This window comes from Erinaceus europaeus, chromosome 3 (genome assembly GCF_950295315.1).
Source record: "Erinaceus europaeus chromosome 3, mEriEur2.1, whole genome shotgun sequence".
Classification (NCBI taxonomy): domain Eukaryota; kingdom Metazoa; phylum Chordata; class Mammalia; order Eulipotyphla; family Erinaceidae; genus Erinaceus; species Erinaceus europaeus.
In genome coordinates, this window is record NC_080164.1 from 123746278 (window position 1) to 123807225 (window position 60948).

At 39.7% G+C, this 60948-nt stretch overlaps 3 protein-coding genes across 4 annotated transcripts; all 3 read left to right on the forward strand.

Moving 5' to 3' along the window:
• The first annotated feature begins 31975 nt into the window (after positions 1 to 31975).
• LOC103110668 (alveolar macrophage chemotactic factor) lies at positions 31976 to 33826 on the forward strand. The gene is made up of 4 exons (XM_060188619.1): positions 31976 to 32232; positions 32367 to 32499; positions 32625 to 32711; positions 33253 to 33826. Exons 1-4 carry the CDS (start codon positions 32130 to 32132, stop codon positions 33281 to 33283), a joined length of 354 nt encoding a protein of 117 aa, XP_060044602.1. The 5' UTR covers positions 31976 to 32129; the 3' UTR covers positions 33284 to 33826.
• Positions 33827 to 47988: 14162 nt separating this feature from the next.
• LOC103110669 (alveolar macrophage chemotactic factor) lies at positions 47989 to 48910 on the forward strand. Its single transcript, XM_060187858.1, has 3 exons — positions 47989 to 48119; positions 48427 to 48559; positions 48697 to 48910. The coding sequence occupies exons 1-3, from the start codon at positions 48008 to 48010 to the stop codon at positions 48797 to 48799; spliced, it is 348 nt and encodes a 115-aa protein (XP_060043841.1). The 5' UTR covers positions 47989 to 48007; the 3' UTR covers positions 48800 to 48910.
• A 5540-nt stretch (positions 48911 to 54450) lies between these two features.
• LOC103110670 (platelet factor 4-like) lies at positions 54451 to 55449 on the forward strand. Of its 2 annotated transcripts, none has more exons than XM_060187856.1 (3): positions 54451 to 54651; positions 54931 to 55078; positions 55222 to 55449. In XM_060187856.1, exons 1-3 carry the CDS (start codon positions 54537 to 54539, stop codon positions 55307 to 55309), a joined length of 351 nt encoding a protein of 116 aa, XP_060043839.1. In that variant the 5' UTR covers positions 54451 to 54536; the 3' UTR covers positions 55310 to 55449. The 2 variants fall into 2 exon arrangements, with proteins under 2 accessions (XP_060043839.1, XP_060043840.1); XM_060187857.1 differs by having other exon boundaries at positions 54455 to 54639.
• The last annotated feature ends 5499 nt before the right edge of the window (positions 55450 to 60948 follow it).

The window sequence follows — 60948 nt, forward strand, 5'->3', positions numbered from 1 at the left end:
AGCCTGTGTGACCTCTGCATCCCTCTAGATCTGAGTTCACATTCTGTGGTCATGAGTAGGAACATTCCATGCTGCCCCAGTATTGACCCATCTTCCTCACTCAGGTGTAGCATAGAGTATGTTGTCCATCCTTCCTTCAGAGGATGAAACATTCTCTACCATTGTTGATTCAAGTTAAGGGCAAGGTCCTATGGGGGCCCACAAAGGAGTATGTTTTGTTGTTCCTGATAGAAATGACCGGTAACAATGGAGAGAGGGAATTATTCGAGTTCTAGGCCCATCATGTCTGTCTGTGAATCTCAAGACTCCCGGAATTGGGTCCCAGCTGCTGGGGTGGTCTGATAGTGACTAAAGAGTCATCATTAAAGTATGCCAGTCTCTTGCCCTTATTCAGCTTTTGCAGTCCTTGCTTTGCTAAGGTTAGCTTTGGAGTGAGTAAGAGAACTGTAATAAGAAGTAGGTGAGGAGGTTATCTATATCTAAGTGGACACTATTTCATTATGAATTTGATACTGACTCACTACAGAATATTGTGGATTTTTGCTTTCAGGTATATATTTTGCCCTAATTTATGGATACATGTGAACATACTCTATCTTACAGGACCTGGCCTATATCTAGGTTTTGGGACTTTGTCAGGAAGTGAACCTCCTGGGATGGAATTAGAGAAAACCATGAAAGGAAAGGTCTCACCCGAGTGATGAGGGTGAAGGGTTGGGAATCCATGCCTGATGTCTCTGTACACAGACTGAGGTGAAGCATGCTGATTTGGTACTCTTTGCTTTGATTAGGTTGGAATCGGCGGATGCAATATCATTTGGCCTGACTTGAGAGAAGCATGCAGGGAAATGAGCCCCACCCCAGAAGTTCCAGGATTGGGAGAAACATAGGCTCTATAAAGGAAGTGAGAGATTCCTGTTATCTGAGGGTTTAAGAAGACAATAGATAGTTATTGCAATAATCACATTGTCTGGCAATTGGGCTAACTTTGAAAAAGTTATTCTTTGAGTGCTTATGTAAGGTCTAGTCTTCCAACAACGGCTATAAATAAATAGAAAACAAGTAGGTATAGTCCTTTGCCCTCATGTAACCTATAGATTAATGAGAAAATAAGATAATAATCTAGTAACCACATTACACAAACACTATCAAAACTGTAAAACTATTATTAGAAGTATATATAGTTCTACTAGAGTACATAGAAATATATATATATATATATATATATATATATAATACCTATATTTATTTTGTACAAAGCTCTTGGACATAACTCTATTCCAGTTTTCTTCCATCTCATTTTCTAAGGCTAATCACAATGTCCTAAATATATTTCATAACCTACCATAGTGAGGGAATTTGACTCAGTGAGATTAGTCAGGGAAACCTCCGTGAAGGAAGTGACAATTGTGCTGAGATCAAAAGTTGAGGGAGGTGAAATAAGGGAAGAAAATCATCAGAGGATACGAGTGCAAAATATGAGGATAGAAAAAAACAGATGTGTACTTAAGGCTTAAGGAGGCCAATTTTTGATCACAGTGATGACAGAAAGGGGGAAGCATATTCGTGTCTGATGACATAAAGAAACTGATGTCAACACTAGGCAGACTCTTGCAGGTTGTACCAAACACTTTTGCCTTTGAAAAAAATGCAAAAACATTTAATATGTACTCTTTGAGAAGATTATGTGACTGTAAGATTGCAAGGTATAGTTAGTTCCACACTGCACCCACCACCAAAGTTCTGTGTCCCCATGCTCCTGGCACTCAATGATAACCACCATAATTCTCACAAAGTCTTAGAAACATTTTGTCTGTTTCTATGTGTGTTGCAAGTTTATCAAATCTCTAGAGTCCACATATGAATGAAACCATTCGGTAGTTTTCTTTCATCTCTTTACTTATTTTGCTAGGCATAATCACCTCCAATTCCACCCATTTTGTCCCAAATAACACAAATATATCTCCTAATTTATTTAGCCAATCATCTGTCGATGGGCATTTAAGCTGCTTCCACAACAGAATGACTTGTATCAGATGTCAGTTGCTACATATTCACCTAGAGTAGCTGATTTATGTTAATAGATTTCTGGTCTCTACTCTTAAAATTATTAATCTGATGAATGTATATTTAGAACTCTGAAATATACATCTCCCACAGATACACAAATAGGATAAGAAATGATTAAGAGGGTGCTTGTTGGGAGCCAGGCGGTAGTGCAGCGGGTTAGGAGCACGTGGTGCGGGGTCGGGCGGTGGCGCAGTGGGTTAAGCGCACGTGGTGCAAAGCACAAGGACGGGCGTCAGGATCCCGGTTTGAGCCCTCGGTTCCCCACCAGCAGGGGAGTCACTTCACAGGCGGTGAAACAGGTCTGCAGGTGTCTATCTTCCTCCCCCCCACCTCTCTTCCCCTCCTCTCTCCATTTCTCTCTGTCCTATCCAACAACGAACAACATCAACAATGGTAATAATAATAACCACAACGAGGCTACAACAACAAGGGCAACAAAAGGGGAAAAAAATGGCCTCCAGGAGCGCTGGATTCATGGTGCAGGCACCGAGCCCAGCAACAACCCTGGCGGAGAAAAAGAGCACGTAGTGCAAAGCACAACGACCAGCTTAAAGATCCGGGTTTGAGCCTCAGCTCCCCACCTGCAGGGGAGTCGCTTCACAAGAGGCGAATAGGTCTTCAGGTGTCTATCTTTCTCTCCCCCATCTGTCTTCTCCTCCTCTCTCCATTTCTCTCTGTCCTATCCAACAATGATGACATCAATAACAATAAAAATAATGACTACAACAATAATAGAAAACAGCAAGGGCAACAAAGGGAAAATAAATAAGTAAACAAATAAAAGAGGATGCTTGTCTTTATTCTATACAAATACTCTATGTGAACTAATCCAATCTTTTACTGTAAATACCAGCCATATGCCAAGATTCTTCTGCTGAATTAAACACTCCTAACTCCTAATCCAACTATTTAATGCTTTATGACTTTATTTAGGTAATCCCAAAGAATTTCTAGCACTGGGGGGCCAGGTTTTGGCTCACTGGTTAAGCAAACATAGTACTAAGAGCAAGGACTCAGGTTTGAACCCCTCTTCTCACAAGCAGCAAGGAGGTCTGTAGGTGTCTACCTTTCTCTCTCCTTCTCTACCTCCCCCTCCTCTCTATGTCCTATCCTATAAAATTGAAAATGAAAGAAAAATGGCTGCCAGGAGCACTGGATTTGTAGTGCTGGCACCAAGGCCCATAATAACCCTGGAGGCAAAAAAGAAAAGAAAAGAAAGGAAAAGAAGAGAAAAAATAAAGAAAAGAAAAGAGGAAAAAAAGAAAAGAAAGGAAAAGGAAAGGAAAGGAAAGGAAAGGAAAGGAAAGGAAAGGAAAGGAAAGGAAAGGAAAGGAAAGGAAAGGAAAGGAAAGGAAAAGGCTTTCTAGCATTGGTTCAGAAAATGGCTAACCTACCTGTAAAGGGTCATGCCTTGTTATGTGTATGGCCTGGGATGAGGCCCCAAAACCTCATGGGAATGCCACACTCTTGAACACAGAAAAAAGAAAAAGAAATATAACACAAAAGTAACCAAAAAATAATTTTAAATTTCGTATCTTCCCCCCTTTCATCTTCTCTTTGAGCTTCCCTGTCTCAGTGATGGCAACTGCTTCATGCTTCCACTTGCTCAGGCTAATCTCAGGTATACCGCCTGTGAAGGGACCTGCCTGCAGGTGGGGAGCCGGGGGCTCGAACTGGGATCATGACGCCAATCCTTGAGCTTAGTACCACCTGCGCTTAACACGCTGCGCTACAGCCCGACTCCCATTAACTCTCTCTTTCAAAGATACCCTCAACTTAACTTCTCACTAGCTCCAAGCTCTCCACTCTTACTGGCCTCAGGTTCTTAGCTTCTCATGCAGCTGATAAGACCAGTTAATTCCCAAGCAAGGTTTTTTATTAGGTTCTTTATTCAAGCACAAGGGGTCTAATTCCTGGCAACAGGACCACATGCTGCCTCCTCAAAGGATTTCAAGTTTTGGTGACAGGGTGGTGGTGGTGGTGGTGGTGGTGGTGGTGGTGGTGGTGGTGGTGGTGGTGGTGGTGGTGGTGGTGACGACTTGCAGTCTGTGCCCAAAGAGTCCTTGAGTTAGCACGCAGGTATTGTATGTTCTCAGTACACGCAGGTATTGTATGTTCTCAGTAAGCACACAGATGGTTCCTCATCAGGCTCCACCCTCCATTATGCACACGACCTGCATGTGGACAGCAGGATTCACGAGTTAAGAATGGCCACTTACTTCCTGGCTTGAGGTAGACCAAGTTGTGCAGGTTTCTTGGAAAGTATGCTTGGTGTGGGGGTTGTGGCTCATTACTCCTAACCCAGAAGAGGATTCTATAGAGGTCACCAGCAAAGCCTGTGCACTGCCTAACGGAAGTCCTGAGTTTAGCTTAAAGGGAAATAGGTGGTCAGAGATTCTTTTGGGCTTGATTTGCATGGTCTGGGCAGTGAGGAGGGAGGGGTTCAAGCTCTATTTCTTTTTTGTCTCACCTCTACAAATGAAAACACAATCATCTTGTACCTGAACTGTTGTAAAATCTTTTTTGCTAGTCTTTTTTCATGTTTCTTTGACTCCTTGTTATTCTTCATATAACTGACAGTAAAATGCTTAAAATAAGAAATATCATTTCACTATTCTGTTCAAAATATTTCAAATGCCTTTGCAATTTATCAACAAGAAACCTAAATTTTAATATACTCATTATGATACAAAGCCTTTGAACATACCACATCTGACTACTTGCTAATAGTGCTCAACCACATTGACCTTCAACAAACAAGCAAACAAACATACAAAGGAGTGTCCAGAGAAATAGATTACTGGAAAGACTGCATGCCTTCTTTGAGCCCTGGGACCACATGCCTCCCACCTGTCTCCTCTTTGAGAATGTGACATAGAGTATTGAAATACAAACAACATGAGCAATATTTCAAAAAAGGAAGAAAGAAAGAAAAAAAAAGAAAGGAAGGAAGGAAGAAAGGGAGAGAGAGAGAAAGAGAGAGAGAGAGAGGAAGAAATAGAAAGAAAGAACGAAAGAAGTAAAGAAAACAGACTCTACTTTGGGACCCTTGTATCTACAGTTTTCTCTGCCTGGAACATCCCTGCTCTCATCCTACAAAGTTTGTATTTTCACTTATTTTAGTCATGGTTTTGATCAAATATCATTATAATAGAGTTATTATAAATTTATATATAATATGATATATGTAGAAGTTGTCTGTGAACTTTAATTATTAAACCCAACAGAATAACTGTTCCCTAAAGGAAGAAAATAAACTTGGTTTATGACCATAGTTTTAATTCTGGAAGTATAGCTTGGGACCTAATAGAAGCTTGGTAGTTATTGATGAATGAATGAATGAATGAATGAGATAAAGAAGAAATGACTAGATAGATATTGATAAATGTATATGGATGGATATCAATAGCATGAAAATGCATATCATCTTTGACACACTGGCATTGGAAAAAACCAAACCCCATCCTTCTTAACTAGTGACATTGTATGTATGAAAAGTAAGACTTAGGAGAGGCAAAGAAGACAAAGACAAAGACATACTAGATACTTGTATTGACTCTGCTGCCCAGTGACCTAGTTTTGAAATCAGGTTCTACCACATTCCTGTGTGACTTTAGCCAAGTCATTCAACTTCTCTAAACCTCTATATATTTATCTAAAAATGGACTAAATAGATTTATTGTTGGGAGGATTAGATAAAGATAATTCATAGAGGTATCTGACATATAACAGTTGTCATGAAATATTAGCCATTGTTTTTTTTTTTAATATGGTAGCTTAAGGCCAACTAATGATAGAATAACAAAAGAAAGAGGATCACAATAGTCAAGACACTGGGATTACTCTACAGTGAGTATTTAGATAACTGAGATCTTTCTTACTTGTTAAAATGCCTTAGAATAAGAGGTAAATAGAATGCCAAAAAAATCACAATATTTCTAGTGTTGACCCATTGAATGTTTAGATTTCATGAACATAGGTAAACCAAAATCAGATCAAACACCAGATGAAAAGTGGAAGACAAGTAAAACAAAAAGACTGATTCAGCAATGGACTTAGTGCGTCATGTTATACCACATCCTGTTATTTTTGTAGGACATTACCAGTATCATATGTTTTAGGAGCATAAGGATAGTTAAGACTAACTTTATTCAACACCATCAGCAACCATTGCCAAAGGCAACTATCTTCTGCTTTCATCAGCACTGCCATTAAGTAATGAAGAAAACAAGTGGCAAATCTCTTTATAATCCTTGCATTTGGAGAAATGAATCACTACTATGTAGGTATAGACTTATATTTTTATATTCAATCATAATAATAAGGAAGTTAAGACCTTTATAAGAGGCTACTTTAATATATTTACTGTTATTTCTATTCATTTTCCCTTTGCCCATATCTTTACTAGGTTGGTTAATCTAAGTGTTCCTTTGAATTCTATTTCTATGATTAATAAATGTGCCTCATATTTCTATGATTAATAAATGTGACTGACTAAATTCAAAACCAATTTACAATTTTAGTGTTTACCAAAATATAATATACTAAGCTGCCTTCTTAGAAAAAATCATGGAGGCATATTGAGTGTTCACTCCCCTAGATCCACAAGCTCCAGAGAATAAGTCAACAGTAATTATGGCCTTTATAAACCAGGCTGCCCCTGATATCTGAAAAATACTCCAGAAAATAGATTAGCAAGGAAATCTTTACAGGAACTACTGGGAGTAGCAGAAAAAATCTTTAACAACCGAGAGACCCCTGAAGAATGCCAATTATGGACAATGACAGCAGCTAGCAAGCTACAAACTCGCAACCTCACTAAGGTATTGTTGGCAGCTACTGCAGAATGCCCTCAGTGGAAAGGCCGAGAGGCGCATACTTCCTTAGGGTTTGAAAAGAGCAGAGGTATACTTAATATACCTACTCCCACGACCTAATGGGAGGTAAGAGAATTCTTGGGGTCAGTGGGATTTTCCTGGGTGTGGATCCCCAGTTTTGCTGAAATAGTAAAACCCCTTTATGAGGTGATCCAGAAGGGCAGTCTTTTAAATGGACTGAGGCTCACGAGAGCACCTTCAAACAACTAAAGCATGCCCTGTTGTCAGCTTTGGCCTTGGGACTGCCTGATGTGACTAAACCCTTTCACCTTTTCACAAATGAAAAGCAAAGGATAGCAAAAGGGGTCCTAACACAAACAGTAGGGCCCTGGATGAGGCTGACAGCTTATTTCTCAAAAAAGTTAGACTCAGTGGTGGCCGGATGGCCACTGTGCCTCCGCATCATAGCTGCTACAGCTATGGTGATAAAGGATACTCAGAAGTTGACTCTCAGTCAGAAATTGACTGTGACTACTCCTCATGCTGTAGATGGAATCCTCTGACAACCTCCTGACAGGTGGGTCAGCAATGCCCAGTTAACTCATTATCAAAGCTTGTTGCTAAACCCATCCAACATTCAGTTCTCATCCAGTGCATCCTTGAACCCAGCTACCTTGCTCCCAGACCCCATATTACATGCTCCCTTACACGACTGCTCTGAGATTCTGAGCTACACATCTAGCCTCCAAGAAGACCTGAAAGACCATCCTTTAAAAGGAACAGAAGTGAACTGGTATACTGACGGGAGCAGCTTCATCAGAGATGGGGTAAGATATGCTGGAGCTATGGTAACTACTAAACATGAGACTGTGTGGGCAGCCACCCGTCCCGCAGGGACTTCGGCCCAAAAAGCTGAATTAATTGCCCTCACAAAAGCCCTCAACCAAGGAAAAGGGAAAAAAAACTTAACATCTATACCAGTAGCTGCTATGCCTTTGCCACAGCCCACATCCACAGGGCTATGTATCGAGAAAGGTGATTGCTCACAGCTGAAGGTAAAGCTATCAAAAACCAACAAGAAATATTAGACCTCTTAGAGGCTATCTGGATGCCAGAAGAGGTGGCCATAATACACTGCCCTGGACACCAAAAGGGAGAAAGTCCTGTGGCATGGGGCAACCGCATGCAGATACCACAGCCAGACAAGTAGCATTAGAAAGATCTGATGAGACAACAAATAACCCCATCCAAAAATGGGGGGAGGACTTGGACACAATATTCACCACAGAAGAGATCCAAAAGGCTGAGAAACACATGAAAAAATGCTCCAAGTCTGATTGTCAGAGAAATGCAAATCAAGACAACAATGAGATACCACTTCACTCCTGTGAGAATGTCATACATCAGAAAAGGGAACAGCAGCAAATGCTGGAGAGGGTGTGGACCCTCCTACACTGCTGGTGGGAATGTCAATTGGTCCAACCTCTGTGGAAAACAGTCTGGAGAACTCTCAGAAGGCTAGAAATGGACCTACCCTATGATCCTGCAATTCCTCTCCTGGGAATATATCTTAAGAAACCTAACACATCCATCCAAAAAGATCTGTGTACACATATGTTCTTGGCAGCACAATTTGTAATAGCCAAAACCTGGAAGCAACCCAGGTGTCCAACAACAGATGAGTGGCTGAGCAAGCTGTGGTATACACAATGGAATACTACTCAGCTGTAAAAAATGGTGACTTTACCATTTTCAGCCGATCTTGGATGGACCTTGAAAAATTCATGTTAAGTGAAATAAGTCAGAAACAGAAGGATGAATATGGGATGATGTCACTCTCAGAAGTTGAAAAACAAGATCAGAAAAGAAAACACAAGTAGAACCTGAAATGTAATTGGCATATTGCGCCAAAGTAAAAGACTCTGGGGTGGGTGGGTGGGGAGAATACAGGTCCAAGAAGGATGACAGAAGACCTAATGGTGGTTGTATTGTTATATGGGAAACTGGGGAATGTTATGCATGTACAAACTATTGTATTTACTGTTGAATGTAAAACATTAATTCCCCAATAAAGAAATTAAAAATTAAAAAAAAGAACTGACAAATTAGCTTTTTGTCTGCCAAACCCTGGAGAGCCCACCCCACCCGATAAGCCAGATTATACACCAGATGATGAGCTCCAGATAAAAAAGTTACCTCTCACTGACAAGCGCGGTAACTGGTGGGTAACAGCTTATGGTAAACTCATCTTACCCCAAACCATGGCCAAACACCTGCTACAGCATATACACAGAACCACCCACCTGAGGCAAAGAAAAATGGCAAACTTTTGCAAGCCTGATGCTGGGAAATTGTGCCGATGCAGTCACATCTGCCATGTTGCCCCCTCAGGCTACTGCTTGTTCCCGCGAGAGTTGGGACATTCTCGGAGTGCCTGTTCAGCCATGTTGTGCCCTCAGGGCATGGTCTATATCCCCGTGATATCCGGAGTGCTTTGGTTACTCCTCCCCCCTCCCATTCTCACGAGAGTCATTATCCTATCCTGGAGTGCTATGGTTACTCCTCCGCCTTCCCATTCTCGTGAAAGCTGCTCCTATAAAAGCCTTTCTTCTTCCGCACCTCATTCTCTTGCCAGCGCTTCACTCCAGTGTTCAGACGCAGGAAAGGTTACTGCGTGAGGCAGCCATTTTCGCTACCTCCATGTGGCCCAACCTGCCTCTCTAGCACCCAACTCTGAGGTGCCAGCTCAAATAAAGATTTGTGTTTCCTCTTCGCTCCGGACCCCCTCTCTCTCTTCTCTGCGACCCGCGCACAACAACATCTGGCGCCCGACGTCTCCCACACTCACGGCTGGCCTGAGGTCCAGAAAAGCTGCCCAGACACAGGTAAGTGGCATCTGTCCACCTCTGTGGCCCCACGTTTCCCTCCACCATGGGAATTTTTTCGTTTTATGAGGGGGTGTCCCAGTTATTATCTCCTTCTGCCCTGGGACAGATTTGCACTCTCACAGATGGTTTAATTTTCACTACCCCTTGGATTTTCATAACTGTGGTCGCCACTTAAAAAATATGTACAACGTGGTCTGCTATGAGGATAAGTGACCTTGAGGCTGAGATAAGAGAGTTAAAGCACATGTGCTTAAGAATCAGACGCCCTCAGCGATCAGCAGATAGACCCAGAACTTCTGTTCCCACAGACACGTACACGTGTTCGGAAGCTCCTCCTCCGACCCCGCCCCCTGCCGCCCAGGGTTCAGCTTCTCCTGAGATACAAGAGTTAAGAGATATGTGCTTACAACCTAAACGCCCTAAGTGATTTGCAGTCAGCACCCAAACTTCTGTCCCTGCAGACACGTGTTCAGTTCCTTCTGCGGCTTCCATGACCCCTTCATCCACTGTCCCTGCAGACATGTGTTCGGCTCCTTCTGCCTCTCTGGCCCCGCCCCCTGCTTCCCCTGAGGCTTCCGGTTCTCTAGCCCCTCCTCCTACTGCCCCGGTTTTGGCTTCCCCTGAGGCTTATGCTTCTCTGACCCCACTCCCTGCTGATACGTCATCATTAAGAGACCTAGTGGCTGAGGTATGGGAGTTAAAGGAAATTTTTTCAGCATTTAAGGACTTTAAACTATGTGCAGTCCACCCCGAGAGCTCCGTCCCCATAGATATGCGTGCAGTTTCTCCTGCAGCCACTACAGCAGTTTCCACGGAACCTTCCACTTCTGTAGCTCCCTCTCCCGTGCCATTGGACCAAATCCACACCTTCCCAGTAAACGTGGCCCCTTCTAAACAAAACCCTCAGCCGTGGCAGCCATACTCCTCTAAGATGGTGGAGCACTTAGGCAAGCGGTCAGGGAGGATGGAATGCACGCGCCAATACAAAGTCCATTTTAAGGAGTTTTTACCACCATCTTAACACGCCACAAGATTGGAAGGACCTGGCTCATGCTGCACTCACAGACCCCCTCTACCTACAGTGGAAGGCATGCTTCCACGATGAGTGCTCTAGACAGTCGCAGGAAAGTAGTAACAAACAGGTAGAATGGGATTCTGATGCTTTGTTTGGAGAAGGAGCTTATGAATCTGGAGCTCAACAGGCAGAAGCCAGATTTCCAACTGGTTATTTTGAACAGGTACATATCTGCGCAACACAAGCATGGGAAAGATTGACCCCACCCAATGTAGATTTGTCAGTTCCCATTAACTCTCTTCGCCAAGGCACTGACGAATCATTAGCGAGCTTCATCTCAAGGGTGAAGACAAGCTTAGAGAGAAAGGTTTATAATGCTGACATCTGCTCACTACTCCTGGGCTCTATTGTCTGGGAAGGCATGATACCACAATTCCGTCAGGCATGCCTTAATCTTAAACACCTACACCCAGATAATTGGATTTTAGCAACACAGGAACTTACATCAGGCAATTATGGGGCATCCGCTACGACACAGGTTTATGCAGTTACCCCACGTAATCACAACAGGGCCTGCTTTCAGTGCGGTCTCCAAGGACATTGGCGTAACCAATGTCCTGATAAGCTGCGACCATGCCTCTAGTCAGGGAAACCCCGCCTCTAGTTAGAGCGACCACACCTCCAGTCAGAGCAACCCCGCTTTCAGTCAGGGAGCCAGAGGCCACGTACTGTTTGTCCAAGATGTTGTAAGGGGTTTCATTGGAAGAGAGATTGTTGGTCCCAATTTCATAAAGATGGTTCGCCCTGAATGGTACAAATTCAGGGCCTGAGATTTTGTGGACCACTCCTGTTTTAGAATGGGGTCACCCTTCTATGACAGTTAAGATAGGCAATATTCCTTTTAAATTTTTGATTGACACGGGGGCAGCAAAGACGATTTTAAGGCAAGAAGGGGTTCCCCAAGATTGGGAACTTATCCCTGGACCCAGTATACATGGAGTAGGAGGGGTGACCCAATCATTTCACACACAAGACTCGCTCATGTGGGAAGACCCAGAAGGTTCTACCAGACACTTCCACCCTTTGGTAGCTGATATTAGCACCAACCTACTGGGCAGGGATATTCTGGAATGTCTTGATGTTAGGATATCCACAGATGCCTCTGCAGAGCATAACACTTGTTCCTGCGAGACCAGGTCTAATCAGCACCCCCAATACTAAATGCCACTGTTTGTAGCCAAACACCCCACTTAAGCTGGCTTTCTAATGAGCCTGTCTGGGTAGAACAGTGGCCTTTACCTAGGGCTAAACTAGAAATTTTAAAAGAGCTCATCCAAGAGCAGTTGTCCTTGTGACACATTCGCCATTCCAGAAGCCCATGGAATACTCCTATCTTTGTGATTAAAAAGTGCTTGGGAAAATGCCGCCTCCTCCAAGATCTCCATGCGGTTAATAAAACCATGCAGGTCTGGGGCTCCCCCCAAAGGGGTTTGCCTCTTGCTTCTGCAATTCCCACGGGAATTCCAATCATAGCTATTGATATACAAGATTGTTTTTTCTCTATTCCCTTGCATCCACAAGATTGTAAACGTTTTGCTTTCTCTGTTCCTTCTATTAATAATGCCAGCCCTGCTGATAGATTTGAATGGGTAGTGCTGCCCCAGGGCATGGCCAATAGTCCTACAATTTGTCAAGAGGCTGTTAAATCTGCTCTTTTCCCATATATCCATAAGGGCCTTAATGTTTTTCATTACATGAATGACGTATTAATATGGGGAAAATCAGATACAGATCTCTGTGCCCTACGTGATTTTCTCATTCCTGTATTAAAGAAAAGCGGCCTTAATGTGGCTCCTGAGAAGATACAGCTAATTCCTCCAATATCTTTTTTAGGTTCAGAGATTTCTCTAACGCAAATTCATCCCTTAAAACCTAATGTCACCTTTCCTTCTAACCTTACTCTTGCTTCTTTACAAAGTTTTCTAGGAAATTGAAATTGGCTTAGGCAGTATCTCTATCTGCCTACAAGATGCCTCCAACCACTGTTTGACCTGTTAAAAGGAAACAAACAGCCCTCCTCAAAACATAAGTTAACTCCCGAGGCCTCCTTGGCACTGGAAAGGGTTAACCAGGCCCTCCAGGACATGCACCTTGCTCGATTATCCCCCTCCTCTCCAGTAAACCTTCTAATCTTTAACTCCACCCCACAGTAGTAGGGGCATTGTGGCAGAACCATGGGGTTCTCGAGTGGCTTCACACACCATTAGGCAGAGCTCCAAGACTCCTCACTGAGATAGATGCGTTAGCATTGGTTCGCCAAGGGAGAAATAGGTCTGTGCAGGTCTTAGGGAAAGAACCGAATTTAATTATTCTGCCCTTTTCTCTCACAGATACAGAGTGGCTCATAAGCCATCATTCCCGCTTTGCCATATGCTTCGTAGGGTTTCCAGGACAAATAGATAACCATTTTCCTTCTAATAAATTGATAGCTTCTTTACCTCTTTTGCCTCTACTAGCACCTAAACTTTTCTCTTGAGATCCCATTCCTTCTGCTCCTACAGTCTTCACTGATGGTGGAAAAAAGGGAGCTGCTGCCCTTATATATTACCCGGACAAACAACCCCCTAAACCTCTCTTTACTAAGCTTCCTGAGAATTCCCCTCAGTACACAGAACTTTATGCTGTTTTCCTTGCACTAAAAGCTGTACCAGAATCCTTCAACCTTTTTTCTGACAGTGTGTATACTGTTAACTTACTTCCATGGCTTGCTCGTTCCTATGTGAAAATTGATGACAACCCACTTTCCCCTCTTTTGATTCAAATCGCCTCTATGCTCTCTTCTCAAACCCAACCACTATATATTCAGCACCTTCATTCCCACAGCCCTCTTCCTGGTTCCCTGTCCGAAGGGAATGCTGCGGCTGACCGCCTTGCCTCCACAGGAACTCTCCTAGTCTCTGTCTCTGATCCTGCTGATTTCCATTCTCTAACCCATGTTAATCTTAAAGGCCTTTGAGCTCGATTTCCTGATGTTCCTGTACCACAGTTAAAACATATCCTAACTACATGTGCAAGTCTCACAAAAACACCTGCTATTCAGACTCTTGGTGTTAACCCCCGAGGCTTAAAAGCTAATGCTATTTGGCAAATTGATGTCACCCACATACCAAACTTTGGCAAACAAAAATATGTGTTTGTCTCAATTGATACCTTTTCTAAATTTATGTGTGCAACAGCTCAGACAGGAGAAAGCTCTAAAAAGCTTATAAGCCATGTGCTCTCCTGTTTTGCTGTGATGGGCTTACCTCTTCAACTGAAACCTGACAATGGACCTGTGTTTACCAGCAAACAATTTAAAGATTTTTGTTCCTTCTGGAACATTACTCATACCACAGGCATTCCCTATAATCCACAGGGACAAGGCATTGTCGAGAGGGCCCATCAATCCCTTAAGGCTCAATTAAATAAAGATAAAGGAGGAATGTACCCCCCAATATCCAGCTAGCAAAAGCCTTAACTACATTAAATCTCTTTAACATTTACAATAACTCGGACTTACCTCCTTATTCTTCTTATTATTCTTCACTGGAAAACACCATCTACTCTCCCATCTATTAAGGTCAAATGAAAAGACCCACTTGATAAAATTTGGAAAGGGCCTGACCCTCTATTGACCATGGGAAGTGGTTTTGCATGCATTTCCCCACATAATTACTCTAAACCTGTCTGGGTTCCTGCCCGCCATGTCTGACAATACCCTCATGATGGCACTGTTATCCCTGAAGAACAAGAAACACAAGAGGACTAGCCACAGGATACATCCCAGGATCCATAATATGACATGGCAGAACCTACAAAAGTTGACTCACAGAGCCCTCTCTCCTTCCCCTTCCCTGAATGTCTTATGTTATGACTGGCCAGTTGTGTTTTGTGAGTGAGTGTGTTGAATGACCAAACATTTTTGTATGACCCATCTGCTCAGAGTACTCTAAATGTTAAAACCATTGTCACATGCATTAACTCTCTAAGTAACCTGAGTCTGTTTATAGTCCAAAGTCAATTATAGTAAACCTCTAACTTGTTACAAGTTTTATTGTTTTTCACAAGTAAGTGATTACAGCTATCAAGCCTTCATATGAGGAACCATCTGTTCATATGGTAAGGTATTAAACTGTAAGAAGTTCATCCATATCCAACCTATGTGAATTAACAACATTCACATATTCTTGTACACTTAACTGGTGTATCTTGTCTTGCCACCATAGGCCTGCCTTTGTCAGCCAACAATTTATAGATGTTTCCCTTTATAACATCACCCATGCCATGGACATCCTTTACTATCCCCAAAGACAAATGGCTGTCCCCCTAGACATCACACCCACTGACTGCTTCCCTTAGACTTAAGATATGATCCTTCCTTTTCATACCAATGGATACATTCCCCCTTCCTTACCTGTCTACCCTTAGTTGTGGGACCCTAGCTTGTTTTACTTCTTCTGCTCACAATAGGTCCTATAATTATTTTTTTCAACATTTTAATTTTTTATTAATGAGAAAGAGAGAAGGAAAGAGAAAGAACCAGATATCTTTCTGGTACATGTGCTGCCAGGGATCGAACTTGGGACCTCACGCTTGAGAGTCTGATGCCTTATCCACTATGACACCTCCCAGACCACAGTCCTATAATTCTTAACAAGTTCATGGCCTTTTGCGGCAACAGATTGATGCCATAAAGATGCAACTTATACAAACTCACTATCATAGGCTGGACATGGCAGAATATTGAGTTGCTGTGGAGGATTTGCCCCCCTCCATCAGAACGTCCACCATGTAGAGGGCTGGCTAGCCAATGACGGGTAAGAGAAAACTAGTGCTATCCAGTCAACCTAAGACAGGGCACCTGGTACTACTGGGCAAAAATGACCAGGTGTTCCAATGACGGGTAAGACGGAAGGCTGATCCCCAACCTAAGACAGGCACAGTCCACCCTGCCACAAAACAAAGTCCGCCAAACATCAAAACATGATATAAGAAAGGGGGACATGTGGGGAGCCACATGTGCCCTCAAGGTTGCTATTGGCATGGCCATAGAGTTTATGTTAAAAGATAGTTCCTGGGAATTGGGCGGTGGTGCAGTGGGTTTAGCGAAGGTGGCGCTAAGTGCAAGAACTGGCTTGAGGATCCCAGTTTGAGCCCCTGGCTCCTCACCTGCAGGGGAATCACTTCACGGGCAGTGAAGCAGGTCTACAGGTGTCTTTCTCTCCCCCTGTCTTCCCCTCCTCTCTCCATTTCTCTCTGTTCTATCCAACGACCACAATATCAGTAATAACAACAATATAATTACAACAATAAAATAACTAGGGCAACAAAAGGCAAGATACAAAAAAAAAAGGGATAAGATAGTTCCTGCTTCCCTACACCTTAGAGTCTTTGTTAAAAGATAAGTTCTTTTTCCCCATGAATATATAATAATAAATGAATAGGAAAGATACATCCCCCAATACTCAGTTGGATAAGGCACCAAACCTCTTTTTCTATAAAGCATTCAAATCAGATGCCCTGCTAACCATGAGAAGCAGATTGTTTGTGTTTCTTCCACAGGAATCCCGGAAAAAAAACATCTAGACCCCTGCACACCCTGACATCATCCACTAGATGGCACGACTACAGTGGCACACCCCCCCGAAACCCTAGATGTCACCTGACTCGATCTGAAGAACCTGATTCACAGACTCCAAGGACAGAACATTTTTACTGCCTGTCTGCCTTTCTTGCTTCTGCTTTGCCTGCCACGTTTTGGTGGTTCCAGCTCACAATCTACAGAAAAGCGGAATTCCATAGGCTGACCTTCCTCATGCAGCATTTCATCCCCTGCCATTTCTCCCCCTAGTTGCCTACTTTGGACTGAGACTTCTATCGGACTTGCTGATATACCCTTTGGACACTTTAGACAATTTTACAGCAGCTTCCTTCCCTTCATGTTGCTGGTTTTTCATAGACTGACCCTGAGTAGTTCATAGACTTTATACACTGTTGCCCTGGGCATTAGATAAAAGGAAAGGGGGAGATGCTGGGAAATTGTGCCGATGCAGTCACATCTGCCATGTTGTCCCCTCAGGCTACTGCTAGTTCCCACAAGAGTTGGGACATTCTCGGAGTGCCTGTTCAGCCATCTTGTGCCCTCAGGGCATTGTCTATATCCCTGTGATATCCGGAGTGCTTTGGTTACTCCTCCCCCCTCCCATTCTCATGAAAGCTGCTCCTATAAAAGCCTTTCTTCTTCCACACCTTGCTCTCTTGCCAGCACTTCACTCCGGTGTTCAGACACAGGAAAGGTTACTGCATGAGGCGGCCATTTTCGCTACCTCCACGTGGCCCAACCTGCCTCTCTAGCACCCAATTCTGAGGTGCCAGCGCAAATAAAGATTTTTATTTCCCCTTCACTCCGGACCCCTCTCTCTCTTCTCCACAACCCGCGCACAACAACAGCCTGAGAATCCACAGCAAGAGCCAAGTGATTAAGGAAATAGTTGCAGAGTGCAAAGCCTGAAGACTTGCAAATGCTAGCAACCAGCCTAGAACTTCTGGGGTGTGTGAGAAAGGAACCAGATCAGGCGCCTAATGGGCGATAGACTTCACTGAGGTAAAACCTGAAAAATATAGGTATAAATATATGTTAGTGTTTGTAGATACCTTTTCAGGATGGACTGAAGCATTCCTGACTAAGAGAGAGACAGCCCAGACAGTGGCGAAGAAACTACTCAAAGAGATTTTTCCCAGGTTTGATATGCCTCTTCAATTAAGCTCAGATAATGGTTTAGCCTTCGTTTCCCCGGTAACCCAGAACTTGGTAGGTGTCCTTGGGGCAAAATGGAAATTACATTGCACCTATAGGCCCCAAAGCTCAGGACAGGTAGAAAGGATGAATAGAACTCTAAAAGAGACCTTAACAAAATTAACTATGGGGACTGGCGTAGACTGGGTAACTATCCTTCCCTTTGCCCTTTATAGAGTAAGGAATACCCCCTATACTGTAAAGCTGACACCATTTGAGATCATGTTCAGTTGTCCCCCTCCCATAATCCCAGCCTTGAGATCAGACTTGCTCGCTGATATTAATGATGAGGACATGCTTGCCTCTTTACAGACAATAGCTCGAGTCCAAAAGCGTGTGTGGCCGAGACTGAGAATAATATATGAAGCTGCACCTCCTCCAGACCCTCCAGACCCTCAAAGACTCGGTCTTGATGAGACGCCACCAAAAAGAGACACTTGAGCCCTGGTGGAAAGGACCTTATCCTGTCATCCTAGCCACCTCCACGGCCCTGAAGGTGGACAGTATCGGCCTGTGGATCCACCACTCCCACATCCTTGCAGCAGAGACAGAAGAATTCAAGACCAGATGGCGACTCAAGTCTGTCCCCGAACACCCGTACAAGCTCCAGTTGCTCCATTTGTGACTCCGCCGACTTTCTCTCCTGGTGACTATGATCTTTGTTCCTGCTACTACTACTTCTCACACCCCATTGAACCTCACCTAGATACTGGGACAGTAGTCAGAAACAGAGAATGGCCCAAGATTGGGCCCTAGAAGTTACAAAAGACAAGGGGGTAATGTGGAGGTTAGAAACCATTAAACTAAAATCAACTGTTCCTTGTTACAGCCATTAAACTGAAACCAACTGTTACTTGTTAGAGACTGTTACACTGAAACCAAGTGTTCCTTGTTACAGCCGTTAAACTGAAACCAACTGCTCTTGTTCCATGTACTATAAAAAGTGGAGAGCAAGAATGTTGCAGGGTTGTTATCGCAGACTCTCCCCTTGTGTGGAAGGGTGTGGCCCAAGCTTAAGCTTGCTAATAAAGGCTCTTGCTATTGCATGTGATTCTGGTCTTCCTTGTGTAAGATCGGGACTTGAATTTCTGGGCACAACAGTACTACAGGTGACAACATGAAGAAATGACGTATCTTAGACATGAAAAAAACACAGTTTTGCATTAATATTATTTTTGTTGGGGATCTCCTATTTGGCTCACCTACATTTCATCTTGTTAAATCAACAGATAACTCATTCTTACTCCTACCATTATGTATCAGGAATTTTCTATAAGTCTTGACATTGAATAAGTTGATTGGTACCAAATGAATCTTTAAGTCAGACATCAAAGCAGAAAAATCTTAGTTTTAAGCATGAAACAATCATTTCAGTGTAAAATTCAAGGTTTAAATCATAGCTATTGTGGGGCTCCAGGGAAAAGTATCTGCTCTATGTTCAAAAGAAAAATCTGAGTTGTAGTTTTTCCCTCTGACATAACAACTGAATATTGACTTATAAGATACCACTCTCACTACCAAATTTCTGTACCATCCCCATGATAACCACCATAGTCATCCCACAGTCTTAGATATGGGTTGAGTAAATTTTTTTCACGTTCATGTTTCAATTCTCTGTATTCCACATATAAGTGAAGTAATCTGGTAGTTGTCTTTTACCTCCTTACTTACTTCACTTAGCATAATCACCTCTAGTTCCGTCCATTTTGTCCCAAAATAGTGTCTTTTTTTGATTGCTGTGCTGTACTCCATTGAGTATCTGTCCCATAACTTAATGAAAGAAGATCTTGGAAATGTCAATCTATAGAGAAAAAGGACTAATGAAAATTCCTGTTGTGTACATTTTGCTTCAACATTCAGTCAACTAGGGTGAAGTCTAGAAGGATGAAATCTAGATCCAACTACACAACTGGATGAACCAACTCCCCAGTCAGGTCTTTCTGTGGTAAGAAAAGGACAGAGACAAAAATAAGTGAGGTTGCTTTGATGATTAAATGGGATGAAGGGAGATTCTCGGTGCTCTTTAACTACATACTAAAATAAAAGTATTGACCTAACAATATTGAAAAAGGGAAAGATCAAAAAATAAACAAGAAGCATACTACCGTAGCACATTAACTCTTAGAAGTGCTTATGTGGATTCAGATAAATCGAATAGAGCCTAGGGAACTTCTCCACCACCTGAGAACTAACAAACCTGCAGTGGTTTATAGGTATAAGATGTAAATTCATGGGTTATTGCTAGGGAATAGCAGACTTTGAAGCTCCCTAGTATTTACATGCCAAAGGCCCATGTCTAGCTTATGATATGCCTGACAGTAGTATCTAGCAGTTTCAACACTGCATATTTCTTATCCCATTAGTTGTCTCAGGTATAGCAAAGGAGAAACAAACTTTTTCCCATCTCAGATACTGCTCTCCATAGAAAAAATCAGTGGAAATATCCTTCTGGCTACAAAAAACTGACCTATAGAGTGTGACCTATAGAGTTTTATGTGCCAAGGAAAACAGAGGGTTCATATTAAGCTTTGTTCTGTCTGCTAGTCTTGAAAATACTATGTAGAGGTAATGAGGCAGCTATTAAGATGGCTGTTAAGCTACCTTTTGCCTCTGTCAGGACTCTTAGAAAAATAATATATGAATATGAGAGATAGAGAATTATCCAAGGTGGCAAGGGAATCCTTGGGAACTAATCTGTAAGGCAACATCACCAACATTTTAAAATGAATGAAAAAGGGGGAATTTTTCTCTGGCTATAAGCTCAAGCTTTTTCTTAGAGTTTGAGACAGACTCTTCTGAAGTCTGGGCTATAGTTCAGCACCAGAGATCAGTCAGTCTTAATGTTCAGGATAGGGATACCTGATGTATCAACAATAATGGCTGTTATTACAGGATTACTCCTCTCTAGTAGGAGGCTACACCAACCCAGAGAAGAAAGAAGAAATAATTATAATCTGTTGACTAGATTGGTTCCTGGAGGTTGACAAATAACTAAGGATTATCCATATATCTGGGGCTACCATCATGAAGTCACTCAACTCCCTGGCAGAGGAGCTGATGTATGGAATTAAGAAAATGGCTTCTCAAAACAGCTAGAAATCAATAGAAATGGCATAGAGCTTTAGTCTTTATCTTTCCCTTTTAAATAACTTTACTGAGGGAAATAAATTACAAAGCATTTGTCAAATATGTATAATTTCTTATCACCTCATGATACATTAGCATGCCACACCCTCTACCCTTGTCATCTTTCTCTACCAAAGGAGATTGTGTTCTCAACCCACTGGCTATCCCCATCTGCCTTCTTACTGTCCTTAGATGTTCTGCATTAGTCTCTTTTTTGCCATTTAATTAATTGACTTTTTAATTTTTTATTTATAATTATAGTGGGTAACATGACTATAGGATTATAAGGTACAGTTCCACACCATACCCATCACCAAAGTTCTGTGTCCCCCACACTCCAACCACTATTGTTTTCATGTCTTAGAAACAGTTTGCTTGCTTTTGTTTTTATTTTGTTTGGTTTTGAAAGTTTATGTGTATCAGTTGTTTGGATTCCATGTAAGAGTGAAACTATCTGGTAGTTGTCTTTTATCTCTTTAGTTATTTCTTTACTTTGTACTAAAGACTCAGATCTTGAGAATGACGGTGGATGTTTAGCTTCATGGGGTAGGGAGAGTTGGGAGGATTGGATGGGACACAGTCTTTCAGTGGTGAGAATGGTGTTTATGTACACTTGTATTAATTTGAAGTCATATAAATCACTATTTAATTAGTATGAGGGGAAAAAGTGATTGAACGTCTCAAACTTTTTAATGCACAGACCATAGGCTGAGTCTTTGTTATGTTGACTCTCTTAAAAGTTTAGACCAGGGAGAACAGAATCAACTGGTGGCACAGCTATATACAAATAATGTCAAAGGACATAAATTATTGTGATGTTGTGTATGATACAGCAAATCTTAACAAAGGGATTTTTCAAAGTTAACCTAATTGCCAAATAATTTGATTATAGCAATAGCTATCTATTACCTTCTTAAACTCTAAGACAGCAGGAACCTCCCACTTTCTCTATAGACCTATATTTCCCCAGTCCTGGAACCTCTAGAGTGGGACTCACTTTCCTGTATGCTTCTCTCAATTCATAGCAAATGATATATCTCATCTGCTGATCCCTACCTAATCAACACAACAAGTACCACCTCGGTATGCTTCACTTCAGACTGTGTCCAGAGACTTCAGGCATGGAATGTCTTAGGTGAGACCTTTCCTTTCATAGGATTCTCTAATTCCATTCCAGGTGGTTCACTTCCTAACAAAGTCCCAAAACCTAGATATAGACCAGGTCCCGTAAGATAGGGCATATGTTCACATGTATCCATAAGTTAGGGCAAAATATATACCTGAAAGCAAAAGTACATAATAGTCTGCAGTGAGTCAATATGAAGTTCCTAATGAAATAGTGTCTACTTAGACTTAGATACCCTCCTCACCTACTTTCTATTACATTTCCCTCACTCACTCCAAAGCTAACCTTAGCAAAGCAAGGACTGCAAAAGCTGAATAAAGGCAAGAGACTGGCACAGTTTAATGATGATTCTTTAGTCACTATCAGGCCATCCCATCAGCTGGGGCCCTGTTCAGGGAGTCCTGAGATTCCCAAACAGATATGATGGGCCTAGACCTCAAATAAATCCCTCTCTCCATTGTTACCAGTCATCTCTATCAGGAACAACAAAACAGACCCATTTCTGCGCCCCTAGAAGACCTTGCTCTTAACTTGGATTAACAAAGGTAGAGAATGTTCCACCCTCCGAAGGAAGGATGAACAACATACTCTATGCTACACCTGAGGAAGATGGGTCCTGATATTGGGGCAGCATGGAATGCTCCTACTCATGACCACAGAATGTGAGCTCAGATCTACAGGAATGCAGAGGTCACATAGGCTCCTAAGCTGACTATGGGTCCCTGACCAAATCAAATCAATGGGGTTTATAGTCAACAATATTTATACCCCTTTCCCATATTAGAGAGCTACCCTCTTCCCTGATACAGCTTTTTGGTTCATTTTCCAGCCATGACATCATCTCCCCAGTCAATAAATAGGATCCACCTGCATATCAGATTTCAGACTCAGGGGGAAAAAAAAATAGTATAGTCACAGGCCCTTTGGAATATAACTAAAATAGGCCTACTAGCTCTCTACAAAATGGAGACACGCCCCTCCCCCCAACTCTTCATCTGCACTACTCCAGCCTTTAGGTTCATGATTAGTCAACAACTTGTTTGGCTTTATATGTTAACTGTCTTTACAGCCACCAGGTTCCAGATGCTAGCATGATGCCAACCAGACTTCCCTGGACAGACAACCCCACCAATGTATCCTGGAGCTCTGATTCTCCAGAACCCCGCCCCACTAGGGAAAGAGAGGCAGGCTGGGAGTATGGATCGAACTGCCAATGCCCATGTTTAGCAGGAAAGCAATTACAGAAGCCAGACCTTCCACCTTCTGTATCCCTCCCATAATGACTTTGGGTCTATACTCCCAGAGGGATAAAGAATAGGGAAGCTATCAGGGGAGGGGATAGGATATGGAGTTCTGGTGGTGGTAACTGTGTGGATTTGTACTCCTCTTATCCTATGGTTTTGTCAGTGTTTCCTTTTAATAAATAAAATAAAATAAAAATAAAGACTCATATCTTTATTCTCTTAATGACAAACTAAATTCTCAAGTTCTAATTCTCATTCCTCACTTGATAAATCTCTATCTTTGGACAATAAACTGAAAGAATAATCTAGATTTAAAAGTAATAAAGATTAATTTTAAAGACATTTTCTGATTACTAACTGTTATACCACATAATGTTTATGAGAGAATGCTCTTATTTGTCATATAAAGTTAATGATCAATAATTAATCCAATAATGCATTAATAAATGAACAAAAGTAAGTTTTTTAGTTTAATTCCTGTTGCTTTGTTTAGCTAGAGTACATTATAGAGAGGCTGGAATTTCTGTAAGGAAAGTATATTGTAAGAAACAGGTAGATGTAGGAACTACATTGCATGGGGCTCTAAGAAGGCCTAGAGGAATATTGACACTGACAGGATTACTGTTATTTTATCTATGGCTCTAGTACTTTGTCATAAGAATAGTGTAGTAGAACTTGCCTTAACTACTGAAAGCTAGAATTGGTAGAATGTGGGAAGGGACTACTATATCAAATTAAATTTTGAGCTTTGTTGTTTCTGTTTTGTTCCCCTATATATGTACAGTTATTTTAGAAAAATAATTTGAAAGATTTCCTGTTTGGTTTTCTTTTTTTATTTGTTTTATATTTGTTTATAATGTAAAACCACTATTTTGAACAATTCATAAAATCTTAATTAAATTAATTTAATTTAATACAGTTGTGAATTGTGCTGTATTAATTGTTTATTTTAGTTATGAAAAATTAATTGGATATATTTCACATGAAACCCCTACTTGCTATAAGAAACTCACTTTTGCATAATTGCATTGTGGGAGAAACCAGATTTGGTTTATTTCCAATACATTTGCCATTACTGCATTTCCCTTTTTATGACATAATTCTTGGTCATAACATCCAGTCTGATTCTCACATTTAATTAGAGAAAAATAAAAGCTGTCTTCCTGGGACATTCTGTTCCAGAGAAAATGAATTCCCATCAGATTTACTAATACTGAATTTTTTTTTTTTGGAAATCAAAATGATTCAGCCAAAAACATTTTACTAAAGTACTTTGGTCAAATTATTCTCTAGGGGAAGCCATAGTTTACAATGCTAACTGGTTATAAGCCAAAATTTCTAGGTTTTTGAGTGAATTTTGGTCAGCATTGCAACACTTCTTATGTCAATAGGATCAATTTACTAATTCTCAACTCAATAAGATGGTATTTAAGATGCAAAATAATGATGACGATTCACTGGGAATTCATAATCTTCATATTCATTAAGATATTTGTGCAAATAAAATAATTATAAGATGGATATTAATCCAATTTGCTTTATCTTTGTCTCTTTGATATTTCATTATTTGTTTTAGTTAATCCACTTATGACAAAATTATCATAGGCTAGGCAGTTTATAAACCACAGAGATTTTGGGGGGTTTGGGAAAGAACCCAGCCTAATAGTACCCACTCATATGTCTGAGGAACCTGATGCCACAGGTTCAATTCCTTGTACCATGTTATGCCAGAGCTGAGTAATATCCTGGTTTTCTCTCTGTCTTTCTTCTCACATCCTCTTTTCAGTAATAAGTATTTTCTTAATGTTTCTCACAGTTTAGGATGTTGGATAGCCAATATCTAAAGTACCAATAGATTAAGCTTTTTCCTAGTTCTTTCGTGGTACCTTTTTTGTGATGTCCACACGGGGTAGGTGAGAGAGTTATCTGAGACTTCTTTCATAAGAACATTAATTTCATTTAGAAAACATCTATCCTCATGAACTAACTCCTAAGTGACTAGCCTTCTAATGCAATCACATTGGATGCTATGATGTCAAAACAGAAATTTCGACGGGGATATTAACATTTGGATCATAACATTGTTGGTGGTATCCATGGTGCTGTGTATATGTGTGTCTATTTGATTTCCAAAGTCACAAACGCTATTAGATTTGTCAAATGTTAAATTTTTTGCTATTTATTCAAGTGTTGATGAGAATTGAGCAATGTTTTGATTGCCTAGGAAGCATATAAATCACACACACACACACACACACACACACACACACACACACACGATCAAAATGATTCTTATTAAAATAGCATATATATCTATGGAGAGAGAGAGAATCAAAGATAGCCTTAATTTGCACAGAAGGTAATATTCTGCTAAAACAATTTAACCAGGGATGAAGATAAGGAGTATTGTTGATGAGTAATGATAGAGTAAGTGATCATTGTTAAACATAATATTAAGTCTAATTCCTATGGAGAACCTATGCAATATCAGACAAATAACTTCTAAAAAATTGGTTTGGGGCTTTTGCTTTGTTTTCTACTTAAACTCAGCCAAATTTATGAATAAAGCAATAGATGCTTTCTATTTCTGGGAAGATCAAGTTTTTGAGAAACATTAAAAATTTTAATTCTCATCTTCTTTCCCTATGTGTCTTCTTTTGTCAGCAAAGCCTATTTTGCAGGCTTGCACAGATGAACTGAGCAGATCTAGCTATCCTACCCACCCAGAAGATGACAACAACAAAAATACCCACCTGTGGCCACTTGGAGCTTCATTCAGTTTGGATTTCTATCAAAGTTCACTGATTTACTTCTTTCCAAGCAGAGTTAATTTGAAGTAGACAACAAAGAAAATTAGATAATGGACAAAAGGAGAGATGACATTCCATGGTTATAAAGGTAGGGAAAGTTAGGAAGAAAAAAAAAGATAACTTACTGCCTGCTTTAACAAGATGGAGACTCAGATTCAGATTCAGCCCCCTACTGGCTGGGCAGTGGCACACCCAGCTAAGCACATATATTACCGGTAATGCACAAGGACTTGGGTTTGAGTCCCTGCTCCCCATCTGCAAGGTGTCTGATTCACAAGCGGTGAATCCCACTCTCTCTCCTCTCTCAATTTCTCTCTGCCCTATTTGGCTGCCAGGTGCTGTGGATCTGTAGTGGTAGTATCAAGCCCCAGAAATAACCCTAGATGCCAAAAAAAAAAAAATATTCACACACACACTCTGCACTCCTAGGGAAACTTCTAGTGCTTTGTCTCATTTTCTCTCTTCCTCTGTCTCTGTCTCTGTCTCTCAGCCTGAAAGACAGAGAGGTGAAGCTCGAGTGATGACAAACAAATATGTAATAAATAAATGTGCTTCTTCAAAGTTCTCCAAAGCTTTCCAAGTTCAATGTGGAAAGAGACAAACTATTGATATTGCAAAGTCAACCCAAAAAGAACTCTCTTCCCCCTCTGTTTTGCATATCAATAAATTACTAGGTCTACTCTAATTCACTGAGAAATTTTTACATAGTATGCTTAACCTCATAATGATATGTCTACCTTTAAGTTACTGTCACCAAATAGCATTCCTGAAAGATAATATAAATAATAGTGGTTATAAAGGAGAAAAGTGACTTTGAAAAGATCTAATTCATATACAAAGGTCTCTTTGATTTGTTGGAAGAGATCAACTTAGAGTAACATTCCCACACTGTTAAAGTCTGACAAATATAATCTAATCAGAACTTTCCATAGGACTTATCTCTGACAATCTCTAAAATTCACAGAAAATATGTTATTATGTATTTTGATTGACACTTCAATTATATACTTTCTTTCTTTTAATATCAAATATCCTACTGGTTTCTGCAATTTTTTTATTATTTCAGTTTATTTATTTAATTATTTAGTTATTTATTTTTCTGTCTCCAGGGTTATTGCTGGGGCTCAGTGCCAGCAGTAGGAGTCCACCACTCCCAGCAACAACCTGTTCCTTTTTATTTACTTTTTCCCATTTATTCTATAGAACAGAGAGAAATTAAGAGGGAAGTGGGAAATAGAGAGCATGAAAGATAGACACCTGCAGACCTGTTTCACTGCTTGTGAAGCATCCACCCTGTCAGTAGGGAGCAGGGGCTCGGACCCAGACCTTTGTGCGGGTCCTTGCACAGGTCCTTGCACATAGTACTATGTGCACTTAACCAGGTGTACCACCACCAGGCCCCTAGTTCAGGTTCATTTAAACCATCCAGATGAATAACCAAGAAGCAATTAAAATATAGATGGAAGTCAATTCAAAATAGAGGGAAAAAAATGATTAAAATAGAGGAAAGCAAATGATTAATCCTTTCCTCTTTAAGTATAAGATTCACCTATAATTTAATGAATAATGTATTACATTACCTGTAGTCAAATATTCTTAGGCTACTTCCCACTGAATGTGAAATTTACCAGAAGTTAAGTGAAAAAAGAAAACAGCACCACTCAGCTTAAAGCCTGATGGTTAGTTATTTTTAACTTTATTTTTTGTTATTTTTTTACTATATTTATTTATAGGATAGAGACCATCTAAAATTGAGACGGAAGGGAAGATCAAGAGGAAGAGAGACAGCGAGACACCTACAGCCCTGCTTTACCACTTGTGAAGTTTTCCTTCTGCAGGTGGGGACCAGGGACTCAAACCTGGATCCTTACACATTATAACATACAGTGTACTCAACCAGGTGTGCCACTGCCTGGCCCCCCTCATGGTTAATTTGAAAGAGACAAAAGCAGAAAGTAAGAAATATTAAATTCTATTTCATAAAATTGTTATGACATATAAATAAATTGTTCAAAGGCCAAAGATAGAAGGAATACATTTGAATTCATCTTGTCATAACAGAACTTCTCAGTGAAGACAAAATTTTGCATGGGTAGTGAAGAACGAGATTTAGAAGGCAGGTATCAATTTTAGTCTGGGAAGTTGAGTTTCTTGGATTACTGTGACTTTAAAGGCTAGTAGTAGGTAGACTGAGGATTTCAACAGCTTAAAATATGCCGTTGCGATACACAAGCATAGTGGTTAACCAGATGTGGAGAGCTATGAAGAGTTTGCCAGTTACTGGCAAGAAAGTGATTTTAATCTGGAAACAATTGAAAAAGTTCTTGCAGCAGATTCTCTGGTGTTCAACTTCCAATCCTGGAGTTTCTACTTAACTCTTTCTCAAGCTTTCTTCTTCTTTTCCTCTTCCTCCTCCTCCTCTTCCTCCATTTCCTTTACTTCTTCTTCTTCTTCTTCTTCTTCTTCTTCTTCTTCTTCTTCTTCTTCTTCTTCTTCTTCTTCTCCTCCTCCTCCTCCTCCTCCTCCTCCTCCTTTTTCTTCTTCTTCTTCTCCTTCTTTTTCTTCTTCTTCTTCTTTCTTTTGAAAGGGGAAGAGAGAAATACCTGCAGAACCACTTCACACCTTATGAAGCTTCCCCCCTGCAGGTAGGAACCATCTTAAACTCAGGTTCTTGAACATGGTAATTTGTGCTCTCAACTTAGTGTGCCACTGCCCCTATCTCAAGTTTTTCTTTCCCAAACTAAAAAGCTGGGATCGGAGATTTCTTTTTTCTACTAGAAGGATTCATAGTTAAGAGTAAATGTAATAAATACAGTTGTTGTTACATGTGTAAAATTTCAGTTTTCTGCAAAAGACTCTCACACCCACCCTAGGTCCTACTCCACCATCATGCACCAGGACCTGAAATTCAACATCCTCACTCCCTTCATAGTCCTTTACTTTTGATGCAGTACACCAAAAATCTGCTCCGAAGAGTCAATTTGAGATTAAAGATAGTGAGCATGAAAATGTTTTGAAATCTGCAAAAAAAAAAAATTGTTTTCATTTATATCACTGTGTGGCATAATTAATATAATTCTTTTGTTTCTGACAGTAAATAAAATGACATTGTAGATTGCTTTATTAAAATTTGGGTTAAAAAACAACAACAACAACAACAAAAAAGACACAGTTCTCTCCATTATCTAAACACAGCATGTGTAAAGGCAAATGACTTCCTTTTAAATTGGCTTTAAGGGAACAATTACTGGGGGCCAGGTGGTGGCGCGCCAGTTAAGTGCACATAGCTCTACACACAAGGAACACGGGTTCAGGTCCCCATTCCCCACCTGTAGCAGGGACACTTCACAAGCTGCTAAGCAGTTCTGCTGGTGTCAGTCTTTCTCTCTCCCTCTATATCTCCTCCTCTTCTCAATTTCTCTCTGTACTATGTAATAAAATGTTAAAAATAGCCACCAGCAGCACTGGATTCATAGTGCTGGCACTAAGCCCCAGCAATAACCCTGGAGGCAAAAAAAAAAAAGGAAACAATTAATTTGAAAAAACTCTGCCTACTACAGAACTTTGTCTTGCAAGTCTGAATTTCAGTAGGTGTTTGGACCATCTACATGTTTATCTGCTTTTACAAACTCCACATTAGATCCCTATTCTGGAGACAGATGTGGGCAATGGACTAGAATGACTTTAGCGAGAACTCAGATTAAGTTGCACACTGCTTCCTGATTAGGTTAGACAATCCAACAGCCCACTTCAATGAGGACTTTTTATTACCTGTTTGGCAGCTAGAGAAAAAAAACATTTTTTTCATTATACTCTGTAATCGTATATTCTGTAATTATAAACAATACATAGTAAATTGACAGAGTACAAACCAGGTGAAGCATGCACATCCATGAGAGTGTCAGGAGGAACTAGAAATCACATTTCATGACCTTTCTCTGATTACTTGGTGCTGAAACAAACTTATGTGCTCATTTATTTTTAAAATAGTTGATTTAGAAGTAAGCCACACACACATACACACACACACACACACACACACACACACACACACTCAATCTCAATAACCTTCAAGGAATAAGTCAGTATAGTAAGATTGAGGGCATAGTACTTCAAAACATGTGACCAAAAATGTTACTGAAGTTCTGTCTTATTCATTTTTTTAATATTTTATTTTATTTACTTTCCATTTTGTTGCCTTGTTTTATTGTTGTAGTTATTATTGTTGTTGTTATTGATGTCGTCATTGTTAGGACAGAGAGAAATAGAGAGAGGAAGGGAAGACAGAGGGGGGAGAGAAACATAGACACCTACAGACCTGTTTCACCACCAGTGAAGTGACTCCCCTGCATGTGGGGAGCCAGGAGCTCGAACCAGGATTCTGATGCTGGTCCTTGCGCTTCACACCATGTGCACTTGACACACTGCGTTACTGCCCGACTCCCTGTTCTGTATTATTCATATTGACACTGTTACCTTTTGCTTTTAGATATATTCTAATCTCTAAAACATCTGATCTGTAGGCTGATTTCCCAGATGACCACTCCCAAGAAGAATGAAGCTGAGTCAGGTATGATGCTCACAGTATCAGGAAACTGAGCAGTTCCTATGCAGTTTCCCCACAAAGTGAGGCCAAACCTTTCAGTCTGCCTCACTGACAGAATTTCTTAAGTTTTCTGCCAGAATGAAAGTTCTAAAGGTCTATGACACTTGTTCCTTGCTCACCAAAGGAGGTGATGTCCTGCTGATGATATGAAGAAGTTTTATAGATAGGATCATGGTGAAGAGGAAAAGGATCTCATTTCATGACTGGTTCTCCATGCTTTTCAGTTACCTTTATTGGCCTCCTGTACAACACAGGTCTTTAGGATAACCCAAAAGACCTAACTAGATTTCCTTGAAATAAAGCCTACATGTCACATCAGTCTCAAGATCAGGCTGTTATGGAGTTAAACTTGCAGCAGCATGGCCTAATAAACCTTGGGTGTTTGGGTTATTTCCTCACATAAGACAGAAGAGAGAGGGCAAGGAAGCTGGAAACTTCCTCACCTCTCAAACCTAAAGGAACAGCTCTGGGATCACTATGACTAGATCAGGTCTGTGGAAAGTCTTGGTCATGTCACTAATCATAAAGTTTAATGGTTCTAGAAACTTTGGTAGGTAACTTATCCTTCCTCCTTTAACACTGTCAGAGTGGGTGCTGTTTTGCTGTGAAATTGACTTAAGATTCCTAAACCAAAGTTTCAAGCAAGCCCCTCAAAACCATCAGCCTCCAGCTGTTTCTCCAAATTGGGTCCATTACATCTCTGCCTTGAGCTTGAAGCCCTTGGCTGAGCCCTCAGTCTTTGTTATTACCTGCATTCACCCCAGTTCATTCCACACTAACTCAGTGTGTTTTGACTGTGAATAGCAATGCACATGCCACTTCCCATGGCCAATTTCCTGTTTGTTTTTTCTTTTCTTTCTTTTTTTTTTTTTTAAGATTTCAGTCTGCCATTGCTAGACTACATGTTTAGGACATCAAGTACACAGACTTGATTTTGGTGCCTGTTCCTGCCACTGACTTCAAGTGGAAGGGAAATACTCTCTTCTTATTACGCTTGCTTCTGTGGGTGGTCAAAGTCCTGAGAATCACAAATAAATTCAAGAAAACTAGAATGGCATGTATGCAAGCAGAAGATGGCCTTTTAGTTTTTGTAGTTTCCAGGGCTTACAACTCCTGAATAATAGGAAGAAGAATGAGAAGAAGAAAAAGGAGGAGGTTCAGAAATCTAATGTCAAACCTCCTGCTACCTTGTTCTGTCTTCCTCTTTAGATGGAGAGGAGGGGCACCTCCTAGTGAACTCTGTCCTCCAGAAGAAAGTGACCATTGTCACCCCCGTTGCCCCCACAGGATTGCAATTCACTGGGTCACCAATTTCACCACAGAAGCGGTGCAGACAGCTCCTCCCAACTACCCTCCTTCTAAACTTCCACTGCCAGCCCCCTTCCACTCTGTCCCTCCCCCTACCCCCCTTAGTACAGGGAATTTCCCAAGCTTCCAAAAGTTAGAGCTTCCTGCTGGGTGGAAGGGGAGCATGAGGATAAAAAGGATGCAAAAGGCTGGGCCAGGCACAATACTCTGGAACCCGAACTCCTGAAGCCTCTTCTTCCATCCTGAACCAGCACCTCCCACAGCTTTCTCTCTCTCTCCCAGCTATGAGCTTCCTTCCCGGCAGCGCCATCCAATGCCTCCGCCCTCCTGGCTCGCTGTGCTTGCTGCTGGCGCTGCTGCTACTAGCGCAGGGACCCCTGGCCAGCGGTGAGCTGCCCGCACACGGTGTCTGGCCCTAACCTGGACCGCTGCCGGGACGCTAAGGAGGGCGCCAGGCTTGGGCTGCAAGGGAAGCGCTCTCCTGCAAGCTGGGCAATAACATTCTCTCTTTTTGACTCTAGCTGGTCCTGTCGTGTTCATAGCGAGAGAGCTGCGTTGTGTATGTTTAACCACCACACCAGGGATTCATCCCAGAATGATCACTAATTTGCAAGTGATCGCTGCAGGGCCCCAGTGCGACAAGGTGGAAGTGCTGTAAGTAAGCTCTGCGGAGTCCTTTGTGTAGTTGGTTAGAGGACACCCCCTTGCCCCCACCCACCCAAGCCTGGGTGTTAAGCCCCTACCAGCTTCACAGGTGCATCCTCTTTTTCCTTCTGCAGTGCCACCGTGAAGAATCATAAGAAACCGGTGTGTCTGGACCCAGAAGCCCCGTTCATCAAGAAAGTCGTCCAGAAAATTTTGGACAGGTATCTGCCACTTTGATCTTCGTGGATTCTTAATCTAAACTCAGAATATAGACTTCTCAACGACCTAATTTCTGCATGAGATTTGGTCCAGATTTTGCATATAATGGAGGGAGGGGATAAATCGGTTGGGTAATGCATCTGTTTTGCTAAGCGCTAGACCCAGGTTGGAACCCAGTCTTCATTGCATTATAGGAAGCTCCAGTGCTGTGGTCTTTCTAAAATGGTAGATGATTGACAAATGATAGATAATTGATAGGCGATAAAGTCTCCCAGAACAGTGAAACCCCTGGGGGAAGGGTGTTCAGGAAGAGTGAGAAGTTGTTCTTGAATGGCCAAGGAAAATCCTTATCACCAATATATGTAATTGCCTATGAAATTGCACAGATTAAATTACTGAGATGCATTTTTTTTTTGTCAATATAGTCAGTCCTTCAGCCAAACTTTGATTCTCATCCATATTTACAACTTAGTGTTTGAAAACAGGTAGGAACAGACAGCAGTGTGGAAATTTGGTTAAACTGATCATTTTTTTTTTAAACAGTGAAAGCAAGAAAACAAGAAAAGGCAATTAAAAACAAGGGTCGTGTGGAAAACTTTAGAAGAGCCATTTCCTGACATCTCTATCTACCCAGTGGAATCAAAATACAAGGACTGATTTTCTTCAGTGTTATTTGGGCGTATTCATGAATGTTCCAGCTTGAGAAAGGGGTAGAGGAAATGCACTCTGTTGGTCTCTGAAACTCTGCTTAGCTATGAAGTATTTAGCACAGTATTTCTTGCTGTTATTTTATCTGCTACGCTTAAAATCTTTATAAAGTGACTAAATTGTGAGTTGACAATTAGCCACTGTTAATCTTTCAAAAGTTCCTGTTTAAAAGATAAGGTAAAGTATATTGATTATATTACTGAAAAGGTGTGCACTTAGTATGTAAAAAGATATTTTTATCAGAATGCTGTATATGGGGATTGACATCTTCACTATTTATGTGAAATAGTAATGACTTCATAGCATTTCTTGGGGATTATATTAGAGAACTTTGTAATCCTTGACCTTGGGATACTATGTAAGTTATATTACATTACAAGTCTGGATACATCATAAATATATATATATATATATATATATGTATAGAATATAGCTCCTTATTTAGATTTTTTTATATGTCTAAGTTCTATAAGGACTAGTATATTCTTTTCCTATAACTTTAGACATTTGATGTCTTCTTAGTATGGCATAATGTCATGACTTATTAAAGTTTGATGCTATATGGTATTTATTAACTATCTTACTAGAAGTATAACTCTAATCACAAAATATCTGGTTTTGGATAGATAAAGAAGCTAGGAGATGGGTAAATTCCTTATTTTAACTTTTATAAAAGTGCATTTTGGGTTTTTTTAATAAAAGTTTTAAAATGAATATTTGAAATAGTTACATACAAATTGATCATTTAGTTTTAAAAAGACATAGGAGAGGTGGGGTAGATGGCACCATGATTATGCAAAAAGACTTTCATTCCTGAGGCTCTGAGAGCCCAGGTTCAATCCTCAGTACCAACAAGCCAGAGCTAAGCAGTGGTCTGATAAAATAAATTAAAATTAAAAACGCATAGGATGACTATCATTTGTAGATGCTAATATTTATTTTTTAATATGCTGACCAGTTTGCTATAAAGAATTATATATGTATCATACTTACTATGCTAAAACTATACTTTTTATTGTACTTATAATACTTTGGTTCTCTGGGAAAAAATAAAAGATCTAATAAAATTTACTCAGTTTGGTTTTGTTATTACAAAATGTTGTTTATATTTTATTCTACATAATCTTAATAATTGACTATGCTCCCCCATGGCTAGCAGAAAGCACCCTCATTTCCCTTTGCTATCACATCAGTCCAACTCCTCAAAGCTCACTAAGCTTTTTGATTCTCCTTCATAACACTAACAGACTTTGGGTTCTTTAGAAAACACAAATAGCTAAGAACACTATAATTGTGTCTCTGCTTCCTAGACATGAAGTAGAAGTTAAGTATATCATGTCAAGACTGTCTCATCCAACCCCTTATTGTTACTTCAGCTCCTAATCTTCCCTCATTTTTCTGTACCTTTTTAGTTCTCTGACTGGCAGGTTCTCTTCTGGACCAAAGCCTTCACATCTGTTAGGGTCTCTACCTGGTAATATAGTAAGTTCTTTTCCTAGAAGGGCCTTTCTGCTTTTTTACCTATAGGAAGAAACTTAACTTTCAGAACTCAACTCAAACAATACCTTCATGAAGTTTTCAATGAAAGTACACACAGTATTTGTGGTTTCCACTTCAGTCTTCTAGATGTTTGAGTTTCTTTAGACAACAAACATTACACTAATTTGATTTGTCTTCAGGTTTCTTTATTAAGTGTTCTTCTAGCGTTTTCCCTTCTTCCATAGCCAGTCAACAGTGTCAGGTTGAGCCTGATGTAAAGTTTCGAGACCTCCTTTGAACCTGGAGAGGTGGCAGTCTTTGACTATGTGGGTCATAGTCTGTCTGTAGCCGCAGGGGCAGTTCGGGTCGTCTCTGGCTCCCCAGCGATGGAACATAGCGGCGCACCGGCCATGGCCTGTTCGATAGCGATTGAGAAGGGCCCAATCATAACGTGCTAGGTCAAAGCCGGGTTGATGCTTGCAGGGGTCTGTGATGAGGTGTTTGTTCTTTACCTCAGCTGACTGCCAACTCTGTTTCCAAGAGTCTGGAACAGAGAAGTTCAGTGTAGGCATAAAGGACCAGAATGGGTGACGAGACGTCAAGCGTTGGACAGGGTGGGCGAAGATATCCGCGTATATTGGCAGGTCCGGTCGAGCGTAGACGTGGGAAATGGACTTAGATGATGCCGCATCCCGACGAATATCTGGCGGGGCGATGTTGCTTCTTCTTCTAGCGTTTGCCCTTCTTCCGTAGCCAGTCAACAGGTCAGGTTGAAAGGTGTCAGGAGCTGCTTGTTGCTGGCTTTGAAAGTGACTGGGATCCATGTGGATTCAGTCGGCTAGGAAGGATCGTCAGTTTCCCCAATGAATGGGTACTCACGAGATGCACCACGGGAAGGTCGATCCAATGCATCCCAGGTGATGTTGCTAAGAACTGGCAGCCATGGAACCGGGGTGGAAGGGATGGTTCCAGAAATTATCCTCATGGAGGAATATAATTTGGAATCGACCAAGTGGACATGGGAGCTACGGAACCATACTGGGGCACAGTATTCTGCAGTGGAATAGCATAATGCCAGAGATGATGATCGTAGTGTGGAAGCGCTCGCGCCCCATGAGGAGCTGGCCAGTCTTGCAATGATGTTATTCCTCGCGCCCACCTTTGCTGCAGTTTTTATGAGATGTTCGTGAAATTAAGTGTTCTTGCCAAACATCAAGCACATATCATTCACTTCTGCATCCTCAGGACTTGACACAGACTAACTTAATAAATGAACACATTATCCTGAATCTCAGGTTGTTAGTGTTCTAAAATCAATAGCCTGGCTCATAGGAGGTGTTGAATAAATTGTAATACTTTTGCTTTCTTTTCTCTTTGGATAAAAGTAATTGGTCCCCTCATCCTATAAGACCTATTCACCCTCACCTGGCTAACTCCCTTGCTTTTGGGACAGTTTACCTATCACTATGGGACTCTCTTTGTTCTCGCCTATCAAATCAATAGCCAGTCAATCTATTATCATAGAATTTTCTTCTTTTCCCTCACAGTAGTTTGCCACTAATATGATTGTAAAGTGTACAGAGGCTATATACTATATTCATTTATTTAGTGTCTACTCCATGAGGGAAAATTCAATGATTATCACCCTTAGGTCAGTCCTTAGGATAGTCCTGGCACACATTAGGTGCTAAAACACAAGCCCTCTGTCCTCTAGAATTATTTAATGTAATAGTTCATTCTTAGAAAAAGCAAGAAAACTAAGGGAAGAATACTAATCTTATTAGGATACATATGCTGATTAATATATTATATATACCCACATTGCCATGTATAGTACTTGCTATTAGTCTATGCTAACATCTTATTAGCATGTTTAAGACTATCCGGGGAGTCGGGCAGTAGCACAGTGGATTAAGCACATGTGGTGTGAAGTGCAAGGACCTGTGTAAGGATCCAGTTTCAAGCCCCCCGGATCCCTACCTGCAGGGGAGTCACTTCACAGGAGGTGAAGCAGGTCTGCAGGTGTCTATCTTTCTTTCCCCCTCTCTGTCTTCCCCTCCTCTCTCCATTTCTCTCTGTCCTATCCAACAATGACAACATCAATAACAACAATAATAACTATAACAATAAAAAACAAGGGAAAATAAATAAATATGAAAAAGACTATCCTAAGCTGTTCCATATGTTTTATCTCTATAAATGAAATGTCAATTAGATTAATATATACTACATATTATGATATATGAACAGATTTGTAGAACAAAGACAAGAGAGTGAGAAAAATTCAAAACTATGAGAAAAGGGGACCAGATAGTGACATACTGGTTGAAGGTACATGATACAATGTGCAAGGATGGAGGTTTACGCATGCACCCCAGCTCCACCTGAGGAGGGAAAGTTTCATGAGCAGTGAAGCAGTGCTGTAGGTATCTGTCTATCTCTTCTTTCCCTCTCAATTTCTCTGTCTCTATCCAATAAATAATAAATAAAATTTTAAGAAATATATGAAACATTTTCAGTTATATGGAAAACCATATAATTACTATTAAACCTTTGTAGTTTTGTTGTTGTTCTCTCAAATAGTCTTCTTTTTCCCCCTTTGAATCTATGATTTATACAATAACATGGGAGCTAGGTAGAGGACCTAGGCTGGGGTGTGAGAGTGTTTTGCAGAAAATTTAAAAATTTTACCCATGTATCAGCAACTGTATCCTCCTCCAGTAAAAAAAAAAAAAAAACAGAAAACAACTAATTACTAAAGATGATTGAACTATAGACTTTAGTGTCATAAGTTTCCTGATTTGTCATATCAGTCTACAAATGTTGATTGAATAAAAGTCTGAAAGTAATAAATGAAAATATATGAAACACACTTTGGATGGGTGAAATATGTGTTCTGTAAAGACATAAACATTACGGATTAATTTTTTTCTTGTTTCCATTCATGATCTTTGATTTTCCAGATGAAAGACCTATACATTTATAAATATATGAAAATGTTCTCCTGGCCACAGAATAGGTAGTATTTTAAATCATCTTGCAATCCCATTTGCTACACTTATGCTAAAACTTGTTTTTCAATAAAGAAAATAGACTATGGTATATTAGTAAAGTATAATCTATGTATGAACTTCAATAACACTTCTCACCAGTCCTACTAGCATAATAGATTCTATCACTAACATATCTGGAGAAAGCTACTCTACTGTATGACTTCTAAGGACGTGTCTCATATTTTCCTCATGCTAAGACCTAAATATTACACCTCACTCTACTATCCATCTAAAGCTCACCCTCACTGGGACTTGAACTGATGGTCAGTTAAATTTTCTTTTTATTTCCAGAGGATAGATACCATTTATTATTATTATTACTATGGAAGGGAGAATGGTTTTCTTAGGATTTTTTCCTAAATCTATATAGATAAATAAACAAATAAATAATCTACTGGGGCCAGAGAAATAAGTCACTGATTGAGATACCTGGGTTGCCATATAGGAAGCCTGATTTAAGCCTTGGCACTATAAGAAAATTACTATGACCAAGGAGGAAGCTTTGGTGCCTTGCTTAATTAAATGAATTGAATCAGTTAACCATGGAGGGTAAAATAGTCATAATTACCAAGGACAATTTTCTTTAAAAAAATGAGCATTTTTTTTTTACATAAAAATGATACATAATGATGTTAGTCCAGACCATTTTCAATGTGTAATTAGTGTCCTTCTTTCTACCAGAACTTCCTGCTAGCCTCTGGGTGTGACACATTCACATAATCCTTCAATTCCTGAAGGGATGACAAGGTCTGTGATAAAATATGACTAGTGGCTGCTCTTCTATCATCATTCTAATGCTTGTATAAGGAAAACAATCACTGTGGATAACTCTGGTAGTACACAACTTTGAAAGTTCTTCCTGGATATTGCAAATTGAGAAATTTACCAGACAGAATGAGCACCTCAGGATTTCAATGTGCCTCCCTGACTAAGCCACAGAAGGAGAGAGCTCATGGTTCTGACTCTGACTGAAGGTCCCGGTTTCCATCTGGTTAACAGGAGTAAATTAAATTATATTTCCGAAAAGGGTGAGTCATGCTTAAAATATAGAGAGTGAGATAATGATAGAAGAAATCCTAGAATTTAGTTGTGAACTTTTGTTTCTGTAAAATCTAGAATTTAGTTTCTTAAATTCTGAGAAACTTATACTCCCTTGGAGAAAAATTCACATTTTTGAATGAATGTTTCCACTGCCATATAATTTTTTTTTGTTTGTTTCCAGGGTTATTGCTGGGTCTTGGTGTCTGCACTACAAATCCACTGTTCCTGGAGGCTATTTTTTCTTTTTTGTTGCTCTCCTTTATCGTTGTTGTGGTTATTATTATTGTTGGATAGGACAAAGAGAAATCGAGAGAGAAGGGGAAGACAGAGAGGGAGAGAGAAAAATAGACACCTGCAGACCTGCATCACTGCTTGTGAAACGACCAGCCTGCAGGTGGGGAGCTGGGTGCTCGAACCAGGATCCTTATGCCAGTCCTTGCGCTTTGCGCCATGTGTGCTTAACCCACTGCGCTACCAACCACCCCCCCTCATATTAACTTTTAATGATGATTTCTGACCTCTTCCAGAGCTTGACAAAAAGCTATTTCCAGAAAAATCAGTGAAGATAATTATATCTAGAAGAAATCCAGACATAAGGAGGAAGAATGGAGAGATGACCTCATAGCATCTGAAATCAATTTGCCAATGTTAACTAACAGAAGAAGGAATAACATCTGGTATTTACCTTTATTTTAAAGGAAATAAGTGAAAACATCTATAGGTCAGTGAGAATTCTTCAGTTTGTAGTGCAGCACAAAGTTAAAATAATATTGTGTGGAATTGTACCCCTCTTATCCTGTTTTTGTTAGTGTTTCCTTTTTATAAATAAAAATAAAAAAACAAAGTTAAAATAATTATGTCACCTTGGCAATTTATTTAATATCTCTATCTTTAGTCTTCTCATTTATAAAATCAGTATAATAATGTCTATCTCCGAGGTACTAAGGGATAATCCTGCAACAGACTGAATGGTAAATAGTGGTTCTTTTCCCAAGCCTCTTAATTCAAATTTTATCTTAGAGATGAGAAAAATGAAGATCCCCAGAGTTTGAGCAATGTATTTTATTTTTTTCCAAATTAAATCATATTCTTTCTACCTCTTCATGAATGATATTTTTTAATGTACTTAAGAATTTCTTTCCACACACCTTTCTTAGGAAGCTCCTGGAAACAACAGTCTCAAATTATGCTGTCATTTATGTGGCATATTTATCAACATTTGTAGCATGTTTTTCCTCTAATAAACATAATTAAATATCCATTAACTGGCAATGTTATGCAGGAGCCCAATCATGGGGAGCTTACAAAGATAAGATGCTTTGCCTAAGTGAAGATCTTTGGGCAGCAAGGATACTGTTTTCTCTGATAAAGATTTACACCGCAACTAAATGGAAAAAGATCTTGCTATATATCTTTTAAAGTCTTTTAGAGAGGGTTTCTTAGAGTCAGATTTTTATAGCTTTATGTGCAGGAAGGTCATTAATGAGTGTTCTAAAAAATGAATATCTATCAAGCAATAAAAAAAAAAAACAGGTCGGACAGAGGGAGAGATGCCATTAGAATAGAAGATTCAGAACATCCCAGGAGAAGCTGAGGAGATTTCAACAGTGTTTAGAAATAGTGGTACTAGAGGCAGACCTCTGTACTGACCACGGCCCATCCATTCACTTGAGTTACTTCCTGGAGTGGATATTAACTGGTCAGACAGTTGTTCCCTCGCATTAGGAAATACATGCAGAGTGGGTCTCCATTGTCTGTAGCTACCCTTCTTACTGATGGGCTGAACTATGGTTCACAAAAGATCCTAAATGGCATATAAGCAGTACCTCAAAGTTTCAAGAACAGGAAAGGGAAGGGGAGAGAAAATGAGGGGTAAGGAAGGAAAGAGGAGAAAACGAGAAGGAAGGGGAACAATGGAAAATGGAGGGCTTATGTCTTTATAAAATGGAGGGTGAAGCCAAACTGAATGGCTTTTTCAGATAGACACTTGATGACAGAGATAGAAAAGGAAACCCACCACAACACCGAAGATGCCCACAGTGCAGTGGGAGTGGGGCTCGAACATGGGTTGAATGCATGGCAAATCAGACACTCTGTCAGATGAGGTATCTTGGCAGCCCTGTGTCCTTTTAAAATTTTCTCTTCCTTTTTTTTTTTTTTTTTTTTTACCTTCCTTTCCTTGGAGCCATTCCCTTATATCACCACCACCCCGAGGTTCATCTTTCCCCTTATCTCCTTCTTCATTTCTGTTCTTCATGTATTTTTTTTTTTTTTTGCCTCCAGGTTTATGGCTGGGGCTGGGTGCCTGCACTACAAATCCACTGCTCCTGGAGGTCATTTTCCCCATTTTGTTGCCCTTGTTGTTGCGCTTGTAGTAGTTGTTATTGTTGTCATAGCTGTTATTGGATAGGATGGAGAAATCGAGATAGGAGGGGAAGACAGAGAGGAGAAGACACCTGAAGACCTGCTTCACCACTTGCGAAGTGACCCCCTGAAGGTGGGGAGCTGGGGACTGGGACCAGGATTCTTACACCAGCTCTTGCGATTTGCGCCATGTGCGCTTAATCCTCTGCACTACAGCCCAGCCCCTTGTTCATGTATTTTTTAGAAGCGAAATGATGTGACTTGTAAAAAGACAAGGAGCCAGGTGGTCCAAATTGCTGCAGGGGGATATCTCAGCCATCAGCCTTCCTGGAACAATGCATTGTGTGCTTGTCAGGCACTCCCTCTATCACAACCACCAGGACTGAGCTCAGGTAGCCTCACAGCAGGAGAGCCTCTCCTTAAGGCACAGGAGTTGTCAGCGTTCTATTTGGAGCTGATTTCTTGTACAACAAAGGAGGATTCTTAAGCACTGGATGTGTAGCAAATGGCACTTATCAGCATAAACCTAAAATGAAAACTCTCAAACCCACAAAACTTTGCTCTGTCCTGTATAATAGCAACTAGGAACATATTTCAGCCTTGATTCCCTCACCCTCTCAGTGTTGGCCCCACATGCTCTTGGCAGCATGGGGCTTCAGTTCAGAAATGTCAGTTACTGAGTCATTTTTGTCAATTCATTTTGAATGAATGAGGAGAGAGAGGCGGGGGTTGGGGGGGAGAAAGAGGAAAGAAAAGTGATTTCCAGCACTAGCACATCCTTTGCTGCCCACTAATTCACCTTATTGATTGGGGCCCTTCAACAAATAGACACCAGATTAGCTTATCCTTAGCATCTTCTCTGATGATTATCTTTATAACTAATGTGTAGGCTCATTGCTTTTGTTCTTAGAGATGTTAGTTCAAAATAATCCACATAAGGCAGAGTTAATATGTGTCTACATTTTAATGGACAACAGACCTTCAATGACTCTAGATGTTTTCTTTTAAAATAGCTAACAGAGAAATTCTCTGTAGAGCCTTAGAAACCATGCTAGTTTCCTGAATGACTGAAAGGGAAAAGAGATAATGTAGCCAGCCCGTATCTCCCCCACACAAATAAGGGTGACAGTATGAAACCTATAAAAAGACCATGAAGCTATTTGTATACCCAGGAACTGTTTCTAAGAGTAGTTCATTTATATATATACTTTTGTATATTTATTTCACCCACTTCAGTGCAGTTTTCAGTGCCTATATTGCTTTTCTTCATGGAAAATCAAAGGAAATGATGCTGATGACAGTAATAATAGTAGCAGCAATGATGATTGTTTATTTTTATTCAGTTACTTTTCGCAAAGGTTTCAGGTCTCACTTTTAAATGAAAAGGTAAATGACTTAGTCACACAACAACAAAAACTATGTGACACCTAGCAATCACAGATGCTTAATATGTATTCAATAGTAAAAGTTAGCTAGCAAAAAGTTAATTGCTGTGGTCCAGGAAGTGGCGCAGTAGATAAAGTACTGGACTCTTAAGCATGAGGTCTTGAGTTCAATCCCTGGCAGCACATGTACCAGAGTGATATCTGGTTCTTTCTCTCTCCTCCTATCTTTCTCATGAATAAATAACTAAAATTAAAAATAAGTTAAATTGCTTTAGACACCAACAGTAGGCTTGTAAAAGATTAGTGACTCAAAAAAATGTGTTAATGTTTCCTTTGGACTTTAGAGATGGGGTGTGTGTGTGTGTGTGTGTGTGTGTGTGTGTGTGTGTGTGTTACAAATACATTTGTTGATTAAAATAATGGCTTGGGGAGTCTTGCAGTAGCATTAACTGCAGGTGGCACAAAGCACCAGGACCAATGGTAAGGATCCCAATTCAAGCCCCCAGCACCCCACCTGCAAGGGAGTCGCCTAACAAGTGGTGAAGCAGGTTTGCAGGTGTCTCTCTTTCTCTTCCCCTCTCTGTCTTCCCCTCCTCTCTCCATTTCTCTTTGTCCTATCCAACAATGATGACATCAATAATAATAGTAACTACAATAATAAAACAATAAAGGCAACAAAAGTGAATAAATAAATAAATACTAAAAAAATTTTTTTTAAATAATGACTTAATGATAATGTGTTTGCCTGGGACTAAATGAACCAAGGAAGAAATTAAGATAGTGCACCTGCGTGTGTGTGTGTGTGTGTGTGTGTGTGTGTGTGTGTGTGTGTGCGGTTGCGTGTGTGTGTGTATGTGTCTGTCGAGGAGCTGCAATAAAAATTCCATGTTAGGGCATTCTGAGGAGTAGAAATAGAATGAATGTATCAATAATGCCTTAAAAGGACGTTACACTTAGTTCTGAAAATGATTTTAAGTTTACATTTGAAAAAAATCTTTTAAAAATGTATATGTCACTTATTCCCATCATAATAATGAGGAAAAGCTATAAAATCATCACAAAGGAAGGACCAGAATTCCTTCTGGTCTCCTCAGTTCTATTTCCTTACAATTCATTGCACATCTTAGCTCTTAGAAGGATGCAGATTCCTTCATAGTTAAAGCTTTTCCTTAAGATTGCTTCTTTGTCTATGAATATTTGTGTTGGATAATATTTGTGTTGTGATAGAGGTACATAAAGAAAATATTCAAAAGGCATAACCTAAGAAAGTATAATTGTTTTACTTTTAATTTGTGTTATTAATAGTATGTTACAAGATTGTAAGGCTACAATGTAGAGTTCCACACCACACCCACCACCAAAGTTCTGCATCCCCATCCTGCCACCTCCAAAAGATAACCACTATAGTTCTTACTAGCCTTAGAAACAGTTTGCGTGCTTCTGTTTTTTATTTGTTTTAGTTTTTGTTTTTCAAGTTCATGTATATCAGATCTTTAGATTCCATATATGAGTGAAACTATGTGGTCTTTCATCTTTCTTATTTCACTAAGCATAATTGTTGCTGAGGAATGACCACAACAACAACACATAATCACCTCCAGTTCCATCTTTTTTGTCCCAAAGGACATAATACCTCCTTTTCTTGATTGCAGAGTAGTATTTGATGCAATAAATATGCCATAAAGAAGGTATAAATGTTCATTGTTAAACAAAGGTAAAACTTGACTTAAAATTTAAAACAAAAAAGGTTGAAAAATCACTTCATTCATATTTTTATAAAAAGCTATTTTGTATGCTTAAATATTTTGAGTTTCTCTAATATTTTATTTATCTCTTGAGCAGAGAGAGAGAGGTGTCAAGAAGGAGTGGGAAATAGGGAGGAAGAGAGAAAGGGAGATACCTACAGTACTGCTTCACCTCTCGTGAAGCTGTCCCCCTGCAGGTGGGGACCAAGGACTTGAAGCTGGCTCCTTGGACATTGTAACATGCACACTCTACTAGATACACTACCACCTGACCCTCCTTTGAGAATTTTAAAACCAAAACTATTATTTTTTAAAAAAACCGATAAGGTATACAAATAATATTGTGTAAGATGTGTGTGAAGTTATAGTAGGAACACACTTGTGGCCAGATTCCATTTTATTCTCATTTATTTCTACTAATTCAAATCAGTTTTTTTAGATGAAAGGTATGCCAGATCATGTAGACTTGATTTGAGAATCGTGACTGATTAGGAAGGAAAAGAGTTTTGCCTTCATGTGAACTAAGTTCTTTGATTTATTCACTAACACAGTTTAAGTCCACAGTACATTTTCTATCCTATATACCATATGTTATGTGAGTCATTCAGAGAAACCTACAGCATGCCCTTGGCTTCAAATGTGCATATTCCAGTTGAAAAAGTAAGTTGAATAGTGATCCAGAATCCATATATATGACCTTGGAGAACTATTGCAGTTTCCAATGGAGGGGATGGGGACACAGAACTCTAGTGGTGGGAACAGTGTGGAATTATGTCCTTATTATCTCATCTTGTAAATCAATATTAAATTGCTGGTAAAAATGCTGATCCTCCCTCAAAAAATGATTCAGACAATATATAGGCAAGTTAGCATGTGACAGATAAGGTCAGCTTTCTATCTCTTGGGACTTTGTGTCATGTAGGGTTTGAGATTAGGGTCTAGAAATTAACAAACTAAAATTCTATTGCAAAAATCTGAAAAAAACCACCCTTAAAGTTACCAACAAGATGGAAGTTGTATGTAGAATGTATTAAAGTGATTTAAAAATTATAGGACTAAGCTATGCTGATATATTATAGCATGAAAAAGATGCTGAAAGTATAAAGGACAAAAATAAATTGTACAGTGATTCATTTACATTAAAATCTACCTCTGCATATATGTGCATTTCAGTGTATTATGTACACCTATACTCGTGTGTGTTTGAATACAGAGATAGAATAAAAACCAAAATAATAAATTATTGCCACTGGAGAGGAAGAATATGACATAACGATTAAGAGAGACTTTTTTTTATTTAAGAAAGAAGACATTAACAAAACCATAGAATAAGAGGGATATAGTTCCACACAATTCCCATAACCCGATCTCCATATCCCATCCCCTCCCCTGATAGCTTTCCCATTCTCTATCTCTCTGGGAGTATGGATCCAGGGTCGTTGTGGGTTGCAGAGGGTGGAAGGTCTGGCTTCTGTAATTGCTTCCCTGCTGAACATGGGCGTTGACTGGTCGATCCATACTCCCAGTCTGCCTCTCTCTTTCCCTAGTAGGGTGGGGCTCTGAGGAAGTGGACACACTGGTGGGTTTGTCTGTCCAGGGAAGTCTGGTCAGCATCTTGCTGGCATCAGGAACCTGGTGTCTGAAAAGAGAGTTAATATACAAAGCCAAACAAATTGTTGAACAATCATGGACCTAAAGACTGGAATAGTGCAAATGAAGTGTTGGGGGGTATTCCCTGCATGCTCTTGTGTACTTTTGCTTTCAGGTATATATTTTTCCCCTAGTTTATGGGCACGGGTGAACCTATGCTCTATCTCAGGGGACCTGGACTATATCTAGATTTGGGGACTTTATTGGGGAGTGGAACACCTGGAATGGAATTAGAGAATACTATGAAAGGAAAGGTCTCACCCGAGTGATGAATCTAAAGGGTTGTCATTCCGTACCTGAAGTCTCTGGTCACAGTCCAAAGTGAAGCATGCTGGAGTGGCACTCGTTGCGTTGATTAGGTTGTGATCCATGGATGCAATATTATTTGATTTGAATTGAGAGCAGCATGCAGAAAAGTGAGCCCCACCCTAAGATTCCAGGACTGGAGGAAATATAGGCTCTATAGTGGAAATGTGAGGTTCCTGTTGTCTTAGGGTTCAAGAAGACAATGGATAGTTATTATTATCGTCACATTGTTTGGTGATAGGGTTAACTTTGGAAAGTCCCTTTGATAGGGTTTGGGGTATAATACCCAGCATCTTATATATAGCTGTGCTACCGGTTGCTTCTGTTCTCCCTGGTCTAGGCTTTTGGGAGAGACAACATATCAAAGACAGCCTATGTATTAAAAAGACTCAGTCTGTGTTTTAAGAAGTTCTAGACATATCATCAGTTTTTCACCGAGAGAGACATTTTATTCTTTTTAAAATATTTATCTGTTTTTTTATTCCCTTTTGTTGCCCTTGTTGTAGTTACTATTGCTGGTGCTATTGATGTCGTCATTGTTGAATAGGACAGAGAGAAATGGAGAGAGAAGGGGAAGACAGAGAGGGGGAGAGAAAGACACCTGCAGACCTGCTTCTCCTCCTGTGAAGCAACTCCCCTGCAGGTGGGGAACTAAGGGCTCCACGCCAGTCCTTGCGCTTCGTGCCACCTGCGCTAAACCCGCTGCACTGCCACCCAACTCCCGAAACATTTTATTATATACATTTGCAGCATATGAATCCTTTAAACAAACTACATTTCTGCTAGATAAAAAGTAAATGATAAACATGCAAGATTTTGCCTTTTTGAGTCAGAAAATAGTACCAAGTTGTTTATCATTATAACACAAGGGACAGTGTGTTTTTGTTTCAGTTTTGGGGGTGAAATTACAAAACACACTGCATTAGGAAAACAGAAAGAAGTTGATAAATGAATATATGAGATGATCCTTTGAGGGCAGTTGACTCATATTTTGTTCACATACTTCAAAAGAATTTCAACATTTATCAACCACCAGAATGGGACCATCTGTTTTTCTTGGCAACCAGAAAAAGAAGGTAACTCTCTTTTCCAATGACTATGTTTATACTTTCAAGTAGTCATAAAAGATCTATTAGACCTATAAGTTGCACTGTACTGCAGGAAGGGGCATATTTGCAAAGTTACATAAATGCATAAATAATATCACACACATATAAATAGAATCTATACCTATATCCTAAGATGAATATTAACATGTGTGCAAGGGAAATGGATATTGAGGAAAGGAGAGTGGTAGTGTAAAGCTATGAATGAATAACATTTAACAGGAACTTTGACTGGACTGAAGTTTATCTTGGATGACACAACGTAACCACCCTTATTGCTGTATTGCCATGTACTCTCACTTACCCCTCCCCAACCATGTTTTCCTTCCTGACTTTGAGGGAGTATGTATAAAGATATGAGGAAAGCGAGAAAAGCCACTTAGCTGTGAACATCTAGGCAGAAATTCACCTTCAAACTACTGTCTGCTGGCTCTGAGAGCAGCTCAGGTTCAACCCTCACCATGAGCCTGAGACCCGGTGCTTCCTCTTTCTGCATCAGTGCACAGGTGCTACAGGTGCTGCTGCTGTTGTCACCGCTCCTGATTATGATGGTGTCCGGTACTATGGGAAAAAGTAAGAGAAATTGGGAAGGTTGATTTTCTGTAGCTGTGGCTGCTTCTGCTAGAGCTATGCTTCAGAAAAAGACTATTCTGCTGGTGGAAGAAGCTCTTACTAATATATGAATATATGCTATTATTAATATACTGATAACTCTAAATGGAAGAGCTATACTTAGTGGGTAATTAACATGTGCCAGTTATTCTATTAGGATTTACAAGAAGCATGCAATAAACAAATATGGGGACTGAGGACACAAGGAAATGGAAAGAAAATCCCAAAATAATCATGACCACTAATAAAGCCATACTTTCTATCCTAGATGGAAATGGCAAAGAATGGTACTATGAACTTCGTTGTGTGTGTCTGAAGATCACTTCTAACATTCACCCCAGCAAAATTCAAAATTTGGAGGTGATCAAGGCAGGACCTCACTGTCCCAAAGTTGAAGTGATGTAAGCTGTTTCTTCTGAAATATTCCTCATTAGACAAAGCCTCCACTTCTGCACTGACTCTATTTTACCCAGCCCTATGGGTCCCTTATGACAGTCGGAGAAGAGTGCTTGCTCACACTTTGCATTTTCTCTTGCAGAGCCACGATGAAGAATGGGAGTAAATTCTGCCTAAACCCAGATGCTCCCTCAATCAAGAAAATAGTCCAGAAAATTTTGGAAGGTGATAATTCAGCAGCTTAATCCCTCCACTTTCTGTCAAATCTGTTAATTTCCCAGAATGGGCAGGATTTTGAAGTCTTGACTTTCCAGCATACTTAATTATACTTCATTAAACTTTGGATATGATTTCCATTCTGTCTCTGTCATTTTATTCTGAGAAGTTGGGTTGATAATTGACAAAAAAAAGATGAAAACAAGAAAAACTATGCATGCTTATTTCTTAACTTTTGGCTAAACATGGTACTATGTTTTGCATTTCTTTATTTAAAATTTTCTTTCTGGAAATATTTGTGTTGACCTATCTGATTTTATTCTACAGTCTGACAAGAAATGTCCATAATGATTAATAGATTCCTTAATGACCAATGATGATATTAAGAATCACAAAGATGCAGCATAGTGCATTTGTTCAATAAATGAATCTTAACATGTTAGGTACTGAATAGTGTCCGTCTCCTCAAGGACTTAATACTTTTTAAAAAAATTATTCTAGCCCTAGAATGTTGTTTTATGGCACTCTGATTTGTCTCATGTTTACTTTAGTCTTTAAGCCCCAAAATAATAGAGGTATATAAAATGAGTACTTAATCAGTGGCTAATTACTTTAAAGTGGGTATACTTAATACTAACAGAGCTAAATACATGTGTAATGAAAATCATTAGTGTATTTTATTAGAAAATAGATAAAAGTGGATTGAATTAGAGAAGATTTTGCATAGAGATTTAAGTACAGAGGTGAAGGACAACTACAGAATGGTTTCATTCATATTTGGAATATAGAGAATTGAACAGACAAATGTGGAAAAAATGTCAACCAACCTGTATCTAAGACTATGGAAGAATTATAGTGATTATATATGGGGTGGGGGTAGGGACACAATCTTTTGATGGGAGTGGTGGAAAAGAAAGTCTATACTGTTATACTATAAACCATTACTCAATAAAGCTCAACACACACAAAAAAGAAAAAATGGATTTTCTACAGTTGAAACCATAGCAACAATAATAATCCAGGTTTTATTTTCTGTTAAATGGTTTATACTAGCATGTTTTTCTACATTTGTATTTATTTAATACCTACATGGTTATAGTTTGATCTTAAAATTAGTCTTACAAACAAGTACAATAGATGCTTTCAATTTACTAGGCTATGAATCATTATTTTATAACCAACAGGATGCTTATTCATTATTTAACTCCTAAAATTTATACTAATGTTATTCTTACAGAGGTCATAACACAGAGTTAAAGCTTACTATTGTTTCTTTAATTTTAAAATTATTAATTTTAACATAATTTTAATTTTAACCTAGTTGTCTTTCATTAAGCATTAAAGCATTATTTCTTTTTTTATACTTTGTTGTTTTACAATACGGCCAAAAATTCCCTAGTAGATGATCTGTGTCATTTTAAATCTATTACTAATGTTAAACTTTAATAATTAACCAGTGTCTTATTATTGCTAAACTAAACTTCTTTACCACTTGCTACCACTTTACCACTTGATTTTTCTTTACCCTTCAAATATTGAAATCCGGGCATAAGACTATACAAATCTAGCATGTTACCCATACATTTCCAAAGCCATCTTAAAAAAAAACTTTTTAATTTAATAATGATCAACAAGACTATAGGATGAGAAGAGTATAATTCCACACAATTCCCACCACTAGAATTATCTGCTCCATTGGAAGATTTCCTGTTCTTTATTCCTTTCGGAACATGGACTCAGGATCATTGTGGGGTGCAGAATGTGGAAGATCTGGCTTCTGTAATTGTTTCTCTGCTGGATATGGGCGTTGGCAGGTCGACCCATACTCCCAGACTGCTTCTATCTTTCCCTAGTAGGGCAAGGGTCTTGGGAGGTGGGGCTCCAGGGCACATCGGTGAGGTCATCTGTCCTGTGAAATCATATTGGCATCATGGTAGCATCTGTAATTTGGTGACTGAAAAATCATTAAGATATCAAGCAGAACAAACTGTTTAATAATCAGGAACCTAAAGGCAAGAATATAGCAGATGAGATTTGGGCATTTCCATTGTGGGAAAATCCAGTGGGTGTATTTTAGATATATTCCAAGGGGCCCATGACTTTACAATTTTTTTTACTATAAAAGGGAAACACTCACAGGTGGTGAAGCAGGTCTGCAGGTGTCTATCTTTCTCTCCCCCTCTCTGTCTTCCCCTCCTTTCTCCAATTCTCTCTGTCCTATCCAACAACGACAATAATAATAACCACAACAATAAAACAATAAGGGCAACAAAAGGGAATAAATAAATAAATTAATTAAAAAAAAAAAAAAGGGAAACACTGACAAAACCATAGGATAAGAGGGGTACAACTCCACACAGTTATCACCACCAGAACTCCATATCCTTTCCCCTCCCTTGATAGATTTCCTATTCTTTAACCCTCTGGGAGTATGGACCCAAGGTCATTGTGGGATGCAGAAGGTTGAAGGTCTGGCTTCTGAAATTGCTTTCCTGCCAAACATGGGCATTGACAGGTCGATCCATACTCACAGCCTGCCTCTCTCTTTCCCTAGTGGGGCAGGGTTCTGGGGAATTTGAGCTCCAGGATGCATTGGTGGGGTTGTCTGTCCAGGGAAGTCTGTTTAGTATCATGCTAGCATCTGAAACCAGGTGGCTGAAAAGAGAGTTAACATATAAAGTCAAACAAATTATTGACTAATCATGAACCTAAAAGCTAGAATAGTGCAGATGAAGAGTTGGGTGGGGGGGTTCTCCATTTTGTAGATAGCTAGTAGGCATATTTTGGTTATATTCCAAAGGGCCTGTGGCTATACTAGTTTTTTGTTTTTTGTTCCCTGAGCCTGAAATTTGATATGCAGGATGATCCAAGTTATTGTCTGGGGGGAGATGATATCATGGCTGAAAAAAGGACCCTCGGGTGCAGAGATTACATAGGCTCCTAAGCTGAATATGGGCCCCAGATCACATCAAATCAATGGGGTTTACAGTCAACAATATTTATACACCTTCCCCATATTTAGGAGCTACTTTCTTACCTGATCCAGCTTTCTGGTCCTTTTTTCAGACTTTACTAATTTTTGCCTGAGCGTGACAGCTAACATGTAGGTGGGCCAAAGGCACTAAAGCCAACTCTTTTATCTACTTCTATTATTAGGCCAGCTTGAGATTTCAGGTTTTAGTTCAATAAGATTTCAAAATATGAATTACAGTATATGCTTTACATGTTTCTTTTTGAGTGTTTGGTACATCTTTTAATGTGTCACAGAGAATTGCTCTGGAAGAGATCATTGTCTGGTGGTAAAGGGTAGAAGGGTTGACAAATAATTAGTCTTATATGGCATTGTTGATGCTGAAAGGTGAGTAACAACTTAAGACTTCATTATTGTCATTTTCAATATGTGCTGTCTTTATTAATGCATAAGTACATAAACAGTCCTTACCAGTGTTCTATAATAATGAGAAGCATGATCTCTCACTTCATAAAGATCTCCCTTTAGGTAGAGGAATGATGTAAGTACTTTTAAATAGACATAAATGTGCACAGATATGTGTCTATATGCATAGCACATGTGACTGTGTATTCTTTGTGAGAAAAAAGTCAGGAGATAGGAAAAAACAGAAGGTACTATAAGACACAACAACCAGAAACACACTTAGGTCAGGGAAGTTTCTTCCAAATAAATGATTTTTAAAAATGACACCAAAATTAGCATCTAGCCAGCTAAAATGATAGGGTAGTAGGGGAAGAGAAAGACCATTCTAGAATCAGCAGTTAAGTTGCCTAGCCCTGAGGAAATCTAGTCCTGCTGAGAATAAAGAGACCAGTAATAGTCTTATGGTGGACTTTTGGTGTCCTTTACAACTGTTCACAAGCGTGACTGTAAGCCTTTGTTTGATCTTGAGATGAGGACGAATCTTTCATTGATGGAGAGCCAATGTCATTTTTTGAGGGAAGGAAAAAATTTTTTATAAACAAAGTGTTTTGACCTTTTCTTCTGCTGGAGTCTGGTGCATCCCCTCCACTTTTTTGATCTTGTCTTTATCACAATCAACTCCTAGACACTCTGAGTGTAACATTCTACTGCTAAAAGTTTAGTCCCTCTCATGATACCACAGGTGCAGCTGCAAGTTGCAACATGCATTAGAGGAAAAAGTCTGAAAACTCAACTAATGGTAAAACATGCATGTTCCAATTTTACAGAGAGAAAACACTGAAATGGTACTTTAATGTATTTTTCTATTTAACTAAGAAGATAGATGAAGATGAAAGACTTTGTTTCCTAAAGTATATTGGAAGATAGTTGGTAGAGCTAGAGAGATGTTATTCAGGAGACTGAAAAATACATGAATCACATGGCATCTCATTTAACCAATAGGAAGATGTTGCAAGATACTGTACAAAATGGAAGGATCTTATAGACAGAAAAGTAGGTGAGCCAAGAAAACGAATCTTATTTCAGGCAGTCATTTTCTCTTAGGGAAAGGGAAGGAGGGCTCACCAAAACCTACTAGGAAATTCCATATTGATTTGTCTAAGCAGTATATATTTATGCTTCATTTTATCAGCATACTGCTCAGCTCCGGCTTCTGGTGGTGCTGATGATGAGCCTAGGACCTTTGGTGCTTCAGGCAAGGAACAAATGCAGTCTCCCCAGTCCTAAATCAATTGGTTTAAAGTTCTACTTTTGGAAGAAACTAAAATTGTAGTCAGATGATAAATCAACTAAAGGTGGATGTTGACATAAATGACTCCATTTTGGTTCTCTCTCTCTCTGTCTCCCTCTCTCTCAACTCAGGGGACATATCTTTTTATTGTGGGAATAATGGTTTACAGTACAGTTTTTGACACATAGTACAACCTCTCAACTCTCCCTGATAGGTGTCTAGGAGACACACACTAGTCATCCTACAACCTCCTCCCCCATCATGCACCAGGACCTTGATGTCCCTTCATCTCACCCTTCATTCTTCTTTACAGAGTCCTTTGTTTCAGTACAATAAACCACACCCAATCCGAGTTTCACCTTGTGTTTTTCCTTACTGTCTTTTTTTTTTTTTTCTTACGTTCCACCTATGTATGAGTGAGGTCATTCAGTATTAATCTTTCTCTTCATTTTTTTCTAAAATTTCTTTATTGGGGGGATTAATGGTTTACAGTCAACAGTAAAATACAGTAGTTTGTGTATGTGTAACATTTCTCAAGTTTTCTACATAACAATTCAAAGCCACTGGGTCCTCCTCAGCCCTCAGGACTTGAACCCTCCAGTCTTTCATTTTCTCTCTTAATCTCATTCAACTGTCTTGTTAAGACTGGAGCTAGAAGGGACGCAAACTATCTGAATATCCAGAAAGTGCACATTATGCAAACTACAACAAGGAGACTTCATAGTATTCCAAATTGCACACAACAAAGGAAACATATATACATTTCAAAGGTTCAAGTATCTTTCTAGCTGCATAAATGTGCATGTATATGAAGTTGATTGAAGCTGTGACTGCTGGTAGCAAGTTGCAATGAAGATAGCAGCTGATCCCAGGCTTTTATTTTCTTCTTCCTCTTTTTTCCCTCTAATCTTGACTGGCCAGAACCCAGTTATCCCCAGAAGTGTCACAGCCTCTGCACTGTAGCTACCAGGCCTCCATCCCAGACTTCCGTGCTGCACTCAGTTGGGGGATAAAACCTCGCACAGTGTCTCCGGAACCACTGCCCTGTGTAGCCCCAGGCTGTCCCATTGCTCTTGGTTCCTTCTAGCACCTCCTGGACATGGCTCTCAGAGCAGGTTCCAGTGCCTCCTGCTCACAGCCCATCTCGGGACTGCTGCTTTGGGGGTTGCTGTTCCTGTCAGCCTCAATGGCCTTCTCCACAGGTGAGGACAGAGGTGAGGCCAGGAGGGACAAAGGATCTAGAATTCCCTGGGGCTGGAGTAGTCTTAAGTCTCCTGTAAAAGCAACTACACTGCTGAAAACTTGTAAATGTGCAGGCACCCTGCCTGGAGCTGCCCTGGGGGCTTGACTGTCTAGTCAATAATCTTTAGGGGGCAGAGAGGGGGTGGTGGTGGCTATGATTAATGGATAAGGAATGAAGGCCAACAGTGGCAGGAATAATTACTAAGGAACCTATCCCCCTTACGAAGTCATCTGTCCTTAACCCTCTGCAGCCTCTGCACCACTCCCAGGAGACCTTGAAGAAGGAGATGGCAACCCGCACTGTCTGTGTCCAGAGACTACCTCCAGGGTCCGTTTCAAGCGCATCTCCAGCCTGGAGGTGATCAGGGCCAGTCTCTACTGTCCCAGTCCCCAACTGATGTGAGTCTTTTCTTGTGGTAATTCCTCCCCCATTGTTCCCCCCTGTGCCCTTCCTACCACCCAAAGTCACCCTTTCTCTACCAAGAGTCCAACCCTTACTCAAACCACTGTGAAAGACAGGTTTCTTCTCCCTTCCCTGACAGAGCCACCTTGAAGAATGGGCTGAAAATCTGCGTGGACCCAAAGGCTACTCTGTATAAGAAAATAATCAAGAAAATTTTTGAGAGTTAGTTACTAGCTGCCTCAGTCTATATATCTGCTATACAGCATGTTTTACTTTGCTTTCCATTTTCAATCTAAGCATGGAAATTTTTTTCTGATGTTTATATTTCACATTCAAAACAAATAAAATGAATGATGTTATAATATAATTTCGTTTCTTTTTTCTCATGGCTGAGCCCCTTCCCTGGCTCAACTTTTTTTTATTGGGGTATTAATAGTTTACAGTAAATACAGTTGTTGATAACATGTGTAAAATTTCTCAGTTTTCTGAAAAACACTCTCATCCCCAGCCTAGGTCCTCCCCCCACAACCCACCATCCTCCTTCCCCCACCATGCCATCATGCACCAGGACCTGAAGCCACTCCCCACCCCTTCACCACTACTTTACTTTGGTGAACTATACCAAACTCAGTCCAAGTTTTACTTTCTGTTTTCCCTTCTGTTCTTATTTCTCAAATTCTGTCTATGAGTAAGATAATCCTATATTCATCATTATTTTTCTGGCTTCTCTCACTTAATATGATGTCTTCAAGCTTTACCTCCAAGAGGAGGTAAAGAAGATGAATTCATTATTCTTAATAGCAGAGTAGTATTTATATATGCTACAACTTTCTTAGCTACTCATCTGTTGTTGGACACCCAAGTTGCTTCTGAATTTCAGATACTTATTACAAATTGTCCTCTAATGAACACAGATACACAGATCTGTTTGGATGAGTGTGTTTGATTCCTTGGGATATATCCCTGGGAGAAGAATTTACTGGCTCAATTTTTATTCCTTGTTCTGAAAAAGAGTGACACCAAAGCACTGCTCAGACATTCATGGAATTCACTCTGCTCTCATGTGATGCCAGGCATCAAGCACAAGGCTTCATTCAGAACATGAAGACTGTTCTACTTGCTAAGCCCCTGCTGGCCCCAAATATTTCTTAATAGAGCAAAGAAATAGTTTTGTTGCACCACAATTTCACTTAAGAAAAATCTCCAGAGGAAGCTGGACGATAGTGCAGCAGGTTAAACACAGGCGGCGCAAAGCGCAAGGACCGGCATAAGGATCCCGGTTCAAGCCCCCGGCTCCCCACCTGCAGGGAAGTCTCTTCACAGGTCTGCAGGCGTCTTTCTTTCTCTCCCCCTCTGTCTTCCCCTCCTCTCTCCATTTCTCTCTGTCCTATCCAACAACAACAACATCAATAACAACAATAACTACAACAATAAAACAATAAGGGCAACAAAAGGGAATAAATAAAATAAAATTATAAAACAATTGTTTTTTTTTTAAAGAAAAATCTCCAGGATTTTAAACAAACATATACATACACATACACATTTTTTAGATAGAGATAGAAACAGAGGTAGAGGTAGAGAGAGAGAGAGAGATCACAGCACTGAAGCTTTCTCCAGTGCCTTGGGGGGCTAGGCTCAAACCTGGGTGGTACACATAGCAAAGCAACACACTATCCAAGTAAGTGGCCACAAAATTACATTTTGAGGGAACACTGGGTCTAATAAAAACCAGTTTTACTTGGTGATACATGTTCGTTGATTTTTGCACATACATTTATATGAAAGTAGTACTTTATACTTATCTACGTATTTAATATTTTCCAGAGAATTACAAAGTATTTTTTTCTTTATTGGACCTTTGATAATATTGACATTTCACAAAATGAAACATGAAAACCTGTTCTTACACTCACTGTACTACCTAAAAGGATTCTTATATTTGACAAGTCTAAAACCTTGACTGTTGTTACATTCCACTTATGTCTTGACTGTTGTTCTATGCATGCAGATGTCTTTTAACATTGAATAGTTTTCTTCCCTTGTTATTCTCTGATTCAGGAAAATCACTGTTTTCAGCTCATCACTGCTTCACAAGTTTCTCAGTATTGTAGCTATTCACACTGTGTGTTATTCAGCTGAGAACACTAAGTGCAAGGCAGTATTTTCATTCATGCTTTTAAAAAGACACAGATATACTATGAGGAGAAAGGAAGGTATAGTAAGATAGGTGTGTTAGTCACCCACTGTTTCCATAATGATTACACCAACGACATGAATAATACCAAGATATCTTATAGTTCTACAAGTCACACATCCAAAATGAATGTCTTCTGAGCTCCATTCTTTCTGGAGGTTTTAGGGGGCAATCTTTCTATTGTCTGTCTCAGCTCAACAATTCCTGTCCTGGGGATTTACCCAAAGGAAACAGAAACATTTATCAGAAGAGATTTATGTATACCTATGTTCATAGCCACATAATTTGTAATCACCAGAACCTGGAAGCATCCCAGATGTTCAACATCAGATGAGAGGTTAAAAAGTTTTGTGGTATATATACAAGATGGAATACTATTCAGCTATTTAAAATGATGAAGTTGTCTCCTTTGGATCCTCTTGGATGAAACTTGAGGACATTATGTTGAGTGAGATAAGGCAAAAAAGAGAAGAACGAATAGTGAATGTTTTCACTTATTTGCTGGATTTAATAAAGTAGGGATGGGGAGGGAGAGCACAAAGTGAAATAAGGGTTAGACATGGTGTATTGCACTAAAGCAAAAGACTCTGGGGAGGGAGGGTGAGGCAGGAGAGGGAGAAAACTTTATAATGAAATTGTATGCATATGTAATGAATCCACTGGAAAGCATTAACACCCTCAATAAGATATGCATATTAATAATAAGGAAAGAATACAACAGTATGAGCAGAACTGCCTTCCACAGGCAAACTGCTAAAATTCTTACAAATGGGGGGGGGAGGCATAAAGAAGAAGGAAGGGATGTCTGTCTGCAGGCTAGTACAGAGATAACTATCCTTTTGGAATAGACATCTAGCAGCATTTACTGATTCCACAGGTAGGCTTGCTGACGTCTTTTCCAACTCCCCATACTCCAGGTATCAGGATACTGGTCTGCTAATAGAGATGATAAGTATATAATCATAAATCTAGGTTACCAAGTCATCCAGCCTGGTGGACGTCATAAATTCTACTCTTCCAAGGACTCCCCACCCTCACCCCCCACCCCCCGCCCTGCCCAAATACTATTTTGGAATTCCTTTTGTCATGTTTAATGCCATGATTTCTTCATAGTCTCCACAATTCTCATGATAAAATAAGCTAAAGAAAACATTATTAAAAATGTATAAGGAGAATACACTCACAATACTGTAGTATATTAATCCCATATCTTACAACATCATTTTACAGGAATCTTGCACAGTTCAAACTTGTGTAATTCAGAAGTCAACTGCAGTTCTTGTAAATGCAGTAGGGATTTTTCAATGGGTGGGAACAAGGGAAGTAATGGAACTGTTATAAGGTGAAAAACCAGTAGAAAAACACAAGATCATACAGCTCTCACCACTTTACCCATTCTACAAATCTGGGATGCCTGTGGAGAGAATTAACAATGGTGTCCCAACTAGTTTTTATCCACTTCAGAGGTTTTCATTTTCAGTCCAACCCCACCTTATGTTGCGTCATTCAGATTATCTTTCTCAAATGCTGATAGTTCCCTGCATAAAAATGTCAAGGTCCAAAGGTCTTAGCACAGCACCAAGGCTCTCAAATATTCACTTCCCCCTGTTCTTTTGTGCCCTTTTTCACAGGTGACATTGGGGATAATATGTGTGTCTACTTTATAGATTTCTACTATCAAGTAGATGCTATACGCACAAACTCTTGGTATAGTTCTTGTGCTTAAAACCTAGCAGCTAGTAACTCTTATTGTCATTTCTTAATATTACTGCCAGGCACCACCCAGTTAGCGTACGGCACTTACTGGTATGATTCTTAGTCATTAGGATCAACAAAGTGGTGGCAATAATCATAAATATTTCTCAAATCAAGTGAACTTTGAAATAAAAATATTAGAAATGGGAAATAATAACTCTTTGTCAACTTTCCTTTTACTACCTGCTTCAAGAAATAATTAGTACATGTGATCAGAAAGGTCAAAGTACCCAAATAATGAATGTCTCATAAGGCCTTCTTTCAGAATTGTCAAGTTGCTGCTTTTATCAACTTCATTGCTAGTCTGTTTTACTACTGGGAAAAGCCCAAGTCAAACTGCATTTTATTGTGCCTCCTAACAACTTAAACATTCATAAGGTGAAGGGAAAAAATTCACAAAGCGACCAAAATTGAATGCAATTCATTATTTTTTTTTCTTTTTGACTGCTGGAGGCAGCCAGGGAGAAACTACCCACAAGCTTGGAACATACTGCACAGTCATGAAACCTATCAGTGAGCCAGAACCACCAGAGGATAATTTTGTTCTTGAAAGTTGCTCAGCATTTTTCTAATTTTTACTTTTTATCCCCTCTAAGACTTTTTTGGTGTGCAAAAAATAATAATAATAAGGTTTCCTTTTAGTACATAAAACGTTGAAGAGCTTTTAATTGCATGTGTGTGTATTCTAATAAAATAAAATGAATGATTTATCATTATTGATAATATAAAACTAGAGAGAAAATTGGAAGGAAATTTTATTTTTTACAAGCCATTTCTTTTACTTGTGATTAATAGCGGTTTACAAGATTGTAAGATTACAGAGTATAATTCTTTGTTTAAATTTTTTATTATCTTTATGTGTTTATTGGATAGACACATCCAGGAATCAAAAGGGAATGGAAAGATTGAGGAGACAGAGAGACACCTTCAGCAGTGCTTTGCCACTTGCAAAGCTTTCCCCCTGTAGGTGGGGACCAGAGGACTTGAACCTGGTCCTTGCATATTTGTAACATGTGCACTCAAGCAGATGTGCCACCACCTGTCCCCCAGAGTATTATCCCACACCACATCCACTACTGAAGTTTTGTGCCTCCATCCTCTCAATGACAACCACCATAGTTCAAGGAAGAAACTTTAAAACTGCAATTTCATTACACAGCAATGCTATTTTCCTCTTTAAAATATTAGCCATTTGACATAGATTATAATTTGTAATAAAATGTCTTTGTACACAGTCATAATGAAAATGGTAATAATTTCATTGCACTCAGACTACTTGGAGAGTATTCATGTCCTAGTTTTGGGTAATGGAATATTCTTTTTCTTAGCCATAGAAGGAATATCAAACCCATGTGTGAACCAATGTTTACTTATACATTTATAGGTTCTCCATGTGTGAAATTATGTAAGTGTAGGGGCAGACAGGAAATTTTCCCCATCCCTCTGGGTGTTTCTCATGTTGACAGAGCAATAATATCAATATCAGATATATTAGCAGAAGAAAAAAACAAATTTAATGACCCATGTATGGAGAACCTACTTGGACATAGATTCTAAATTCAACTAGGCAAAATGAAATACTAAATGGAGTAAGGACTTGGGGCTTTAAAGCAATTGGTGAGGGATTCCATGATAAGGAGAAATGTATCCTTATGATCAGATGTTTGTCCTCACTACTAAATTTTAATCTTGGGTAGTATCTCAGATTTTTATTCTTCTATGTCATGGGTGGGGACATCTGGCCCACAAGACATACAACCCCTGAGAAATCATTTCTCCTGGCCCTATAAAGGCACTGCAGGCAGAACTCAAATTCAATAAATTTAGGAGCTTTTTTTTTCACAACAACATTAAGTGCCATTTTTTAAGCTGATAATTTTGTATGGCCTGTTAATGATGTTATAAATATCCAAA

Excerpts from the sequence above, each read along its gene's own strand:
- LOC103110668 (XM_060188619.1), top strand. The coding sequence starts at position 32,130 with ATGAGCTTCCTTCCCGGCAGCGCCATCCAATGCCTCCGCCCTCCTGGC. Across the intron at positions 32,500-32,624 it reads TGCGACAAGGTGGAAGTGCT|TGCCACCGTGAAGAATCATA; the intron begins GTAAGTAAGCTC and ends TTCCTTCTGCAG. Across the intron at positions 32,712-33,252 it reads GTCCAGAAAATTTTGGACAG|TGAAAGCAAGAAAACAAGAA; the intron begins GTATCTGCCACT and ends TTTTTTAAACAG.
- LOC103110670 (XM_060187856.1), top strand. The coding sequence starts at position 54,537 with ATGGCTCTCAGAGCAGGTTCCAGTGCCTCCTGCTCACAGCCCATCTCG. Across the intron at positions 54,652-54,930 it reads CTCCACAGGTGAGGACAGAG|CCTCTGCACCACTCCCAGGA; the intron begins GTGAGGCCAGGA and ends AACCCTCTGCAG. Across the intron at positions 55,079-55,221 it reads TGTCCCAGTCCCCAACTGAT|AGCCACCTTGAAGAATGGGC; the intron begins GTGAGTCTTTTC and ends CTTCCCTGACAG.
- LOC103110669 (XM_060187858.1), top strand. The coding sequence starts at position 48,008 with ATGAGCCTGAGACCCGGTGCTTCCTCTTTCTGCATCAGTGCACAGGTG. Across the intron at positions 48,120-48,426 it reads GTCCGGTACTATGGGAAAAA|ATGGAAATGGCAAAGAATGG; the intron begins GTAAGAGAAATT and ends TTTCTATCCTAG. Across the intron at positions 48,560-48,696 it reads TGTCCCAAAGTTGAAGTGAT|AGCCACGATGAAGAATGGGA; the intron begins GTAAGCTGTTTC and ends TTTCTCTTGCAG.